The following is a 72,089-nucleotide window of genomic DNA, read 5'->3' on the forward strand; positions in this document are numbered from 1 at the left end:
CCAAATCAGCGTCTGCGGAAAGTGATTGAGGAAAAGTCTTGCTAGCGGGTGGGAGAAGTCTTAGGCAGAGCCCTTCCTTAAGCCCCCGTCCGCGGCACCAACTAAGTCCTCTCAGCCGCTAGAGGGTGCTGTGCACAGTCTTAGACTCTATGGTCTCTCCCACGAACTCCCATGAGGAAGCGCGACTAGGAACCGCCTATGTACTTTCATTTCCGGCCTAGGCTCTTCCTTTCCGTGCTGTTAGCGCTCTCGCGACCATGGTAGGTTTGTGGTGTTGGGACACGTAGCATCCAGTGTAATCTTTCCTCCACTGTAAACGGTGCCATCCGGGATGGGTCCGGCCCCCTCCGCGAACTCGTGGTAGTAAAGAAACCCAGTGTTGCCGGGTTCGACCCAGAAGGGACCTGGCTTCGGGGCCAGGAATTGAAGCGGTGGGATCAGACGTAGACATTACCGGGAGTGGAGCAAATATGCTCTTTTTCCACTTTGGGGCTCGTCAGAGGCAGCAGTACGTGAAGCACATGGGGCCGGACCACCTTATCGTCAGAGAGTTAGTGGGGGGTTTGAGAGTCGAGCCCTCGTGGGCGGCCTTAGTGTGAACTGGGTCGGCGTTGTGTCATTGGCATCTGATAAACACTGCACATTCTGAATGGTTTATTTACTAGGTGAACGTTCCTAAAACCCGCCGGACTTTCTGTAAGAAGTGTGGCAAGCATCAACCCCACAAAGTAACACAGTACAAGAAGGGCAAGGATTCTCTTTATGCGCAGGGTAAGATGGTCTGTTGTATGGGGTTTGGTTTGAAATTGGCATTTGTGGTAATAGTATAATACAAAAGCCCACAACCCCACCCCGCCCCTGCCTTCCTTCGGCTTGGGTATTGATACCCATTTCTGCTGGAAACCCCAAGGTAAAAACCGTAGGAAAGTTTCTCTGTGTGGTACTTGTGATTTATTTTCTTTGGTATACTGTAACAAATAACTTTACTTCTCCCAGGGAAGCGGCGTTATGACAGGAAGCAGAGTGGCTATGGTGGGCAGACTAAGCCAATTTTCCGGAAAAAGGTGGGTAATTAATGTTTGAAATGTGTCCCACTGACTAGTAAAGACCTTGCATTTGTTGTTGCCCACACACCTGTACAATGTAGGTATATGTTTTCATAGTTGCAGCGAAGTTGTCTCAGTCATTTGCAGTGACACACCTCGTACGCAGTGGAGCTGGGAGTGCCACAACCGAGTCTACAATACTGCACCATTGCAGTGTTTGTATTTTCTGTCTTTCCCTTTGTGAAGAGGCAAACATCAAGTTAAGGAATGTGCCCAGCCTTTCTAAGGACTGAAGTTTGAGTGCATGAGTATATTCTTTGCCCTGTTTCTGTCACATCCTAGGGAATCCTCAGCTCTTGCTTGCAGTAAGAATTCTCTTAATTTTGCTTCTCAGCTCAGAAGCCGGCAGTGAGTCTGCTACCTGTCTCATGAAGGCATAAAGCTCTTTAAAGTAGCCATTTAGGCCTCCCACCACCCTCCTGAATTCTGTCATTTTCAGACTGAATGTGTATTTGTTTTTGCCCCAGGTGATTTGGCTACTCCTTAAAGTACACAGTGCCTGCAACAGCATTCCCATGAAAACAGTGTTTCTTTTGGCACTTTGCCCTTCATTTAGCTTGGTACCAGCAAGTATTAAGGAGTGACTTGAGTGTTCATTTACCATTCACTTGCAGTAAATGATTTGATCTCAAAGTGATGAAAGGAATGCCTGCCGTAATCACATTCAAGTAACTTGTTTAAAAGATGGGTTCCAGCTACGTTTTGGATTTTTGAGAACTGCAAACTAACAGCAGTAGAATTCTCATAAGAACAGGCTTAAATTAAGGTTGTATTCATGGGGAGTGTACCTTGAGTTAAAGCAGGGATGTCCAACCTTTTTGGCGTCTCGGGGCCACACATTAAATACACAAACACTAATGGAAACTGATGAGCAAAAAAAAGGGTTTTGGGTAAACTTAACGATTTTGTGCTGGGCCGCATTCATAGCCATCCTGGGCCATGGGTTGGATACCCAAGAATATAGTTGAATACACAAATTCTAGACGTAATTGTAGATAGATGCCAGAGAACTGATAGATCTTAAGTTTAACTGTTGTTAACCCCATTTAATGGATTGTGAAAGTTGTGTTTATCTCATAGTGCATGGACTTACATGACCCATTTTTGGTTGTGTGGAATACTTAACTATGTAAAGCTGTTAAATTGCCACAAGTTCAAGTGGTATGATGAGTACCTATTTCATAAGCAGCCCTCTAGGATGTCCGATGTGAATGGAGAACTTGATGGCAATTACATAACCTGCCACCTTTGCTGTTACTGTGTTGGCCAAAAAGGTTTTTTTTTTTTTCCATAAAATATAAGACACGTTTTTCATTTTCACCAGTAACTATATTGATTTGGATATTTTGAGTATGTGGGCTATATCCCATGTGGTATAAAGGTGATTGTTCTCAATGTCTCGATTTGATTGCTGTCAACTTAAGATGATCTACCCAACCAAGGACCATCATCAGTGAGAAATCTCCCGCACAAAACTTTGCAAACAATGTGATATATTCGATCAGTCACAGCTGCTTGAATCTTTTTGTGCATTTCAATTGTTTTTACCTTTCTTGAAATAATAAAGCATAACATTCCAAAAATGTGACCTATTTTCTTCCATCTTCAGTATTAAAATGGCTACACAAAGATTCACCAAGTTTGATTTTTTTTTAAATGCATGCTGATACAACAGCTGTCAAAAAACAATCAAGCAAAATTATTTCGAATGAAGTTAAAGACAACTAAGTGTCACTAGAGCTATCTTATGGAAAAAAAAACCAAATGAACTTTTTGGCCAACCCAATACATTCTCCCTTTAAAGGCACTGCCATTTTCATATTTCTGTTTTCTCCCTATAGCTAATAACACATTGTCACAACTCTATCATTTGCAACACTTTGCTTGAAGGTAGTACATAAGCCAATGGAGTCGTATTTTTGAAGACAGATTTTCTGCGGTGATTTATGAAAGGTATCATTTTTTTTTCCAGGCTAAAACTACAAAGAAGATTGTGCTGAGGCTTGAATGTGTTGAGCCCAACTGCAGATCTAAGAGAATGCTGGCTATTAAGAGATGCAAGCATTTTGAACTGGGAGGAGATAAGAAGAGAAAGGTATACAATTTGGGGTAGAAGGTTGAACATTTCTGCCCACTCATTTTTTCTGGCATCAAGATCAGGGATAGTCCTTCTATATATAGTACTTGATCCAAGCCCTGACTGCTGAGGCTCAGTGGGCTGAGTGCCAGCCTGCAAACTACAGTACCTGATCCATAGTTGAGGTGTAAGGTTTTGGTGGTGTTCGGCATGAGTAGGAAAGGGAGAATGAGACTCACCTCAATAAAGAATGGTGATCCCTGTAGGCATAGACACTGCTTGATGGAATTAGAGGTTTTTTGCAAAATAAACTCATTTTTTTTTCTTTTTTATTACAGGGCCAAGTGATCCAGTTCTAAGCTTCATTTTTTGTTTTATTATGTGACAATAAAATCATGAGGATATGTTCGCTTCATGTGGTTGACAATGGTGTATTTGGGTGGCAGATTAATTAGTGTCATACAAGGGGAAATTTAAGCCTAATGGGTCTTGGGTGCTTTGCTCATTTTGAATTGAATCTGATTGAACTCACATGTGATGGTTTAGTTTGGCACTTTAAACCCTCGGGGCTTCATGGGATCCCTTTTGCTGTTACAAAATAAGCGTTACTGCTTATCTTGGGATGTAAGTAAAGACCTGAAACTCTTACAGGGTGAGCTCAGTAACAATTATATCTATAGTGAATGTAAAGTTTACCAAGAGTGAAATAATTTGTCTCACGTACCTTTGCAACTTCAGTCATTTAATGAGGAATTTGGGCCCTGTTCTCTAGGCCCCAACGTGCTGTGTGTTACATGTCCTCAGACTTCTCATACCACCTGAACAGTCTGACCCACCCCCTCAAGTTTAGTGGATATAAATTTGTTTTATGAAAAGGATTTAATTTCTACTGAATTAAAATCAATGGAATCTGGCAGTGTTAATACATTTTTTTAAAAGCCTAACAGTTTCAGGAGCTCCAGTGGCGCAATCGGTTAGCGCACGGTACTTATAAAAGCCTAACAGTTTCAAATTCATATCCCTTTCGCCTTTGTATACTGTTTTTTTTTTTTAAGATTTAAAAAAATTTCTTTGTAAAGGGAAACATCAACGTGTGGTTGCCTCTCATATGCCCCCTATGGGGAACCTGGCCTACAACCCAGGCATGTGCCCTGACTGGGAATCAAACCAGCAACCCTTTGGTTCACAGGCCAGCGCTCAATCCACTGAGCCACACCGGTGAGGGCTTGTCTTTGTGTACTATTATATACACATGCAGCTCTTCATACTTGTGCAGCAACACTGGATGGTGAAAGCAACTGTACTATATTTGGTGAGTGAAAGTCTCAGTGAGATGGAGCAGTTTGCTTCCAAATTTATGTGTCTGGGTTTACCAATTTCATTGCATTTTTGTCAACTGACAAGAATTAGTCTTCCAATTTTGTTGAAAATAACTGGTAATCACATGACAGGCAAAGGAATGATTAAAACATACTTTGTATTTTGAGTGGGCCTTTTGTGCCCTATTTTTTTTTGTTTGTTTTTTATAGTGAAATTTCACACGAGTAAATAACAGCTGAAGTGGGGTAGTCAGTTTGGCAACAAAATATACATTTTTAAGGGAGCTTTTATTTTTTAATCCTCAATGGGGGAGGGCCATGTTTATTGATTTTAGAGGAAAAGAGACATTGATCGATTGCTTGAGAGACATCAATCAATTGCTCCCATAAGTGCCCCAACTGGGGATTGAACCTGCAACCTAGGTGTGTACCTTGACCTGGGATTGAACCTACAGCCTTGTGGTGTATGGGACGATGTTCACTCCAACTGAACCACCCAACTAGGGCTAAGGAAGTTTTTTAAATGTCTGGCTTCTACCTAGCAGAAGCAAAACAGTACCTGTGGGATTTATTCGAGTTTTTAAACAAGAATTCCATTCATAAAACCCAAGCTTTGTCTTCGTAGGGAGAAGCTCTGTGATAAAACAGGCAGGACTGCAGGCCACTCCTTGACCCAGGGATGCAATATTGATGGTATAAGAACGAGGTCCACCAATCTCCTGCAGGTTTACCATAGCCACAGCCCAGGCTAAGCTAGAGAGTGGGCGTTCCCACACCTCAAAGTTGTCTTCCTGAAAAGTAAGCCAAGAAAATAGGTGATAGCTTGGTAAGTAGCAATAAGCTGCCTTGTGGAATTTAGTCTTACTGTCAGAACTAACAAACCCTTACAGGAAAAATTAAAGTTATCCTGTAGCATGTTTGGGAAATAATGATTGTAGCAAAAAAACCTTCATTACTGATTATATTGAGCTTAAAAATGTATTCTCGAAAGAGCAGTGCATATCTTCATATGTAACAGTTTTAGGCCCAAGACTTGGAACTTGGGTATAAAGCCACCTTAAACACCAAAATAAACATTTGGATGAATTGAAAACTAGAAGGCAGGAGAGTATGTTCCTGGCCAAGTCCACTTTTCACCCATATAACCTTTTTTACTGTACCTTTCTAAGTAGGTATCCCTGTTTGCCCAAGGGGTCCTGGTTGATGGCAATTACATCCTTATTCTGAAGGAGCATTTTGGCTTGAAGGCTGATGTGTCGGAGGTCATTGGACATGAGTAGCGGAGCTGCCATGACGGCCCAGAGGGCCATCTGAGTTATTTGCTGATCCCAGCTGAGGCCAAAGTTGCCAATCACTAGCTGGGACAAAGAATGACATTAGAATTCAAATGAGAGGACAGAAGCCACTTTACAGGGCACCCTGCTCTGAGCACTCTGACATACGCCTGCTCAAAGGAACTTGCTGATTTACCTTGAATGTCAAGTAGGAAACAGACCCACTGCAAGGGTTTGAACACGGAGGGCTCAGATTCTTACCATATCTGGGTCATTCCAACCCCCTGGTCCTGCAGCACTAACAATTGTCTTTTGGTTAGAAGATGTCCAGTCCAAAATACTCTTTACACTCTGCCACGAGTCATAAACGTCTCCAGAATTTCTCCAGTGATTGCAGTACTGTCGGATTTCTGTATAATTGGGCTGCGAAAACAGAGTTCACTCTTCCATTTATTTTCTACTAACATTCTCCTCAAGGTGAAAATAGTCAAGTTTAAAGGAAGCGCTTGTAACCTCTTTCGTTTACAGCTTAAGATCTCCAGGAAGAGAGCTAAATCCTTATTGGGATGGAATTTCACTGTAAGAAGTTTGCTTCAGAAGCAGGCAATGTAACTTAAAACCCCTACTTAAAATGGCTTAAACAATGTTTATGCTGGAAATTTACCAAATGGTAACTAGGTACTGGGATTATGGAGGATTTAAATTTTTTTCACACCTCACTGTATTTTCAAACTAAAATGAACATCTGTTGCTTTTATACTCAGAAATACCAAATGGTCTTAAGTGAAAACAGCTGCAAAATTACATAGAACTCATCAAATATGATAAGGGCCACCAAGGAACATGTATAAAGGACACATGGACAAAGCAAAGGGGGTAGGCTCAAGGGTGGAAGGTGGGGTGGGTGGGGCGGGGGCTGTGGTGGGTGAAAATGGAGACAACTGTACTTGAACAATTACAAAAAAAGCAGCAACAATATTGGCACTATTTTAAACTAATTGTGCATATTTGACAAGGACTCATGAATTCCTGTCAGATAAAAAAGTAGAGAAGTCAATTTCCTCCAAATCTGTGGCAATCCACAACTCAATAACGGCTATCATGAATAACTATTAAAAAACGGCAATCTGAATCCTAGGCATATGACTGGTTAATAGAACAAATTAAAGTGTGTAAATAGGCACATGGGATATCCAAGGTTTAAGACAGTGGTATCAAACTCATTTCACCGGGGGCCACATTAGCCTTGCGGTTGCCTTTAAAGGACCCAATGTAATTTTAGGACTGTATAAATGTAACTACTCCTTAACTAGGGACAAGGAGCTCAGTGTAGGAACAAGGTGGAGGGCCCGATTTGGCCTGCAGGCCTTGTGTTTGCACCTGTGGTTTAAGATGTTGAGAAAGAGGTGAAGAGTATATTACAGAGTTTCATACAGAAGGAAATACCAGGGACCCATTCTATAATTATTCAATACTTACCATATGCTAGGGATATAGTGATAAAGTCAGACAATGCCCCTGCCCTCCTGGAGCTTACATTCTACTGGAGGAGACAGACAAGCCAGTCAACACATAATTCTATATAGTGCTAAGGGCTTAGTTAGAAACTGAACAGGTTAATGTGGTAAAGAATGCATGGCTAGAGTACTACTTTAGAGTAGTTAGAGAACACCAGTCTGAGTATGAGGTCTCTGGTCTGAGATCTCAATGTTAAGGAGCTGAGGAATCCGGGGGAAGACTGTATCAGGCAGAAAACAAAGAGCAATAGGCCCTGAGGCAACAACAGGCTTGGAGTGTTTGAGGGACGAAAGAACACCAGTGCAGTGAGGGCAAAAGTGACCAGAAATGAGGTTGGAGAGGTAGGCCGAGGCCAGAACAGCAGAGTGTGATTGTATTCCAAGTGCAAGGGGAAGCCAGTTAAGTGTTTTAAGCAGGGGAGTGATATGGTTCCAGTTGCATTTTAACAAGAACACCTGGGTGCTGGTTGGGACATGGATGGGGGCAGGGAGAGAATGGAAGTAGAGAGTTCAGGCTGTTGGGAGCAGTCTGCGTGTGAGACTGTGGTAGCTGGAAAGACCAAGATGGATGCAGAGAGAAATGAGCTGATTCAGGATTTATTTTGTAGATAGTACTGATAGGATTGCTGCTGGATAGGTTGTGAACCGTGAGACAAAGGGAAGAATCAAAGATGACTGACTTCCCAAGTGGGGATAGCAGTGGGGATGGTAAGAAGTGGTTGGATCCTGGGAGTGATGGTAGGATAAGACTGTTAAGTAAGGTGGGACTTTGAAGGAGACCTTTGTGCTCAAGTCCTGAAAATCTATCACCAAGGTTTTATTGGATTCTGGACTCACTACCTCACCTTACGAAAGGGCCACATATACAGGGGCCACTCACAGGAGTACACAATGCTTCTGCCAGTCTTGTTCAAGGCCAAGGACATGTGCTTATAACCTGTATAAGAAAACAATGGGTAAAATAAGGGAAGGAAGGGAATTTCCAGTGGTGGCTGTACAGTTTAAAAAGCTACCTGGCCCTGGCGGGGTAGCTCAGTTGGTTAGAGCGTTGTCCCCATATGTGAAGGTTATGAGTTCGATCCCCATTCAGGGCACATTGAAGAATCAACCAATGAATACATAAAGAAGTAAAATAAATAGATTTTTCTCTCTCCCTTCCTCTCTCTTTAAAATTCAACAAAAGAGGCTATCAAAAGGGCCACGTTTATATTTTAAACCAGCAGCAGAGACAGGTGGCTGCTCTATGCTGAAATTGTGTCTAAAATATCCTAGACTGCTGGGATTGTTCTGAGGAGGCAGTACGGGATGGTGCATATATTGAGAAGAGGCAGGCGTGAAGATGCCCCTTTTCTGCCACTGCATGACATTCTGATGCTTTCCCAAATGATGTTATGGGGAGTTACAATCCCTATTTGTAATGAACTCAGCGCCCTCTGGAATTAAAAGTGCACAATAGTAGCCATGGTTAGGCAAGCATGGATTTTACGTTGCATGAATGAATGGATGCATGGACAAACTGAAAGAATAGAAGAGGCAGGAGCTCTGGCACATTGAGAATAATTATTTCCAGTATTGTGACTGGGTACTTAAAATGGGAAGATTAGTTCTGTGGATGCTCAGTTACCTTGGCCTCAAAGTTCTTCTCTTTGCTCATGGCTAAATCTCTTGAATGAAACATACCATCTGCCAACTGTTCCACACTGTCACAGTAACAACCATCAAATTTTAGCAGATCTACTCCCCAATCAGCAAAGGTCTCGGCATCAATGTCATAGTATCCAAAACTCCCAGGGAAGCCTGCACAGGTTTTTTTCCCAACATCTGCATAAATCCCTAGCTTCAGTCCTTTGCTATGGACCTGAAAAGAGAGGAAAGAGCCACCACAATAGAAGGGCAATCATGAAACAAAAAGAACCACTCCATTCTGTGAGAAGAGACACATACACTTCATCAGGTATCGGGGGCACTTTTTTCACAAGTCCCCCAAATTATCCAGATGAGTTTGTTGGGAGACAAAGAGTAAATTCTCCAATTCTGCTGAGTTCAAACTACACATACAAGCTATAGCACAGAACTGAAGAGAAAGCTATCAGCCACTCTAATCTTCCTCTGCTGGGAACCTAAAATTTGCCTTTCCAGGGCGATGATAGATTTATCCGGACAGACTCTCTCCTTGACCAAACATTAGTTAGGCTCCTCTGAGTACCCTTGTTAAGTAGGCCTCAACCTTGGCTTTTGGTGTCAATTTAGCAAGAATCCTACTGAGTCTTCCTCCCACTCTCCATATATGATCGAGTTCCTTATCTCCCCCCTGTGATGCCTAAGTCCTTGGTCTATCTTTGGCAAGAATTCTCCTTCCCTTGATGTCTCCCCTTAGTAATTTTCCATTCGCTGACCCTCTCAATCTGCTTGTTGGCTAAAAATCCCCACTCATCTTTGTTATGTTCAGCATTGAGCTTCGCTCCTCTTACTGCAGCAGACTAAATAAAATGACTTCATTGCCTTTAATTACTGTTTGGCTCTATTACTCTTTAACAATCTCCAGCAAGAATTCCTCCTATCTTCTAAAATTCTAGTTTATAGTACAATTGCAATACTGTTCAAAGCTTATATGAAAATATATGCACACATATGTCAAAAGCCAAGTTCCTTTTTATTTCCAGAAAATTCAGTTGTTTCAGCAAAAAGAGAACTTATCTAAGATGGGCCTCAAGAACTAATGCAAAACACGTGTCTGCTGATGGGATGAAAATTCCACCTGATAAGCCTTACAATTCAATATTCAGATAATGGCATCTATTTTACTTTCTAAGTGTTTTCGAGCAAGCTTCTGTACAGAGGTGTTTAGTCTCCTGAATGAAAAGGAAAATTATCTATAAACTCACATAATTAGCTAGGTGGCGGATCCCACTGGGAAAGCGTATCGGGTCTGCCTGAAGTCTGCCTTTTGAGTCTCTTTCGGCAGCCATCCAACAGTCATCAATGCAGAGGTACTCATACCCGACTTCCTTCCAGCCATCTGAGTCCATGAGATCTGCCATTTGCATGAAGAGCTTCTCACTGAAAGAGAAATTCCAAGAATCATTACAATTCATTAAACAAGTGATTGGGTACCTCCTATTTGTCAGGCACCTTGGGATTTCCAATTTCTTTCAACCCAATTATAGTTGGGTAGTAATCACAACCAATGCGAGTTAAAATGGACTGGGCCCTTTTTGTTCTCCTTCCCCTCCACTCTTAATATTTCTACCCTAAGATCCCTGAACAATTATAATAGAAATGAGAAATGCATGAACTTGAAAAGGCTATCAGAACTAAGCAGAAAGTTCAGTTAAGTTAGAAACTACACAGGTAACATAATCAACAGCTTCCTTTGATATCAACAATTACCTAGTCGGAGAAAAAGACACCATTGACAAGAACAACCAAAAAGGCAACAGGAAAACGCTAAAATACCTAGAGATAAATTTAAGATATTATTTTGCTCCTAGATAAGAAAACTCAGTATTAAAAAGAAGCTAATTCTCCCTACACACCTTTACGCATTTAATAAGACCCTGAACAAATCCCAAAAGGACTTTTTAAGGAACTTGGCAACATGATTTGAAAGGTTCCCCTAAAAGATTAAACATGTGATCATTCTCCAAAAGATAAATGAAGCTGCTGTAGTACCAGTAGCACTAGAATACATAGATCAGTGGAATTAAAGAGAAAGTTCAGAAAGAGATCCTTCCAGCCATTTGGTACCATGGAATTTAGTTAATATTAAATGTGGCATTCTTTATAGGAGAATAATGGACAGATGAATTAAAGATTTAAATATTTTTAAAATCCATAAACATACTAGTAGAAAATATAGGTGACTATATTATCTTCAGGCAGGAAAGGACTTTTTCAGCATGATGCCAGAGTCAGAAATAAAGGAAAAAATTGATATTTGATATATAAATATCAAAACCAACATATAGCAAGAACCACCACATTCACAACATATGGTAGACAAAACAAAAAAATACCACCCCAAAAGCAAGCAACCCCCCCAAAACAACAAAAAAACATTCCAATTGAAAAATAGGGAAATAACACAAACAAGCAATCCATAAAAGAAACCATGCAAAGAGCCAATTTAACAAATGGAAATAAAAACACCTACCAGATTGGCAAAGTTTTTTTATTGTTGTTCAAGTACAGTTGTCTCCATTTCCCCCCACCACTCCCCACCACTCCCCACCACCCCAGCCATCCCCACAGATTGGCAAAGTTTTAGAAGAATGATCGAAATACAGTGCGGGCCCGGGTGTGGGGAAACAGGCATTCTCATGTACTGTTGTTGGGAATGTGCATTTGTAAAACTTTTTGGGAGGACAGTTTGATATGTCACCAAGTGAGCATACATTTGGACCCAGTAATCAGACTTTTAAGGGAGAGAATCAGATGATGTAGAGTGATGCATAGTTTTGTTCATAATAATGAAAAATTGAAGAGCCTTAATAGCTGACAACAGGAATTTGCTTAAAAAACTATGGTATATACATACAACTTGCATTTATGAAGCTCTTATACCGTGCCAGGTACTCTGCTTACATTTAGGAAGGGGTAACTAATTTGCCCAAGGTCACAAGGCTAAGTAACTATGAGCTAAAATTTGAACACAGGCAGTCAATGTTCAACGTTGTTAACAATTCACAACATAAACATGATCTCATTTTTATTGAAAATAATGCAAGAAGAAATTTGTGTTATTTACTAGAAAACTATTCCAAGGCTGTATATTAACATTTTAACCATGGTTATTTGAGTGGTGGAATGAGGAGAATCTTTATTTTCATTATACCCTTCTCTACTATCTACATTTTTGCACTGATCATGAATTAGTTTTAGAATCAGATATAAAAATAAGACAACTACCACTTAGAAAAAAATTAAGACAAAAACTATGTATGTGATGGGCACAATTGCTACACAGTTTACCCCAGGGTCACAACGGACTTACTCTGAAACTTAGAAGGGCAATTAATTCTGTGGTGTTTGATCGACATTCTGACTTTATATGTAAAGCTGTAAAGACATTGATAGGAATTACTTATGGGCACTGGCATGTACCATAACCAGTGCTTTTAGAGGGCCTCTGCCCCGTATGTGTCTTTATTATGTTTAGGAACTATTCTGTTAGTAACCAGCGTGACACCAACAAACAATAAAAAAAGAACTTGATATCACAGATAGGTACTAGACTTATCAAGGTGATCACTTTGTAAGTTATATATATAAATGTCTAATCACTATGTTTATGTCTGAAGCTAATATAATATTGTATGTTAACTGTCATTGAAAGTTTAGGAAATTAAAAAAAAACAACAACTATTTTACAGATCCTTTTGAGTCAGTTCCCCGAGGTAAGAGTTGTTATTGCCAGCCCTGGCCAGGTAGCTCAGTTGGTAGGAGTGTTTTCCCCAAACGCCAAGGTTGCAGGTTCAATCCCTGGTCAGGGCACATATAAGAGTCAACCAATGAATGCATGAATGGGTAAAGCAGTGGATCAATGTCAATCTCTCTCTCTCTAAAAATTAATAAATTAAACAAAGAGTGTTATTCCCAATTTACAGATTTATTCCCAATTTACAGGCACATAATGTGTGTATCCAGCCTTGCTGGGGAAGGTCAACAATAAGAGATTGACCCTCCCAGTGGATCTGGAAAACTGGAAGCTCCTCACCTCTACCCCTGTCCTTGGAATGTGCATTCTGCATGCCTCCCTCTTCCAAAAAGCTGCCCCTAGGATGCAGCCTCAAGGTAGGAATGTGTTGATCTTGTAAGGGCAGTACACATGCATACCTTGCATTGTTTTGCTTCACTTCATAGTGCGTCACAGATGTTGAGGGGTTTTGTTTGTTTGTTTTTTGTTTTTTAACAAATTGGAGGCAAGACTTTCGACCAACAAAAAGAGTGACTCACTTTATTGCGGTGGTCTGGGTCCAAACCTGCGATATCGGAGGTATGCCTGTATGTGACTGAACCCAGCTAAGGCCTCTGTACAAATTTTATTTGGCTGGCAGGTGTGGGAAACTATACCTCTTGCAGCCTCGCAAGACAATCTGCCTAGGTAAATTCCGTTCCTGATTAAAACTGCTACCTACTCCCCTGGCTGGTGTGGCTCAGTGGATCCAGGGCTGGCCTGTGAACCAAAGGGTCACTGGTTTGATTTCGTCAGGGCACATGCCAGGTTGCGGGCCAGGTCCCCAGTAGGGGGCGCACAAGAGGCAATCACACATTGATGTTTCTCTTCCTCTCTTTCTCCCTCCCTTCCCCTCTCTGAAAATAAATAAAAACTTTTAACCCCCCCTGCTACCTACTAATCTGGAGTGGTCTGCCACTTCCTTGGGTTTCTCCCAGCCCTCCTCTTCTGCGGTGGTTACAGATTACACTTAAGGATGGTTCTGGCCAGTTTGCAAGCCAACAAGCCTTAATCTTTGGTTTCCATATACAGGCATATCTCGGAGATATTGCGTGTTTGTTCCAGAACACAGCAAATAAAGCAAGCCCTAATCTTTTGGCTGGTGGAAGGTCTTGTCTTCAATTTAGTTAAAAAAAAAAATCTGTGAAGCGCAATAAAGTGAAGTGCAACAAAGCGAGGTATGCCTGTAAAAAGTTTCTCTAGGTCAACCTTTTAGCCAGACGCCAAACTGAAGGGCAAGAGGGTGAGGAGATCGCACAGACTCCATGGTCTCCCTAAACTCCCTCACATTACAGTCAAGGAACCCTGTGACCCAAAAGAAGAATAGCCTTCTGTCTCTCCTACTCACTGCAGCTGTGCTCGCTGCTACAACAGGCAGAGGCAGAGCAGTAGCTCATAAGAAGTTTCTGACCGGGACTGGATGGTTAGTGGAGAAAGTCCCAAGCTAGGTAATCCCGTAGAGACCAAGAAGCCGGAAGCAGGGCCCGCTGGCTGGACTTCCATCCCAGAAGGTGTCACAGGGAGAAAATTTAGGGCTAGTCCCCATCCAGGACGGTTTGCTGGGAATAAAAAAGCAGCAGCAGTAGGAAGATCTCCCTCAGGCTCAAATGTTCCCGCTGAGACCCTCTACCCCTCCAAACATGGGGAAAGGTGGATGGAAGGGGTACCCAACATCTCCGATACCTGATACAGGAATCCGGCTCTTCTTTGCAGTCAGTGTTGCACATGAAGCGCTCCCAGTGAAGCCAGCCCATGGTAGGGGTCATCGCCAAGCCATTGTCCAGGGCCCAGGCCCCAGGAACGTCCCAGAGCACCAGGGCCAGGAAACAAAGCGCCAGCACACAGCCTAGACGCTGGCCTCTGCTTGTCAGCCTCATTGTCACGGTAACCATACATAACAAATTTCCCCGGTAAACTGGGCTTTTAAGTTTAACCTTAATTACTGGAGTTACGTAATGACGCATTTTCTCAGGTAACTGGGACGGTTATCCCCAGAGGCAGACCAATGATCAGTCACGTAAGACGTACCGCAACCAATCACACTCCTTCTCTTGACATTGGCCTGCCCTATTTTCATACCAGAAGGAAGTGTGATACTTCAGTGATCCCGAGTTTAAGCTAAGAGTTAGTCACGTGACTGATATCTCACATGACGTAGCCGCTCACGTGATCAGTCGCTTACGTGAGCAGAAGTAGTTCTGGTCGTCGTCTACCGTCTTGCTATAGCCGTTTGAGGGAAGAAGGAGGAACATCATCCGGCACCGTTAGAGGTTGGTGTGTAGGTGGGGACAGGGGACCCAGGGGTGGTGATGATGAAAATGAAAGCGGGGTCCGTGGGCCGCCTTCGCTTTTCTCGCTCCTTGCTTTTTCCCCTTCCCCGCCCCCCACTCCCCCATCTCAGTGCCGGGAAGCCGCCTTTGCTGCGCCTGGTGGGGAAATGGTGGACGTTCGTGACTGTGTATGGTTTTCGTGTATCTCTGTCCGGGTGGGTCTCAGGAGACCCTTAAGAGAAACCTTAAGGTGAAAAACGTTTAAAAGCCACGTCCGTGGATTAGGAAACATGTTGAGACCAGTGGTCTGAGTGCTGGTCCATCCTTTCAGGTACTCGATCTCCACTGCCCGATTGCCTGTAGGGAGAGGCACCAAGTCAATTTTATATGTAAAATCACATCTAGGTAAATCTTACATGCCTGACGGAGGTGCCCAATAAATGTTTTTACTGAGATGAATATTTAAGTAACATTTATTTTTCTACTTATAACAGCAGTTTACTGGTTCAATTTTGAATATTTGAAAAATGCCAGCATTCTATAAGTTTTAAAAAATATATAGTCATAATTAATCACCCAGAGGTAACTACTCAGCATTAAGGTGTGTAAAAAGTATGTGTGTAACACGCATATAAGTAGACAAATTCTTAAAAAGTATGTGTGTAACACGCATATAAGTAGACAAATCCTTAACACACAAATGGAATACTGGTTCCTACTTCAGCCAGCGGAGACAAGTGGCCTTCTCAGGAGATACAGTAATGAGGCAGAACCTCCCTGCCACTAGAGAGGATGTTAAGGCCCAGAGTGCTGCAGGGACATTAAATGAGGTGGGTCCTCCAAGAGCTAAGGCAGGCAAAAAATTAGTCTGAAAATCTATTGCTCCAATCTGGAGATGGTTTATATAGGACGACTCTTATCACTGCATATGCAGTGTGAAAGGCACATAATGGGCAGTTAGTCTTTGTTTAATTGAATCCTCTGCGGTTTTATGGCAATTAGTACACTTTGTGCTTTCTAAGAGGCCACACTATGTCAAAGAAGCCACCCACGTACCAAATTAGAAACTTTTATAAAATTTGCTATACCAAACCCTAAAAAAGCAAACATTTTAATTTGTGTGTTATTTTTGCTGAAATAAAAGTAATTACTCTATGCAGAATTAAGAATGTACCAAAATGTTTAAATTAAATTGAAAAAGCATAAACCTACGAGTCCGAAACCACTATTAACATTTGACACATTCCCCATGCATATATTTTTCCTAACATTGTTTTTTAAATCCCAATTGCAAGGATTTTTAAAAATTAAACCTATGTAGTAGTATATAGGGTAAAAAGTGAAAATCCACTTCACTCTTTGGACTTTCCAGTTGTTTTCTCAAAAAAAAAAATGTATTATATGCTTCCAGACCCTACTGTATGCATTTGCAAACATATATACATGGATGCTTATGTATAAGTAGGGTCATACTATACATATTTTTTCATTTAATATGTTTTGGAAATCCTAGGTCAGGGCATATCTTTTTTAAAAGCTCTGTAGCTGTCCATTTTAAGGGTAAAGTATAATTCATTCAGCTATCCACCTATTGATGGATAGTTAGGTTTCTAATTTTCTACAATTGCTAACAGTGCTGCAGTGAACATTTGTATTTCAGTTGACCAGGTTCTGGAAGGAATTCCAGCAGGGTTAAAGAATATATGTTTTTCACATAGTTGAAATTATAAAGTAGCTGTGATCTTGGGTCTCTTAAGATTATAAGGTATAAGTAATTTCTTATGTTATTGAATATTTTAATAATTTTTTTTAAATTAAGTGTGTAATATTCTTTTTTATTTTTTTTCCCTTACCCAAGGACATTTTTTTATTGCTTTTAGAAAGGAAGGGAGGGAAGGAGGGGAGGGGAGAGAGAGGGGGGCGGAGAGAGAGAAAGAGAAAGAGAAAGAAACATCAATTTGGTTGCCTTCTGTGTGCTCCGGGACTGGGGATCATACATGCATACATGCCTGGACCGGGGATTGAACCCGCAACCTAGGTAGGTGCCCTGACCGGGAATCACACCTGCAACCTTTGGGTGTACGGGACAATGCTCAAAATAACTGAGCCATACCAGCCGGGGCTTTGTCTTTCTTTAATAAGATACCTTTCGTTGAGTATATAGCTCCATAAATCTTTGTCTGAATTTCAGATCATTTCCTTAGGGCACATAACCCGAAGTGGATTTACTGTATCAAAGGACATGATACATATTTCCAAATTGCTTTCCAGAAATACTGTATCAACTTTCATTCTTCTGGGTTTGTGCTAGTTTGTGAACCCTGAATATAAGCATTGATTTATCCTCACTGTTTAGTTTTCACTATCTTGACAGGTGAAAAGTGGCAATTAATTTTGGTTTTAACATGCATCTCTGGTGATTGACGAGGTTTGAACATTTCCCAGACTCCTCTCCTCTGTCCTCATATATCTACTTGCCTGTATGTTACGAAGTCCCAAAGAGTCCACTGCTTTGAATGCCTAGCTAACATCTTTCTTCCTTTTAAAAAACTGTTGTTGCCTTAGGTAAGGGGTGTCAGACTCATTTTCACCAGGGGCCACATCAGCCTTGTGGTTGCCTTCAAAGGGCCAAATGTAATTTTAGGACTGTATAAATGTAATACGCCTTAACAGTTAAGCGAGAGCTAGGTTGCTGCAGAAGAGTAGAAACAAGGTACAGCCTGATAAAACAAGGTGGGGGGCCAGATTCGACCTGCGGGCCTTGTGTTTGCCACCTGTGCCTTAGGTGAATCCTTAACACATCTCTAGGAGATCAGGGTTCTAAATGATCTTGCCAGTGTCACATCAACCCCCTCTATTTGTTGTCACACTGTTGCCAGGGCGATCTGTCTGAAAGGCTTCTGAAGATGTCAGTTTCCTCCCCTTACTCCTCGGAGCTACCCTGGTAAAGGCCCTTAGGGTTTGTCTATCAAATTAGGCCTTTAGGATCTGATCTCTATCTTGCTAGCCTTATCTCCTGCCTTGCCTCTTCCTATTTTATGTTCCATCATACTGAAAAAGTTTTATGGACCCCTGAACCAGTTAGTCTGTTTCATGTAACCATTCTGTGCCAACCGATAGATTTACCCAACCATGCCCTGCTTTAATACCACCCTTTCAGCCTACACAGAATTCTGTCATAGCAGAGATAATGTTTACTTGCCCTTTTGTTTTTAGTAAAGGAATAGAGTGCCCCCATTGGGCCATAAGTCCTTTCTGGGCTTATTGATCCTTATCTGCCAGAAGCAAATACAGGACCTGGTAACTGAAAAATGTAAAATGAATGCATGAATTCCCCATAATGTCTTTTTTCCATTTATCTCTTAGGCCTTAATATTCCCCTGATTTTATTAACTTACGTGAGTTCCTAATATAAGGGTATTAATGCATTTGTTGCAGGTATCTTCTCAAGTGTATTATTTGTCTTCTGTTTAATATTTTGATGTAATGAAGTTCTTATGTAATCATATATAGCCATTTTTTATTTTGTTGCCATCTTCCACTGATTGTGTTGATGTTAATTTTTACTCTTTTTTCTTTTGACTATGGTGTTACAATAATATATAGTCAATGTAGAAATCTTAGAATGTACTGAAACTTCCAAAGAAAACATTCCCTGAAACAAAAAGCTTCCATAATTCTACCACCCAGAAATAACCACCATTAATGGTATCCAGCACATAATAGGTACCAAGTAAATAATTGTTGAATGAATTAGAAATGTGTTGCAGTCTTTTTGTTTATATGAATGTCTTACCAAAAAAACCCTATCAGTATATTTGAATTTTGTATTCATAGTTTGCTTTTTCTCCTTACTATATTGTGAACATTGTTCCATGATAATAGTGTTCTCATTTTTTTCAGCTACACTGTATTTGCATTGAGCTGAGCTTGCCACCAAGAGCCTACAGTTACCATGATGCTGGGCACAGAAGGCAGGGAGGGTTTCGTGGTGAAGGTCAGGGGCCTACCCTGGTCCTGCTCTGCCGATGAAGTGATGCGCTTCTTCTCCGATTGCAAAATCCAAAATGGCACATCAGGTATCCGTTTCATCTACACCAGAGAAGGCAGACCAAGTGGTGAAGCGTTTGTCGAACTTGAATCGGAAGATGAAGTGAAATTGGCTTTGAAGAAGGACAGAGAAACCATGGGACACAGATACGTTGAAGTATTCAAGTCCAATAGTGTTGAAATGGATTGGGTATTGAAGCATACAGGTCCGAATAGTCCTGATACTGCCAATGATGGCTTCGTCCGTCTTCGAGGACTCCCGTTTGGCTGTAGCAAGGAGGAGATTGTTCAGTTTTTTTCAGGGCTGGAAATTGTGCCAAATGGGATGACACTGCCGGTGGACTTTCAGGGGCGGAGCACAGGGGAGGCCTTTGTGCAGTTTGCTTCACAGGAGATAGCTGAAAAGGCCTTAAAGAAACACAAGGAAAGAATAGGGCACAGGTACATTGAAATCTTTAAGAGTAGCCGAGCTGAAGTGCGAACCCACTATGACCCCCCTCGAAAGCTCATGGCTATGCAACGACCAGGTCCCTATGATAGGCCAGGGGCTGGCAGAGGGTATAATAGTATTGGAAGAGGGGCCGGGTTTGAAAGGATGAGGCGAGGTGCCTATGGTGGAGGGTATGGAGGCTATGATGATTATGGTGGCTATAATGATGGCTATGGCTTTGGGTCTGATAGATTTGGAAGAGATCTCAATTACTGTTTTTCAGGAATGTCTGATCATAGATATGGAGATGGTGGGTCCAGTTTCCAAAGTACCACAGGGCACTGTGTACACATGAGGGGATTACCTTACAGAGCTACTGAAAATGATATTTACAATTTTTTCTCACCTCTCAACCCCATGAGAGTACACATTGAAATTGGACCTGATGGCAGAGTTACTGGTGAGGCAGATGTTGAATTTGCTACTCATGAAGATGCTGTGGCAGCTATGGCAAAAGACAAGGCTAATATGCAACACAGATATGTGGAGCTCTTCTTAAATTCCACAGCAGGAACAAGTGGAGGGGCTTATGATCACAGCTATGTAGAACTCTTTTTGAATTCTACAGCAGGGGCAAGTGGTGGTGCTTATGGTAGCCAAATGATGGGAGGGATGGGCTTATCCAACCAGTCTAGTTATGGGGGTCCTGCTAGCCAGCAACTGAGTGGTGGTTACGGGGGTGGTTATGGTGGTCAGAGCAGTATGAGTGGATATGACCAAGTTCTGCAGGAAAACTCCAGTGACTATCAGTCAAACCTTGCATAGGTAGAGAAGAAGCACTAAACAGCTACCACAGAAATAAAAGCTGTTCATTTATGGGAGTTGAATAGAATGGGAGGGCTGTCTAGCATATCCAATATGACTGGTAAATGGGAAATACTGATTCTGATCACTCTTGGTCAGCTCGCTCGCTCTTTCTCTTTCTTTCCTTTCCTCTATTTTTTTAAGAAAACAAACTAACACTGGCATTACAGGCTTGTGATTTATGCTTTACTGTAAAACGGAAGGCAAAGTTGTTTTCAGACTGCAGGCTCGGTAATTTTGAACACTGAAACATTCATCTAGGATGCAATCACAGTTCAGTATTGACCATAACTGTTAAAACAATTTTCATCTTTCCTCAAGTTAGTTACGTTGTAGGAGTGTACCTAAGCAGTAAGCATATTTAGGTTAAAGCAGTTTCACTTATGTTAAATGTTGCTGTTATACCACAGTACATTGAAAACTTGGATGCATGTTGAGAAACATGCTTTTCTGTAAAACTCAAAATATAGGCGCTCTGTCTACGATTCAAAGTGAAAACATTTGGCATGTTTGTTAATTCTAGTTTTTTGGTTTATTCTGTAAGGCACGTGAGTGTACACTTCAAATTTTTTTTTTTTTTTTTTTTTTAAGATCTGGGAAAATTTTGAGATGTAACACCACACCAATCAGTACTTTAGCAGTTGGGTCATGTCATTTGTATAAAATTCTGAAGCTTTGATTTAAATCTTTCCTTGTATTGTGATTTCCATTAGATGTATTGTACTAAGTGAAACTTGTTAAATAAATCTTCCTTTTAAAAACTGGAAAAAAATCTACAGCTTGATTTTTATTATATTCTGTCATATGAGCCACTTTTTTCCAGAGTCCTCTGCTTTTGAAATTTTAAATTGTTTTCAGTTTTTTAAGTATCATAAATATACATTAACATCTTCATAATTCTTGCATATATCAATTGTTTTTAAGATATATTTCTAAAAGTGTGCTGAGTCAAAGGTACACACATTTTAGAGGCTTTTGATTTGTATTACTGGGGAAGATCGTGGTACTTTGTGTTGCCATCAGAAGTGTGTGTTTTTTGCTCTGGCTGGTGTGGCTCAGTGGATTGAGCGCCAGCCTGTGAACCAAAGGGTCGCCAATTTGGTTCCTGGTCAGGTCACATCCCTGGGTTACTGGCCAGGTCCCCAGTGGGGGCGCAGGAGAGGCTACCACAGCCTCTCTTTCTCCTTCCTTTCTCCTCTCTCTAAAAATAAAATCTTTTTTTAAAAAGTGTGTGTTTTTAACTTTTATCCCCATAGCTTTCTCAATCATGCACATTATTCTTGATCTTGGCCAACGTGTTAGTTGAAGAATGGTATCCCATTGCTATTTTAATTTGTATTTCTTTGATGAATATTGAGGTGTAGCAACTCTCAGTTTGTTTCTGAATTTAACCACCATGTGCACAGGTCTATTGGGCTACTCTGGAGACTACTTTATCAAGACAGCATCCTCCAAAATCCAAAGAAGCAAAAGCAAATAATTCTCTTTCATTTAACCATAAATGGGAAGATTTAAGGCACCTTTATATGTTTTGAAAAAGTAGGCCTGTGTTATAGAAATAATTGTCTCCTCCATAAATTAATAGGCTAAGCACCCTTTAAGGTTTTTCAGAGCATTTAAACCTTAAACCACTGGTTCTCAAACTTAAGCATGTCCCAGAATCCTCTGCAGGACTCATTAAATTGATTTCAGGGCCCCATTCCTAGAGTTTCTGGAATTCTGTAGTTGTAATGCCTGAGATTGCTGATGATGCAGTTTTCACGACCATGTTTTGCAACCCATGATGGCTCTCTCAAAGGCTTATTTGAACCCTAACACAGCAACTTTAAGAAGCAGCTTCCTTCATGATACCTGATTGCCTCCCTTTCTGTTAAAGTATACGTTGCCTATGCTTGTTAACAACGCCAGTGATATCTGGGTTATCTTAAAGTTTTGCCCACATCATAGTAGCCAGTAAAAATTACACCTGTTTTAAAAGATTTTATTTATTTATTTTTAGAGAGGGGAAAGGAGAGGGAGAAAAACATCAATGTGTGGTTGCCTCTCACACTTCTTCAAATGGGTGTGAACCCTGACTGGGGATCGCACTAGCAACCCCTTGGTTTGCAGACCAGCACTCAATCCACTGAGCCACACCAGCTATCACACACACACACACACATACACACAAAATATATATATATATATATATACATACACACACACACACCTTTTGATGACCTTAGGCCTGTATACCCTCATGTCAGTGCCAGCTGTACCTGAACGTCTATAGATCTCTTTGTAGATCTGACCAGACTGGAAATGGATTGTTATCCATGGTATATTTAGAGCTTGGGACTCAGAGAAAAACTTGGAGATGGGAAGCAAATGCCAAATTGGTATTATCTGATCCCATTTTATTCAAGGACATTTTTTATTGAGTACCATTTCTAGAAAATCATTCACACTGAGGATACAAACTAGAGGGGACTTAAAATTCTTATGACTTCTAATTTCTGTCACAGCTGCAAAAGAGTAAGAAATTCATTTTGACTCATACCATGAGCCAATCATTACCTTCACCTCCCAAGCCCTTTAGGAAGCCTTTTTCAGAAGGTTCACAAGTAGGTTTTTTTGTTTCCCAGGCTGCTCAGTTAAATTTCCAGAACATTCTCTGTTCTCTATGAGCAAAGATTCTTCAGTCAGACACTAGATGTCACCAAATCTCAGGGTAGGATTGTCTGAGCCTGAGAGCTTAGGTGTTTGCTTCCTCTGCAGGATAAGAAAACTCAGAAGTGGCAGGACTGGGTGAAAAAGGTAAAGGGATGAAGCCACACAAAAACAAAACAACAGCAACAACAACAAGAAAACACTCATAGACACAGATGACAGTGTGATGATTACCAGAGGGAAAGGGGGGTGGGGGAGGTAGAAGGTAAAAGAGGGGTACATGGTGATGGAAGACTTGACTTGGGCTGGTGAACACACAGCACAATATTTACAGATGACATGTTGTAGAATTGTACATCTCAGACCAATATAATTTTATGTTATGTTACAATGTCACCCCAATAAATTCAATAAAAAAGTAATAAAAAAAAAGCTTAAGGAGGTGGTCATAAAAGAGAGACCATGGGGAAGATCAGAGGTCAGCCCTAGAAGTGTGGAAATGGACTGCGGTACCTGTTGGGATAGCACAGAGGTTCATGTGTGTGCACCTGAACACACCATTGTCCGTGTCCATGGGTCATGTATATATGTTCTTTATCTAATCCCTTCACATTCTTTCAACAAGTTTTAGAGAGAGAGGAAGGGCAAGAGAGAAACACTGATGCGAAAGAGAAGCATTGATCAGTTGCCTCCCAGCGCCCTGGCTGAGGGATCCAGCGCCCAGACCAGGGATCTTAACTGGGGATCTAACCCACAACCTAGGTATGTGCCCTGACGGGTAATTGAACCTGCAACATTTTGGTTACAGAATGACACTTCAACAAACTTAGCCACACCAGCCAGGGCCATAAGGTGTTTTCTTTTTTTTAAGATAATGAAAGTGTCCTAAACTTAGATTGTTGTGATGGTTTGCACAAGTCCATAAATTTACTAAAAAAACATTGAATTATGCAGTTAAAAATGGGTGAACTTTATAAATATAAATTATGTATTAAAGGGGCACCAATGCCTATGGAATAATAAGTAAAGAAGAATAGAGTATACAATATATTTTGTGAGGACACTAGCCGGATAAATTCAAATACAATGTCCTAAGGAAATGACAAAGATTCTCTCCTTGACCAAACTTTCGACAGGTTCTTCTAAGATCCCTTTTCAATTAGGCCTCATCCTTAGCCCCTGTTGTCCATGTGCTCAGCCCAGTTTTAGCAATAATTTTTCTAATTCATCTCCTACATATGATAGTCGATCACCTTGGCCTGCCTTAACGGGATACCAAGAATCCCGTTAAGTTGGTTTAGCAAGAATACCCCGTCCTTGATGTGTCCTTTTCATAATTTTCCATCCACTGACCCCCTCACTGTGTTCCTTGGTTATAAAACCCAGCTTGTCTTTTTTGTATTTGAAATTGAACTCAGATTTACACTGAAGTATCTTTTCCCCTATTGTAATAGTACTGAATAACATCTATCTTTACTGCTTTTTAACTATTGTCTGGCTCTATTTCTCCTTGACAGAAGGCACTTTCAGTGCTTATGGAAGTTCACATCAGTCTGGCCTGCTGGGGGTGGCTATTCTTTTTTAAAAGATCATTGAAAAGTACCTACTCATTCATTCATTCATTTACACAATGCTTATTGAGGGCCTACTTATTGCCAAACACTGCCCTGGGTGCTGAGGAAATAGATGTGAGCAAAAACCATCTGTAAGGTCTCAGTCTTCATGGAGCTCATACTCTAGTCGGGGAGCTCAATAGCAAGCAAATAGCCATACAAGTGTGCACTTGCAATAAGGACAAATACTAGGAGGAAGGTTCACAGTTCTATAAGAACCTATAAAATAGGGGGATTTGACTAGTCAAGGTGGTCAGGAATTCTGCCCTGAGAAGGTGATTATTAAGCTGAGAGGTAAGAAAGATTAAAGATTTATTAGGTTGGAGATGGGGCCTGGGGGCAAAGGCTTAAGGCTATGTGTTCAGAGATGGCATAGTGAGTAAAAGGAGCTGAGAGAATGCCGGTACTGCTGGAGTTCAAAAGGCAGTGAGAGAGCAGCATGGTGGGAGCTGACGGTGTGCTGTTACATAGGGTCAGGACATGTAGACTGTCGTGACAGTGACTGTCAACAGAAGCCAGCTTAGGCTGTTTTGTCTATATTCTAAGAGCCACGGGCAGCCATGTGTGTATGTGTGGGTAGTGGTAGTGGTGGTAATGGATTGGATTTGTCTTTTGAAAATACCACCCTGGCTACAGTGCGGCCATAGAACTGGGAAGGGGTCAGACTGTATTGGGGAGTCCTATTATGAATCATTGCAACAATCCAGGGTAGAAGTGGTGGAAGATTGGACTAGGCTAGTGGTGGTTTAAATGGAGAGAACTGGTGTATTTTAGAGTTACATAGGAAGTAAAATCCACAGGAATTAGAAACGGATTGGAATTGGGAGTAAGGGAGAGTGAGTGTTCAAGGATGACTTCTCATTTTCTGGCTTGTACAACTGGATGTTGGGGGATGCCAGTCAGAGATACAGGATACCAAGCTTAAGGATGAAAATTGTGAGATAGTCTTAGACATGTTGTGTTGGAGATGCCTTTGAGAACACCAAGAAAGCCATATAGATAGTTCAATGCATGGATCTGCAGCTTGGAAGAGGATTCTAGCTTGGAGATATGAATTGTTAGCTCTATGCCCATAGGTGGCCATTGAAGCCATGTATGGGGATAATGCTGTCCATGTCAGAAAAGTATCAGAGGGAGAATGTAGGAGAACACAGGAAGTAACCTTAAGGAATTCTAGGATTTAATGTGACGTAGAGGAGGATCAGCCTGAAAAGGAGACAGGGGAGAGCAGCCAGGGAGGTTTAAAAGAATGTTAGAATGACTCGTGTCATTGAACGCAAAGGAAGAGATTGTTTCAAGAAGTAGAGAGTGGCAGGAGCTACTATAAAGGACACAAGGACAAAATCAAGGGGGAGGGTAGAGGTGAGGGAGGGAGGTGGGATTGGCTGGGGTGGGGTGGAGGGATGGGGAGAAAATGCAGACAATTGTAACTGAATAACAATAAAAAAATTAATTAAAAAAAAGAAGTAGAGAGTGGACTGTCAACAGTGTCCATTGGTGTTGAAGGTCAAATAACTGTAGACTGAAAAAATATGTGTTGCACCTACAAATATGGAGGTTATTGGTGACCTTAGCTAGATCTATTTTCATGGAGTGACAGAGCCAAAATCTGGACTGGAGTGTGGGTAGGTGGGAGGGGGAAAGTTAAGGTGGTAGAAATAGAACATAAGCACCTATTTGAAGCAGTTTGGCTGAGAAGGGCACAAAAATGCCAGCGTTATAGCAGGAGTGTAATTAGTGGTCCAGACAGGCATTTATTTTTATTTTTTTAATTATTAATTGAATTTATTGGGGCTGACATTGCTTAACAAAATTATATAGGTTTCAGGTGTACAATTCTATAATACATCAACTTTATATTGTATTGTGTGTTTACTACCCCAAGTCAAGTCTCCTTCCATCACCATGTATTCCTCCTAAGTCGCCTTCTACCTCCACTCAGAGAGGCATTTTAAAAAAACATCCACCTGTGTAGCCAGATCAAGATATAGAGCATTTCTATCACCTCAAAACTTCACCTCAGGCCCCTTATCAGTTAATCCACACACACAGCCCCCAGGTAACCACTAATCTGATTACTATAAATATGCATTAATTTGCATTTCCTAGGATGTCATACAAATGAAAGAATACAGTATGTACTCTTTTTTTGTTTGGTTTCATTCAGTCAACATAATTATTTTGCAGCTTATTTTTTATTGCTAAGTCATATTTCGTTGTGTGGATATACTACAGTTTGCTTATCCACTTATTTGTTTATACACATTAATGTTATTTCCAATTTGGGGCAACTATCAATAGAGTTGCTATGAATATTCATGTACAAGTCTTTGTACACTTATAGGCTTTCATTTCTCTTGGGTATATACCTAAAAATGGAACTGTTGGATCATAGAGTAAACACATATTTAACTATAATAGATTCAAAAGCACTGAATCTTAGATCTCTGTCCTCTGCCTAGCCTGGCTTTTTGTTTAGAGAAAGTATATTCTTTTCCTCCACAAAACAAAAGTTACACATACTCTCTGTAGAAAACTGGAAAATACAGCAAAGCAGGAAAAAGGGGAAATTATGCCAAGATGACCTCCATATTCCTAAGTGTAACCCAGTCTCCAACTCTCTCCTTTCTGGAAATCATTGTTGTCTAGTGGCTGACTTGAGAATGCAGAATCGCAGCTACAGAGTTTCTGGAAAATTAACTGAGGAGATAGTCAAGAATAAAATCAATTTACAAATCCATGGAGATGCTCTTTATGAAAGATTCAGGGCTCAGTATACTGCAAGGATGTTTGGACAGAAACTCCCTAGTCAGGCCCAGAAAGGCAAACAGCTCCATGGTCTCTGCCAGCCTTCCTGAGCTTCTTACAAGATGGCACAGGGGGAAAAGGAACACACAATTCACTTTCTTTATGTCCTGGTAACTGAGCTGGTGTCTATAAGAAAAAAATTGGCCCAGGCTGGTGTGGCTTAGTGGATTGAGTGCCAGCCTATGAACCAAAGGGTCACCAGTTTGATTCCCAGTCAGGGCACATTCCTGGGTTGGGGCCAAGTCTCAAGTAGGGGGTGCATGAGAGGCAAACACACACTGGTGTTTCCCTCTCTTTCTCCCTCCGTCCCCCTCTGCCTAAAAATAAATAAATAAAGTCTTTTAAAAATTGCTTAGTTTCATCATTTTTTTTAAAAAAAATTATTTTATTGTTGTTCAATTACAGTTGTCTGCATTTACTCCACACCACTCCCACCTCCACTCACAAGCCATCCCCACCTCCCTCTCTTGCTTCCACCCCCCCTTGGTTTTGTCCGTGTCTTTTATAGGTTTTTCTGAAAACCCTCGGCCCTCCTTCCCCCATTATCCCCTCCCACCTCTCCTCTGGTTACTGTCAGATTGTTCTTAGTACATTCTTTTTTTTTTTTTCCAGGCTCAATTTTATTTATTTTTGGTTTTGGGTTTTTTTCCCCTCTCATTTTGTTATTCAAGTACAGTTCTCTGCCTTTCCCCCCTACCCCAGCCTAATCCCCAGCCCTCTCCACCTCCCTCCCATTTCCACCCCCCCATTATTGTCCATCTGTCCTTTATAATTGTTCCTACAAACCCTTCACTCTTTTCCCCTGAAATTCCCTCCTCTCTCCCCTCTGGTCACTGTCGGCCTTTTCTCAATTTCAGTGTCTTTGGTTATATTTTGCTTGCTTGTTTGTTTTGTTGATTAGGTTCCTGTTAAAGGTGAGATCATATGGTATTTGTATTTCACCGCCTGGCTTATTTCACTTAGCATAATGCTTTCCAGTTCCATCCATGCTGTCGCAAAGGTTAGGAGCTCCTTTCTGCTGGGTAGAATTCCATTGTGTAACTGTACCATAGTTTTTTGATCCATTCATTTACTGATGGGCACCTAGGTTGCTTCCAGCACTTGGCTATTGTAAATTGTGCTACTATGAACATTGGGGTGCATAGGTGATGCAGATCCCAGCCCGCAGGATCTGTTGTGGTTGCAATATTCAAATACACACGGACTACAGAAATCCTGTGGAGGAAAAGGGGCTGAATGGCCGCTCTCCAAGTTAGAGAGAGGGCCCCTGACTCCCGCCTGGACAGGCTTTTATTGTTTTTCTGGGCACATTACATCAAGGGCGATCCTCATTTACCATGCACAGGTTCACCACAGGTGATTACCTTTTAAGGAGGACAAAGGACAGAATACTGTTAATTACTTCAAAGAGAAGGATGTTACAGCTCAAGGGGGAAGCTGCTCACCCTCCATACTTGGGTGGTTTAGCACAGATTTTAGGAAGATGAAGATACTTAGTAAACATTTGCTGCCTCAATTCAGGGTGAGGGAGTTTTAGCAAGAGCAAGTCTCAGAGCAGTCTAGGTACAATGCAGGCCTGATTTCCCACTGGAGAACCTATCCATGGACATGGGTCCTGCCCGCCAAACTCGCTCCCCACTGGCTTTTCTGAGTGGGGGCTGAGCCACATTTCCCACCCTTGGAACGGTTCCCCACACATAGGTTCTTTTGGATTGGCGTTTCAGGGTCTTAGGATATAATTCTAGAAGTGGAAATGCTGGGTCAAATGGCAGAACCATGTTTAGTTTACTGAGGAAATTCCATACTGTTTTCCATAGTGGTTGCACCAGTCTCCATTCCCACCAACAATGTACCAGGGTTCCCTTTTCTCCACAACCTCTCCAACACTTGTTATTTGTTGCTTTGGTTATGATGGCCATTCTGACCGGTGTGAAGTTGTATCTCATTGTGGTTTTAATTTGCATCTCTCTGATAGCTAGAGATACTGAACATCTTTTCATATGTCTCTGGACCCTCTGTATGTCCTCCTTAGAGAAGTGTCTGTTCAAGTCCTTTGCCCATTTTTTAATTGGGTTGTTTGTCTACTTAGAGTGGAGTCCTGTGAGTTCTTTATATATTTTGGAGATTAAACTTTTGTCTCAGGTATCATTGGGAAATATGTTTTCCCATACGGTTAGTTCATTTTTCATTTTAATACTGTTTTCTTTGGCCATGCAGAAGCTTTTTATTTTGATGAGATCCCATTTGTTTATTCTTTCCTTTATGTCCCTTTCTCTAGGGTACATATCAGTGAAAATACTGCTGCGTGAGATATCTGAGGTTTCCCTGCCTATGTTCTCCTCTATGACTTCAATGGTGTTAATGACTTATATTTAAGTCTTTTATCCACCTTAAATTTATTTTTGTGTATGGTGTAAGTTGGTGCTTGAGTTTTATTTTTTTCAATGTAACTGTCCAGCTCTCCCAACACCATTTGTTGAAGAGGCTATTTTTGGTCCATTTGACACTGCTGCACCCTTTCTCAAAAATTAATTGACTGTAGAGAATTGGGTTTATTTCTGGGCTCTCTGTTCTGTTCCATTGGTCTATCTGTCTGTTTTTATGCCAGTACCAGGCTGTTTTGATTACAGTGGCCTTGTAATAAAGTTTGATATCAGATATCGTGATCCCTCCTACTTTGCTCTTCTTTCTCAAAGTTGCTGCAGCTATTCGAGGTTGTTTATAGTTCCATATAAATTTCTGAAATGTTTGTTCTATACGTGTATAATATGACACGGGTACTTTAATAGGTATAGCATTGAATCTATAAATTTCTTTGTGTAGTATGGACATTTTGATGATGTTAATTCTTCTAATCCATGAACACGGTATATGTTTCCATTTGTTTGTTTCCTCCTTGATTTCTTTCTTCACTGTTGTGTAGTTTTCTGAGTACAGGTCTTTTACCTCCTTGATTAGGTTTATTACTAGGTATTTTATTTTTCTTGTTGCTATATCAAATGGCACTTTTTTTCCCTGATTTCTGCTTCTGATGTTTCATTGTTGGTATACAAAAATGTCTTTGATTTCTGAATATTGACTTTGTATCCCACTCTTATGCCAAATTCATTTATTAGGTCAAGCAGGTTTTTGGTGGAGTCTATAGGATTTTCTATGTACACTATTATGTCATCTGAAAACAATGACAGTTTTTTTTCCTCCTTTCCAATCTGGATGCTTTTTTTCCCATTTCTTGTCTTATTGCTGTGGCTAAAACTTCCAATAATATGTTGAAGAGAAGTGATGGAGGCAGATAGAAGATGGCAGCGAGATAGGTGGGAGCGGAGTCCACTTCCCCTCAACACCAGTGAAATACCTAGCTGATCTGAGGAGCAGAGCGAACAGCCAACGGTATTCCAGCATATATGAAGATCGGAGAACAAAGATAGAGGACATTGAAAGACCTGACGGTAAGAAGAGTGCTTAAGGACAATAAGGTCCCTGGCACCAGTGCAGGGACAAGGGCAGCTGAAGCCCCGGCGCCAGCTCAGGGTCTGCTGCAGGATTCTTGGGAGAGAGCCAGGCTGAGCTGTGTGAGCAGCCAAAGACTTGTTTGGACCAGGGGGGGCTTGAATAGGAAGAATTTCTCAAAAAGTAAAAGAAAATAGAGGCACTCAGTGGCTAGTTAGAGAACTCTCCGCAGCAGCCGCGGCCTCTGGCGCGCCTCCCCCCTCAGCCCCTGGATGGTGAACATGGGACAAGCTGCCCCAGCGCTCACCTAAAGCCCAGTTGCTCGCAACCAGATTAGCGGACTGGGGGCTCACACCTGAAACCTCGGGTGGGTGCGCACCTGGAGCAGAGGCTAGCTGCCCCACCACAGGCCCAAAGCGGCTAGACAGGCCGGCCCCTCCGGACTCAGGCCCAGAGCTGCAGATTGGCTGATCAACGGCCTGGCTGCCTGGGAGGGACCACACCTACAACTGCTACCTAGCCCCTGCGCATAGAGACCTGCAGGGCCTACTGGCTCTCTGGGACGAATGCAGAACACCCACCCAGCAGAGGGGAGCTGCAGGGCTAGGGGAGACTGCATTCCCCGGAAAGACTCAAACCAGTAGGGGGCTGAACTACCCCATAGCAGCACCAAGAGCCCCTAGCATCTAAGACAGCAAAGAGCAAGAAGGAGGAGTGTGAGTTGCCCCTAATTGGTGCAACTCAAGGACAGCAAAACTGGTGAACTAAAGGCCTGGTGGGGAACAGAAGGACCCTGAGGAACTGGACTAGAGGCTGAACAACAGTGAAGAGTGTGGCTAGGGAAGGGAGAAAAGTGAAACCAATCCCTCCACCCACCCCCTCCCCTTCCACAGACAGGAAGACCAGCAGAACTAACCTGACTGGTTTAAAGCCAGCAGAAGAATTTTTTTTTTCTGTCCTCCTTTCCCCCTGAATTCCTTCTTCCTTTCTGTCCTTCTGTCCTTTTTTTATTCCTTCTTCCTTCCATCCTTTACCTTTTTTATTCCTTCTTCCTGCCTTCTTTTATTTATTCTTTTGTTTTAATTTTTGTTAAAATTCCTTCTTATCTTGCCTCCAATCTTTCTTTATTCCTTCTTCCTTCCTTTCTTTCCTTTTCTATTCCCCTTTTCCCTCCTTCCCTTCTTCTTTTTTTTTCTGTTTTCCCACCTTTTTCTTTTTCCCAAAGGTGAGACAACAAAACCTGGAGTGCTGAAAAGACCAGAGTTAGACCGTGTTACACCCATAAACGTCAGCTCAAGACCAGTGAGCACAGGAGATTAAGGAGACAGCACCACTGAATCCCATTGGCATTCTACCGTAGACGTTCATCCCATAAACCCAGGGAGTCAGAATAGATCAATCTAAGAAGCAGAGGCTAACAAGAAGAGTCTCACAAACAATGGGAAGACAAAGAAACAATCCCCAAATGAAAGGAAAGGAGGAAGCCTCAGAAAGAACGCTAACTGCAAAAGAGGCAACTCAACTATCAGATCCTGAGTTCAAAGCAATGGTCATCAGGAAGCTCAGTGAGCTCACTGAGCTCACAGAGAACTACCAGAAACTACAGGGAAACTACAATGAACTCACTGCAAACTATATCAACATGAAAAAGGAAATAGAAACTATCAACAAGGGCCAAGAGGAAATGAAGAATACAATTTCTGAATTGAAGAACACAGTAGAAGGAATCAAAAGCAGACTTGATGAAGCCGAGGATTGGATCACCCAGCTGGAGGACAAAGTACAAAAAAACACCCAGAAAGAGCAAGAAAAGGAAAAGAGGCTCAGAAAGAATGAAGAGGGATTAAGGGAAATGCAGGACAACATGAAACGTAACAATATCTGTATAATAGGAATACCAGAAGGAGAAGGAGAAGAGCAAGGGATAGAAAACCTGTTTGAAAAAGTAATGATGGAAAATTTCCCTAATCTGAGGAGAGAAAACGTCACCCAAATACAAGAAACACAGAGAATCCCAAGCAAGAGGAACCCAAAGAGGCCCACTGCAAGACACATCATAATTAAAATGGCAAAATTCCAAGACGAAGAGAGGATCTTAAAGGCAGCAAGGGAGAAACAGGAAGTAACATACAAGGGATCCCCAATAAGGTTAGCAACTGACTTCTCAATGGAAACGCTCCAAGCCAGAAGAGAATGGCAAAAAATATTCTAAGTAATGAGAACCAGAGGCCTGCAACCAAGGCTACTTTACCCAGCAAGGCTCTCAATCAAGATAGAAGGTCAAATAAAGAGTTTCCCAGACAAAAGAAGTCTAAAAGAATACATCTCCACCAAACCAGCTCTGCAAGAGATGCTAAAGGGACTGCTTTAAGGAAAGGAAGGAAAAGAGAAAGAGAGAGGAACACAGGTAGGAAAAAATGGCAATGAATAACTACCTGTCAATAATAACCTTAAACATAAATGTGTTCAATGCTCCAACCAAAAGTCATAGAATAGCTGAATGGATAAGAAGGCATGACCCACACATATGCTGCCTACAAGAGACCCACCTCAGGACAGAAGACCTACACAGACTGAAAGTGAAGGGCTGGAAACAAATTTTCCAAGCAAACGGACAGGAAAAAAAAGCAGGGGTAGCAATACTCATATCAGACAAAATAGACTTCCAAAGAAGGGCCATAAAGAGAGACCCAGAAGGTCACTTCATAATACTCAAAGGAAGAATCCACCCAGAAGACATAAACATTGTAAATATATATGCACCCAACATAGGAGCACCCAAATACATAAAGAAAATCTTGGAGGACTTCAAGAAAGATATTGACAGCAAAACAATTATAGTAGGGGACTTTAACACCCCACTGTCAAAAATGGACGATCTTCCAAAACAAGATATCAGCAAAGATATGTGTCACTTAACAATACCCTAGATGAAATGGACTTAACTGATATATATATATAGGGAGAGAGAGCCTTTCATCCCAAAGAAGGAACATACACATTCTTTTCAAGTGTACATGGAACATTTTCAAAGATAGACCACATGATAGACTACAAAGCAAGCCTCAAGAAATTCAAGAAAATTGAAATCATATCGAGCATTTTCTCTGACCACAAGAGATTGAAACTGGAAACCAATCCCAAAGGGAAAAACCCAAAACACTCAAAATCATGGAGACTGAATAGCATGCTATTAAACAATGAATGGGTCAAAAACGAGATTAGGGAAGTGTTGCAGTGTGAATGGTAGGAAACAAAGACCAGTCGCTGATTTGGATGATAAGATGAGAAGCAGAGGACTCAGCAGCATCAGGCTGAAGAGCCCCAAGCTGGATTTTCTCATCATATTTATTGAGTAGGAAAGGAATGAGGGCAGATAGCAATGCATTCAAACCAAAAAGCAACTGTTATTAATTGCATACACTCCCAGCAAGTTTGGCTCAAGTGTATACGTAACCAAGGCCGTTCCATGCCTGTAGTGAATCCATTTAATCCATTTACATTTAAGGTTATTATCGATAGGTAGTTATTCATTGCCATTTTTTCCTACCTGTGTTCCTCTCTCTTTCTCTTTTCCTTCCTTTCCTTAAAGCAGTCCCTTTAGCATCTCTTGCAGAGCTGGTTTGGTGGAGATGTATTCTTTTAGACTTCTTTTGTCTGGGAAACTCTTTATTTGACCTTCTATCTTGATTGAGAGCCTTGTTGGGTGAAGTAGTCTTGGTTGCAGGCCTCTGGTTCTCATTACTTAGAATATGTTTTGCCATTCTCTTCTGGCTTGGAGCGTTTCCATTGAGAAGTCAGTTGCTAACCTTATTGGGGATCCCTTGTATGTTACTTCCTGTTTCTCCCTTGCTGCCTTTAAGATCCTCTCTTCGTCTTGGAATTTTGCCATTTTAATTATGATGTGTCTTGCAGTGGGCCTCTTTGGGTTCCTCTTGCTTGGGATTCTCTGTGTTTCCTGTATTTGGGTGACGTTTTCTCTCCTCAGATTAGGGAAATTTTCCATCATTACTTTTTCAAACAGGTTTTCTATCCCTTGCTCTTCTCCTTCTCCTTCTGGTATTCCTATTATACAGATATTGTTACGTTTCATGTTGTCCTGCATTTCCCTTAATCCCTCTTCATTCTTTCTGAGCCTCTTTTCCTTTTCTTGCTCTTTCTGGGTGTTTTTTTGTACTTTGTCCTCCAGCTGGGTGATCCAATCCTCAGCTTCATCAAGTCTGCTTTTGATTCCTTCTACTGTGTTCTTCAATTCAGAAATTGTATTCTTCATTTCCTCTTGGCCCTTGTTGATAGTTTCTATTTCCTTTTTCGTGTTGATATAGTTTGCAGTGAGTTCATTGTAGTTTCCCTGTAGTTTCTGGTAGTTCTCTGTGAGCTCAGTGAGCTCACTGAGCTTCCTGATGACCATTGCTTTGAACTCAGGATCTGATAGTTGAGTTGCCTCTTTTGCAGTTAGCGTTCTTTCTGAGGCTTCCTCCTTTCCTTTCATTTGGGGATTGTTTCTTTGTCTTCCCATTGTTTGTGAGACTCTTCTTGTTAGCCTCTGCTTCTTAGATTGATCTATTCTGACTCCCTGGGTTTATGGGATGAACGTCTACGGTAGAATGCCAATGGGATTCAGTGGTGCTGTCTCCTTAATCTCCTGTGCTCACTGGTCTTGAGCTGATGTTTATGGGTGTAACACGGTCTAACTCTGGTCTTTTCAGCACTCCAGGTTTTGTTGTCTCACTTTAACAGCAAATTTCTTGGATGCCATGTTTAATGATTCCAAAGTAACTACAGACCTATGATGGTGGCAGGGTTTGCTTTCGGGCTTTTATTTGTTTTGTTAGTGTCCAGGGTCACTGGCGTAGTAGTATCTACTTGTGGAAACTCAGAGTAAATCACCTTTGAAAAGGTTTGGAAATAAGTACTTCAGTTTCACTTGCCCCTCCCAGCCTCTCTCAGCCCGCCGAGAAACACTGCCGGCGCTCAAAACTAGTTTTGTAATCTTAAACATCCAGTGGAGATAACATAAGCTTGTTTGATAAGCAAACGTAGGTAAACATTTTTTTAATATCTACAACACATTTAAAGCTGGTGACTCTGAAAGCATGCTTGTTTTTATTTTACCAGCAATTTTTAAACTAACTTTATTTATCAAAGATTTTCCCAGATATGAATGTAAAAATACATTAGGATTAGTTTCTATATTTCTGAGAGTTTTAGGAGTACTTAATTTATAGACATACTCACTTGTCTCTAAGCCAATTTGAATAAAATTCCTTAAGGGATTTTACAAAATAATTTGGTAATGCCATCCAGAGGTAGAAAAATATCACTTATACATAACATATGCATAAATATACAGACAGCTGCAAACAGAGATCTTATGTCTTTAATTCCAAAATTTTAGCCATGAGTCAGTAAAACATAGTAATACAAACTCTCTGGTTTATATACTTGCCTCTCTTGTGTTCTCCACTTTACATTTTTATCCAAATTTTTTTTGGTAAATGAGCCAGGTTAAACTTACTTGTTCTCCAATAGTTTGAAGAAGAATTTTAAGGTTTTGTTTTGCCCTGGTATGTTATCTTATGAACGTTGTGGACTAAATTTAAAGTGACTGACTGAGGAGACATAGCAGTTATCTGGATGTCTCTATAGCCACCTCAGTAGACAAACATCTTGTTCTGTTTACAAATAGCCTTTATTTTTCTTTCAGCCTTAGATGGTTACTTGTGTGGGTCCATGAGTCCCTTGAGAGCCCTCAATACAGGGTAGGGTGCTTAAAGTTTAAGGGACTGTGGGGAGCTGAGGGGATTAAGTGGGAAGAAGAAGGTTTGACAGAGTGGACAGAGGGATGGAGTAAGTAGGTGTTTGAAGGAGGAAATAGCAAAGGAGTCAAGAGAACTAGCAAGAAGACAGAAAGTGATGAAAAGAAGGAAGAGGAGCATAGGTGATGGGAAGGGAAAGGTTTTAGAGGAGCCAGTTTGGGGAAATCTTAAGTTCCTGAAAAAAGCCTTTAAATTCCAAATTATCCTTAGCAAATCATTCCAACAAGAAAGGAAACAGACAGAGTTGGTGGAGTATATGGTTAGCAGGGTTTCAAGAAGGGGGTTTTCAGTCAACTGAGAAGCTACCATGTTCCTAACTAGTAGTATCTAACCAACAAAAGAGGCTGGGACTCTAACCCAGCCTCTTCAAATAGCTTGGGTCTCTAACCCAGCTTCTAGAACATAATCAGATGCTTAAGAATAAACATCTGTCCCTACTGTGCTTTAATGAATTAAACACACCCAATGAGTTTTTGCAGCACTGCATCAGGAGTCAGATTCACCAATGAATCCCTAATCACTCAAGAGTAAAGACAAAGGCTTCAAAGAAAGATGTGTACCTAGGTTATGGTGAGAGGTCCAGTGACAGTTTTAAAGAAGACTTTGTTCAAGACTATTGCAAAAGAGAGAGGCTATTGCAAAAGAGGAGAGAGACTGAACTCAACTTCAAGTATAGCAAAGATAGTTGGGGATTAACAGCCAAGAAGCAGAGCAAGAGAAGTTAGTGGATGAAAAATTACAAAGAGGAAACATTGAAGGTGGGGATATTCTTACTAAACTCTCTTAACAGTGTTCTTTGATGAAGGCAGGCCAAAGTGGAGACCTCATCAAGAATAAGGCTCAGAGAAGCCTAAGTAAAGTTTGGTCAAGGAAGTAGTCTTTGTCCGAAGCTATTTTAATTTTAACATACATGTGAATTTAATATTATTGAATTATAGTAAGGATGAGAGCACCTCAATCTTTGTAATTCTTAGGGCTTCTGGTTCTAGGAATGGGAAAAATAAATTTGGAGAGAGTCAAAAACATATTAATTATATAGAAATAGGAAGATTTTATGGCTGATTAGGGATAAAGGAAAAGGATAAATCAAGAGTTACTCCAGTTTTTTAGTTCCTGTAACTGATTGAATGGTAGTACCCATGAGATAAGTAACATTGGAAGAGGAGCACACTTGGAGGAAAGATGAAGACTCTAGCACCAAACACGTTGAATTTGAAGTACCCCAAGAGCAACAAGTGCAGATGTCCAGAGGAAGTCAGGTATATGAATTTAAGGGTTAGCAGAGAGGACCGACTGGAGTCCTGAGGAACCCCGACATATGAAAAAATTCAGCAAAGGAGATGAGAAGAAGTGGTTAGTAGGGTAAGAGGAAAATTACTAGACAGTGATATCCCAGGGTTCAAGAGAGATAACTGTTTCCAAAAAGGATTTATCAACTGTTAGGACATCCACTAAGATGACAACAGAGACATGTCCACTAGGTTTGATAACATGGAGTTCTTCAGTGGCTGTGATAAGAGTAGTTTCAGTGGCATGATGGAGATGGAAGCCTTTTTGGAATACACTGAAAAGTGAATTGGAGATTAGGAAGAGGAGTCAATGAAAATAGTTAACTCTTTAGAAAAATTTTACTCTCAAGAGCTTTTGAGAAATTGACTGGTAGGTAGACAGGAGTATGTATGGATCAAGGGAGGGATTTTTGAAGATGAGTGATTCTAGATCATGCTTAGATGCTACTATGATGTTAGAATAATCTAATGGATATGGAGAGATTAAAGTAGGCAAAGTGTCTGAAGATACTGTTCAGGAATGGACACAGAGTACAGGTGGACACTGACCTTAAGCAGCAGACACTCTTAATGTGTAAACTCACTCCTAGGCACAGGCCTTGAAGATAGAATATCTCACAATCTGGATAGGTGGAACATCGGGACACTAAAATGTTGTAACATTTAGACTCTTCTCATGTTTTCTGAACCAGTATCTCCAGTCTCTTCATTAATGAAACAGTTATGTCACCTTCAAAACAAGGAACTCCTCAAAACAATAAGGGGATTATCTGTTTTTCACTTTAATAACCATTTTTGAGTACTAATGTTGTGCCATGTGATACACTAAATGCTGGAAATAAAATAGTGAACAAGTCACACCTGATTCTTCCTCTTGTAGAGCTTAGAGTCTAATGGAAGAAAAGTATATTCAACAAATAATTATAATTCAGTGTTATAAGGACTATGCCCAGAGAGGTACTCTGTCAACCCATAGGAATGACACTTCATCTTATCTGAGAGTGGATAAATCAGGTCAGAGAATATCTTGAGAGAGATATTAAGTTGATAACTGAAGGATAAATAGGGGCTACCCAGAGGAATGGATTCAAGAAGTAGGATGTGAGGAAGGGTTCCAGGCAGAGGTAAATATACTACTTGCACATTAACAATTGGTAAAGAACTAGATGTGAAGAATGAGGGAGAAGTACATGTCAATAATTCCTAGGTTTTTGGTTTGAGCAACTGGTTCGGTGGGATAATGGTAGCTTTTACTGAGATAAGGGAGAATGGCAAAAGAGGAGGCTGGGGGTGAGGGTAAAGACTGCAGATGATAAAAGTTTTTTTTTTTTTCAAAGAAGAACTAACTCATCATTATTCCATTATCAGGTGCATAGACTCCAACCAAATAAAACTCCAAGAATATATAAAAAGCTTTATTATTACTCTTACCTTCTTAATATCTTGAGTGCCCATGGATGGTTGAAAAGTTTAGCTTACTTTTTGTGACTTACTATGCTTGACCTTCATAATTCATTTACTTATACTTTTTATGACCTCATTATTGCTTTTCCTGAACTATTCCCATCAAACTAGACAATGGTGCATTTATGTCTGTGACAAGTTTAACTCTTAATAGGGATGTTAATTTATAGTAAGGACACTATAGACATATGCTTGTTACTTTTTATTATGCACTTTTTCAAACATACATACATAAAAGTAGAAGTTAACAAATTACCATATTCATCAACAACCTCAACACTTATCAATTTATAGCCAATCTTATCTAATCCTAAACAGTATGGACTTTAAAGAAAAGCAACTTCAATACCACTATTATTCATAAAACAACACTACAGAGGGGGACCCATAAAAAAACATAATTATCTTCTTCAGGGTGGGGCCCTTGTAGTACAGGCCTTCCCTGCTAGGTGAGTGTTCCAGGAACCCATCTGTATCAGTGTACCAACTGGTCTTGTGAGAAACTGGGTTTTGCTTCAATGAAATTTATTTGAAAACTCTTTCAACGTGTTTGCCCATTTCATGATCAGTGATTTACAAGTACACCTGGCCACATCATGCTGAGTAGTCAGCAGTTTTTTACAAAAAATTGTATGACCCCACTGACACCCTCCCTATTCACCCCAATTTCTCTCCCCGAACAAATTTTTTTTTTGTTTCCCCAAATGAAAAAAAGTCCTTAAAGGGAAATGTTTTGCAGATGTTGAAGAGGTAAAACAAAAAAAAGAAGCAGAAGCACTAAAAGACATCAAAATTGATGAGTTCGAAAACTGTTTTGAGCAGTGGAAAAGACATCTCAATAGGTATATTGTGTCAAACAGAGAGTGCTTTGAAGACGACTGACATTTGAATACATAAGAATAAATACCCAAATTTTTAATAAAAAAATTCAATTTTGGGGGTCCCCCATCATATTTTTAATATTATAAGATTTCCATTTCGTTTTCTAATGTTACAGATTGCCTAGTTTTTCTTTTACACTTTGTTTGAAACAGCATTAAAATACCATCCATACATTGTATTTCACTTATGTCTCTTAAGTATCAATTCATTGGTTCGCTGTCCCTCTATTTTGTTTTAAAATTATTATTTCAATTAATTTATTGAAGAAAACAGTTTGTTTATCCTGTGAAGTTTCTTTTTTTAATTAATTAGTTTATTTTTATTCAGTTACAATTGTCTACACTTTCTCCCCTTCCCTCCACCCCACCCCAGCCAAACCCACCTCCCTCCCCCTTGATTTTGTCTTTGTGTCCTTCATAGTAGCTCCTATAGACACCTCTCCCCACTATCCCCTCCCCACTCCCCTGTGACTATGGTTACAATGTTCTTAATTCCAATGTCTCTGGTTATACTTTGTTTGCTTTTTTCTTTTGTTGATTATGTTCCAATTAAAGGTGAGATCATATGGTATATGTCCCTCACCATCTGGCTTATTTCACTCAGCATAATGCTCTCCAGTTCCATCCATGCCATTGCAAAGGGTATAAGCTCCTTCTTTCTCTCTGCTGTGTAGAATTCCATTGTGTAAATGTACCATAATTTTTTGATCCACTCATTTGCTGATGGGCACTTAGGTTGCTTCCAGTACTTTGTTATTGTAAATTGTGCTGCTATGAACATTGGGGGGCATAGGTTCTTTTGGATGGGTGTTTCAGGGTTCTTAGGGTATAATCCCAGCAGTGCAATTGCTGGGTCAAAGGGCAGTTCCATTTTTAGTTTTCTGAGGAAATTCCATACTGTTTTCCACAGTGGCCACACCAGTCTGCATTCCTACCAACAGTGCAATAGGGTTCCCTTTTCTCCGCATCCTCTCCAACATTTGTTTGTGGATTTGTTTATGTTGGCCACTCTGAACGGTGTGAGATGGTACCTCATTGTGGTTTTAATTGGCATCTCTCTGATGGCTAGTGATGCTGAGCATCTTTTCATATGTCTCTGGGCCCTCTGTATGTCTTCCTTTGAGAAGTGTCTGTTCAAGTCCTTTGCCCATTTTTTAATAGGGTTGTTTGTCTTCCTGGAGTGCAGTCGTGTGAGTTCTTTATATATTTTGGAGATCAGGCCCTTGTCTGAGGTATCATTGGCAAATATGTTTTCCCATACTGTTGGTTCTCTTTGTATTTTAATGCTGTTTTCTTTAGCCATGCAGAAGCTTTTTATTTTGATGAGATCCCATTTGTTTATTCTTTCCTTTATGCCCCTTGCTTTAGGGGATGTGTCTATGAGGATGTTGCTGCGTGGAATGTCTGAGATTTTCCTGCCAATGTTTTCCTCTAGGACTTTTATGGTGTTATGACTTATATTTAAGTCTTTTATCCATCTTGAATTTACTTTCATGTATGGTGTAAGTTGGTGATCGAGTTTCATTTTTTTGCATGTAGCTGTCCAGATCTCCCAACACCATCTGTTGAAGAGGCTATTTTTGCTCCATTTTATGCTCCTGCCTCCCTTGTCTAATATTAATTGACTGTAAAGGCTTGGGTTTATTTCTGGGCTCTCTGTTCTGTTCTATTGGTCTATGTGCCTGTTTTTATGCCAGTACCAGGCTGTTTTGATTACAGTGGCTTTGTAATACAGTTTGATATCAGGTATTGTGATCCCTCCTGCTTTGTTCTTTTTTCGCAAAATTGCTGCAGCTATTCGGGGTCGTTTATAGTGCCATGTAAATTTCTAAAATGTTTGTTCTATATCTGTGAAATATGTCATAGGTACTTTAATAGGGATTGCATTGAATCTATAAATTGTTTTGGGTAGTATGGACATCTTGATGATGTTAATTCTTCCAATCCATGAGCATGGTACATGCTTCCATTTGTTTGTGTCTTCCTTAATTTCTTTCTTCAGTGTTGTGTAGTTTTCTGAATACAGGTCTTTTACCTCCTTGGTTAGATTTATTCCTAGGTACTTTATTTTTCTTGTTGCTATATCAAATGGGATTTTTTTCCTGATTTCTGTTTCTCATGTTTCATTGTTGGTATACAGGAATGCCTTTGATTTCTTAGTATTGACTTTGTATCCAGCTCTTTTGCCAAATTCATTTGTAGGTCAAGTAGTTTTTTGGTGGAGTCTATAGGATTTTCCTATAGACTCCATATACACTATCATGTCATCTGCAAACAGTGACAGTTTCATTTCCTCCTTTCCAATTTGGATGCCTTTTATTTCTTTTTCTTGTCTGATTGCTGTGGCTAGGACTTCGGATACTATGTTGAATAGGAGTGGTAAGAGAGGGTGTCCTTGTCTTATTCCTGATCTTAATGGGAAAGCTCTAAGTTTTTGTCCATTGAGTATGATGTTGGCTGTAGGTCTGTCATATATGGCCTTTATTATGTTGAGGAATGTTCCCTCTATTCCCACTTTGTTGAGGGTTTTTTATCATAAAAGCGTGCTGTACCTTACTTATCAAATGCTTTTTCCGCATCTATTGATATGATCAAGTGGTTTTTGTCTTTGCTTCTCTTTATGTGGTTTATCTGTAAAGTAAATCATATTCTGGAATTTGCTGGTCTAATGCTTGTAGTGTCGGTAAACATATTCTTTTGTTCTCTATATTTCCTGTAAACTGGTAGATATAGAGCCTTGATCTGATTCGGAATTGATTTTTCTGGCAGGAATATTTAATAAGTCTGGTGTGTATTTCCATCAAGAGGTACAGAATATCTAGCTGAATCTCTTTTTTTGTTATATTAGTGTCCATTGATAATCATTACTTCATTATTTTATCAGGGGTTTATAAGATGGTGATATTCTAATTCTGTAATTCTTTCTTAATTTATTAATTGGAATATTTCTATAAAGGGAAAATTTCACTCAACAACTATTTCATCACTCTGAGGAATAGTTTGGATTCCCTTAGAATCATTCTCCAAAGGTGACCAATTAATTTTTTTTGTATCATTATGAAATCATAGGTTTTTAACATATTTGATGTGTTTCAATTCATTAGTACATTGCAGTTATTATTCTTAATGGTATTCAAGTTGTTTTTGTGACACTTCTCAAGTTGGTTACTGAATGTTTTGGGTACCATCCCAATGGTCTTTGATAGCTTTCTTTCTTTCTGGTATAATTAATAAAACAAGTAATAAACAATGAATAATTAATTTGAAATATTTATGACATGTAAACTGTGTTATCATGACTCTAAATTACCCTTTAGTTGTGCTTCATATAATAGGATAGAAAAACTACCTTTGTCTCTTGTCTGTGGAAGGTTAAGGTGATAATACAAGGCAGTAGTCAAAGCTTCCTTTAATTCATTGTTCCACTTATTTCTGGCTTTACAGAAAAATAAATAGTCAACACATGATTTCACCTCCTAAACAAAGCATTTACACTTACCTAAAGATATTTTTTTAAAACGTGTTTCTGAAGTTACTAAAAATTTGTATTTTCTAAATATCTGATAAAACCATTCTTATTGTAGTAGAAGGAAAGTACTGGTTATGCTGATAACAATTGGTATAATTATGCTGTTCACACTTGACTACTTTCTGTCCCGCTACATCAGAGGTCGTGCTGTTCTTTCTTGTTTCTCCTTTCTGGCAGTCTTTAGTATCTTGGTTAGCCACTCCAGTGGATTTCCTTTTTGCCCCTCCTTTTCCTCATGTTTGCACATTTTTCCTGAAAGTTTACCCTTTCTTGTTGCCTTTTGTTTTTGCTTAGTTTCACCTTTTGCAGAAATAACTTTGGCTACAGCTTGTGGATCTCCTCTTAGATGCTTTCTTTACTGTCTCTTCAGCTGAATTGACACTCTTCTTAAAAACCTTGGTAGTGGCTTCTGTGGGGAAGGTAGATCGCTGGGCTATATGCGTTTCTTCACAAAGTTTGGCTGACTGCTGCTGATCCCACAGCCTGAACTTCTGGGGTCCAAGTTGGGAGCAATGAAAACACTAGATAGAAGTGGATAGGGAGTCTGCCCATTATTTTGATTTAATATAAGGAATCTATCTATATCTATCTATCATCTATATTTCTATCATCTATGTACTAATCTGTCCCTCTTTCCCTTTTTAGATAAATGGTAGTATATTATACATACTTTCTTCCACCTTGCTTTTCTCATCTTAACAATATACCAGAAGAACACTCCAAAGTAATATATAGAGTATATATTCCTCATTATTATTATAGCTGCATAATATTACATTAAGTGAATGTATTGCTGTTGATTCAAACAGTCCTTTATTGATGGACATGTGGATTTTTTGTTAACCTTCTGCTATTATATATAGAACTGTAATGATTAATCTACTGCCCATGTCCTATTGCATTTTTGCCAGTGTATGCTTGGGATAGATTCCTAGAAGTGAGATTACTGGGTCAAAGAGTAAATATTATGTAATTTTGCCAGATTTGACCATTTCCCTTCCATTGGGGTTGTACTATTTCTACCATCAAAGCATGATAGTGACTATTTACAGCCTCACCAAAAGATTATGTGGTCAAACCTTTGAATTTTTGCAAATGATAAGTAAAAAATTGTATCTTATTTTAGTTTTAATTTATAATCCTCATATTATGAGTAAGGTTGAATATTTTTTCATATAATGAAGAATCATTTGTATATCTTTCTCTGAGAAATGTCTTGACAATTTTTTAAAACTCAAAATGGAGTAGAACAGAAGTCCCCAAACTTTTTGTCACCAGGGACCTGTTTCGTGGAAGATAATTTTTCCACGAACTGGGGTGGGGCTGATGGTTTTGGGATGATTCAAGGGCATTACATTCAAACTCACATCCTGCTTAATATGCCCAGTTCTTAATATGCCCAGACCCGTACTGGTCTGCAGCCTGGAGGTTGGTGACCTCTGGATTAGAGACCTAAATGTTAGAGTTGAAACCATAAAAATCCTGGAAGAAAACATAGGCAGTAAAATCTCAGACATTTCTTGTAGTAACATTTTATCTGATATATCTCCTCAGGTGAGGGAAACAAAAGAAAAAATAAACAAATGGGTTTACATCAAACTGAAAAGTTTTTGCACAGCAAAAGAAAACATCAACAAAATAAACAGACAACCCATGGAATGGGAGAACATATTTGCCAATACATCTGATAAAGCCAAAATTATCAGATGTCCAAAATTTATGAAGAACTTATAAAATTATTTATTCATTCATTCATTCATTCATTCCCATATACTGATTGGTTGGTACATTACAGACAGTGGTCCAGGCAAGAGGGCAAATTTTGCATGAACCCCAAGGCTCAGGATTATTGCTACTCTCCCTGACCAATGTCCTGACTGAACATTAATAAAATTCTACCATAACAATCAGGCAAGAATGATTCTTCTTATGCGTCAAAATTGAGCTGAACTAATAGGACAAAATAAGCTCCCAGAATAAAAGGAAATGGTGGTGAGAAGAAGATGGAGGCGTAGGTAGACACACTGCGCCTCCTCACACAACCAGAACTGACAGAAAATCGAACGGCAAGGAAGTCTGACACCAAGGAGATAAAAAATAAACATTCATCCAGACCGGTAGGAGGGGCAGAGATGGGCAGCGGGGGCGGAGAGGACTCGAGTTGCCCTGGCGGGACTGAGACTGGCGACCTGGAGACCGAGACTGGCGGAGTGTGGGACGAATGGGGCAGGCAGTCTGACCACTAGCAAACCCTGCAGCCCTAAATTCACTCACAGATAAACTGAGAGGGCTGGACTCAGAGTGGCAGAGAACGGGGCAGGCAGTGCAGCGAGTAGCACCCTGCGGCCCCACACTCGTGCATAGATAAACTGGGATGAACGGCGGGGAGCGAAACAGAAGGCGCAACCCAGGGCTCCAGCTCAGGAAAATAAAGCCTCAAACCTCTGATTGAAAACACCCATGGGGGTTGAGGCAGCAGGACAAACTCCCAGCCTCACAGGAGAGGTCCTTGGAGAGACCCACAGGGGCCTAGAGCATGCACAAGCCCACCCACTCGGGAACCAGCACCAGAGGGGCCCAAATTGATTGTGGGTAGCAGAGGGAGTGACTGAAATCCGGTGGAGAGTGGAGCAGGTGCCATTGCTCCCTCTTGGTCCCTCCCCCACATAAAGCGATCAGCGTTACCCCACCCTGGGGAACACCTAAAGCTCCGCCCCTTTAAGTAACAGAGGAGCCAAGAAACACACAAAAAAATGGCCCAAATGACAGAACACTTCAAAGCTCCAGAAATAATTCAACTAAGCAGCGAACAGATAGCCAACCTATCAGATGCACAGATCAAAACGCTGGTAATAAGGACGCTCACAGAATTGGTTGAATTTGGTTGAAAACTAGATGAAAAAATGAAGGCTATGCTAAGAGAGACAAAGGAAAATGTACAGGGAACCAATAATGGTGCAAAAGAAACTGGGACTCAAATCAATGGTGTGGACCAGAAGAAAGAACGAAACATGCAACAAGCATAGAATGAAGAAACAAGAATTCAAAAAAATGAGGAGAGGCTTAGAAACCTCCAGGACATCTTTAAATGTTCCAACATCCAAATCATAGGGGTACCAGAAGGAGAAGAGGAAGAGCAAGAAAATGAAAACATATTTGAACAAATAATGAAGGAGAAGTTCCCCAATCTGGCAAAGGAAATAGACTTCCAGGAAGTCCAGGAAGCTCAGAAAATCCCAAAGAAGCTGGACCCAAGGAGAAACACACCAAGGCACATCATAATTTCATTACCTAAGATTAAAGACAAGGAGAGAATCTTAGAAGCAGCAAGAGAAAAGGACACAGTTACCTACAAAGGACTTCCCATAAGACTGTCAGCTGATTTCTCCAAAGAGACCTTACAGGCAAGAAGGGGCTGGCAAAAAGTATTCCAAGTCATGAAAGGCAAGGGCCTACATCCAAGATTACTGTATCCAGCAAAGCTATCATTTAGAATGAAAGGGCAGATAAAGTGCTTCTCAGATAAGGTCAAGTTAAAGGAGTTCATCATCACCAAGCCCTTATTATATGAAATGTTAAAGGGACTTATCTAAGAAAAAGAGGATAAAAAATATGAACAGTAAGAATGATGGCAAACTCACAGTTATTAACAACCACATCTAAAACAAAAACAAAAGCAAACTAAGCAAACAACTAGAACAGGAACAGAACCACAGAAATGGAGATCACATGGAAGCTATTCAATAGGAGAGCAGGAGGGGGAGAGTGGGGGGAAAGGTACAGAGAATAAGTAGCATAAATGATAGGTGGAAAATAGACAGGGGGAGGGTAAGAATAGTGTAGGAAATGTAGAAGCTAAAGAACTTATAAGTAGGACCCATGGACATGAACTATAGGGGGGGGATATGGGAGGGAGGGGGTGGGCAGGATGGAGTTGAGTGGGGGGGGGAAATGGGACAACTGTAATAGCATAATCAATAAATATATTTAAAAAAAAACAAATGAAATACTGAGGGATAAGTTCACCCAGCTTCTTTGGGACTCTCTGAGCTTCCTAGCAAACTCACAGTTATTAACAACCCCACCTAAAACAAAAACAAAAGCAAACTAAGCAAACAACTAGAACAGGAACAAAACCACAGAAATGGAGATCACATGGAGGGTTATCAGTAGGGGAGTGGGAGGGGGAGAGAGGGGGGAAAGGTACAGAGAATAAATAGCATAAATGATAGGTGGAAAATAGACAGGGGGAGGGTAAGAATAGTGTAGGAAATGTAGAAGCCAAAGAACTTATAAGTATGACCCATGGGCATGAACTATAGGGGAGGGAATGTGGGAGGGAGGGGTGTGCAGGATGGAGTGGAGTGAGGGGGGGGGAATGGGGCAACTGTAATAGCATAATCAATAAATATATTTTAAAAAAAGGAAATGGTGAGAGTATTTCTTCCTTCAGGACTCATCAATGCTATAAAGACACAGCACCAAAGTTTCATACATTAGGCAAATATATCTATATTTTATTTCTTTGTTATATTTCCCGGTTCTGTGTATGATAGCTATGTTTCATGTAGTTTATGTCAAAGTCATCACTTTTATGTGAGAGATAAATCAGGGTAGGTCAGGACTAGCATTCGTTGAATTATTATTGTGTCCCAAACATTTTAAAATAGATTCTCACAATATTTTCTATTACAGTCACCTAGAAGATAAAATAAGGACAAGAAAGTGCATTTGTAAAAGACTTTATTTTTAGAGCAGTTTTAGCACATTACTAAAAAAAAAAAGGAAATGGCATAAAGATTTTCTATTCTTTTCCCAGCTGCAGGAAATGATTCATCTTGTTACACAGAGCTATTAAGAGATACCACTTGCAAAAAAAAATTCCCATTTATTCCTTACACCACTGTGGGGAAGTGGGGGAATTTGTCACATACACTGAGCAGGCTGAGGATTAGAGAAGTGATAACATATACAAGTCCATCAGTTATTTCTGGATTAGAGCAGAAGATCTCAAACTTTGCCCTGTATCATCTGTAGGGCATGTAAACACTAATTGCTTGGCTGCATTTGGGTGAGGCACAGGGATATGCACTTCTAACAAGTTCCCAGGTAATGCTGATGCTATTGGTTCAGGGACCACAGTTTGAGAACCACTAATGTTGATAATAAAAACAAATGAAGGCAGTATTTATATTTTACAGAATACCTAGTGAATCAAACTGCAGAGAGAGAGCTTCCTAGACAAAAGAAGCTTCAAGGAATACACCTCCACTAAACCATCTCTGCAAGATATGCTAAAGGGAGTGTTTTTTTTTAATTTTTATTGTTATTAAATTACAGTTGTATGCCTTTTCTCCCCATCCCTCCACCCCACCCCAGCTGAACCCACCTCCCTCCCCCACATACACCCTCCCCCTTGATTTTGTCCATGTGTCCTAAAGGGAGTGCTTTAAGAAAAGGAAGAAAAAGAATGAGAGAGAGAGGGGAACACAGGTATGAAAGAAATAAAACAGCAATGAATAATTACCTCTCAATAATAAACTTAAATGTAAATGGATTAAATGCTCCAATCAAAAGACATAAAATAGCTGAATGGATAAGAAATCATGACACATACAAGAGACACACCTGAGTGCAAAAATCCTACACAGACTGAAAGTGAAGGGTTGGAAAAAAATATTCCAAGAAAATAGGGAAAAAAGCCGAAGTAGCAATTCCCATATCAGACAAAATAGATTTTAAAACAAGTCCCATAAAAAGAGACCCAGAAGGTCACTTCATAATACTCAAGGAAACAATCCATCAAGAAAGCATTAACATTGTAAATATATATGCACCCAACATAGGAGCACCAAAGTACATAAATAAAATCTTGGAGGACTTCAAGAAAGATATTGACAACAACACAATTATAGTAGAGGATTTTACCACCCCGCTGTCAAAAATGGATAGATCTTCCAAACAAAATATCAACAAAAATATTGCAGCATTGAACAATGTCCTAGATCAAATGGACCTAACTGGTATATAGAACCTTTCATCCCAAAAAAGCAAAATACACATTCTTCTCAAATGCACATGGAAGATTTCCAAAGACAGAGCACATGATAGGACACAAAACAAACATCAACAAATTCAAGAAAATTGAAATCATATCAAGCATTTTCTCTGACCACAAGGGACTGAAACTAAAAACCAACCTCAAGGAAAAACTCAAAAACATTAAAAATCATGGAGATTGAATAGCATGCTATTAAACAATGAATGGGTCAAGGATGACATTAGGGAAGAAATCAAAAAGTTTCTGGAAACAAATGAAAATGAACTCACAACAATCCAAAACTTATGGGACACAGCGAAGGCAGTCCTGAAAGGGAAGTACAATATTGCAATACAGGCTTACCTAAAAAAGATAGAAACATTTCAAAGAAAGAACTTAACCCTACACATATAAGAACTCAAGGAATAACAATAACAAAGCTCAGATCGAGTTGAAGGAAACAAGATCAGAGCAAAATTAAACCACACAGAGACTAAAAGAAAAATCCAAAGGATTGGTAAATCCAGGAGGTGGTTCTTCAAAAGGGTAATCAAAATTGAAAAGCCTTTAAGTAGACTCAACAAGAAAAAAAGAGATAGGACCCAAATAAACACAATCAGAAAAGAAAGAGAGATTACAACTGATACCACAGAAATACAAAAGATTGTAAAAAATTACTGCCAAGTAATATATATATGCCAAGAAATTTGAAAACTTAGGTGAAATGGAAAAATTTCTAGAAAAATATAATCTTCCAAAACTGAATGAAGAAGAATAAGAAAGCCTGAACAGACGAATAACAGCAGAAGAAATCGAAGCAGTAATCAAAAACTACCATCACACAAAGCCCTAGATGGGATGGTTTCACAGGAGAATTTTACAAAGCATTTAAGGAAGAGCTAACCCCTATCCTTCACAAACTATTCGAAAAACCCCGAGAAGATGGAAGACTCCCAAACTCTTTTTATGAAGCCAGCATTAGCCTGATCTCAAAACCAGATAAAGACACAACAAAGAAAGAAAACTCCAGGCCAATATCGCTGATGAACATAAACGCTAAAATTCTCAACAAAATATTAGCAAACCGCATCGAACAATACATTAAAAAGATCATACACTATGATCAAGCGGTATTCCCCAGGTATGCAAGGCTGGTACAATATTTGCAATCAATAAACATAATACATCGCAGAAACAAAAGGAAAGACAAAAATCACATAATCATATCAGTACATGTGGTAAAAGCATTTGATAAGGTACAACACCCATTTATGATAAAAACACTCAGCAAAGTGGGAATAGAGGGAGCATTCCTCAACATAATAAAGGCCATATACTAGATACTTATTGCCAATATCATACTCAATGGGCAAAAACTAAAACTATCAGGAACAAGATAAGGATGTCGACTTTCACCACGCCTATTCAACATAGTATTAGAAGTCCTAGCCACAGCATTCAGACAAGAAAAAGAAATAAAAGGCATCCACATGGGAAAGGAGGAAGCAAAACTGTCATTGTTTCCAGATGACATGATAGTGTATACAGAAAACCCTATAGATTCCACAAAAAAACTACTCGACCTAATAAGTGAATTTGGCAAACCAGCAGGATACAAAGTCAATACTCAGAAATCAAAGGTATTTTTGTACACCAACAATCAGAAATATCAGAAACAGAAATCAGGGGAAAAAATCCCATTTGATATAGCAACAAGAAAAATAAAGTACCTAGGAATAAACCTAACCAAGAAGGTAAAAGACCTGTACTCAGAAAACTACACAACACTGAAGAAAGAAATTAAGGAAGACACAAACAAGTGCAAACATGTACCATGCTCATGGATTGGAAGAATTAACATCATCAAGATGTCCATACTACCCAAAGCAATTTTAAGATTCAATGCAATCCCTATTTGAGTACCAATGACATATTTCACAGATATAGAACAAACATTTCAAATATTAATATGGAACCATAAACAACCCCGAATAGCCACAGCAATTTTGAGAAATAAGAACAAAGTAGGAGCAATCACAATAGCTGATATCAATGTATTACAAAGCCAATGTAATCAAAATAGCCTAGTACTGGCATAAGAACAGACACACAGACCAATGAAACATAATAGAGGACCCAGAAATAAACCCAATGGTCATTTACTATTCAACGAAAGGGCAGAAGCATAAAATGGAGTAAAAATAGCCTCTTCAACAAAAGGTGTTGGGAGAGCTGGACAGCTACATGAAAAAAGTGAAAATCACCAACTTACACCATACACAAATATAAATTCAAGGTGGATAAAAGATTTAAATATAAGTCATGACACCATAAAAGTTCTAGAGGAGAACATAGGCAGGAAAATTTAGATACTCCATGCAGCAATATGTTCACTGATCTGTCCCCTAGAGCAAGAGACGTAAAGGAAAGAATAAATAAATGGGATCTCATCAAATTAAAAGCCTTCTGCATGGCTAAAGAAAACAGCATTAAAATGAAAAGAGAACCAACAGTATGGGAAAATATATTTGCCAATGATACCTCAGACAAGGGTTTGATCTCCAAAATATATAAAGAACTCACAGGACTCCACTCCAGGAAGACAAACAACCCAATTAAAATTGGGCAGTGGCCCTGAACAGACATTTCTCCAAGGAGGACATACAGAGGGCCCAGAGACATATGAGAGAATGCTCAGCATCACTAGCCATCAGAGAGATTTAAATTAAAACCACAGTGAGGTACCACTTCACACTGGTGAGGATGGCTATCATAAACTAATCAACAAACAACTGTTGGAGAGGTTGTGGAGAAAAGGGAACCTTAGAGCACTGTTGGTGGGAATGCAGACTGGTGCGGCCACTGTGGAAAACAGTATGGAATTTCCTCAGAAAACTAAAAATGGAACTGCCTTTTTACTCAGCAACTCACTGCTGGGATTATATCCTATGAACCCTGAAACACCAATCCAAAAGAACCTATGCATCCCAATGTTCATAGCAGCAGTTTGCAATAGCCAAGTGCTGGAAGCAACCTAGGTGCCCATCAGTTAATGAATGGCTCAAAAACTATGGTACATTCACACGATGGAATACTACGCAGCAGAAGGAAAGTCGGAACTCCTACCTTTTGTGACATGGAAGGAACTGGAGAGCATTATACTAAATGAAGTAAGCCACGTGGTGAAAAACAAATACCATATGATCTCACCTTTAAATGGAACCTAATCAACACAACAAAGAAGCAAGAAAAACATAACCAGAGACATTGAAATTAAGAACAAACTGAGAGTAATCAGAGAGGAGGTGGGAAGGGATAATGGAGGGAAAAGTGGGAAGGGTTTTCAGGAACAACTATAAAGGACAATACCAAGGGGGGGCATGGGGTCAAGCTGAGGGAGATGGGGATGGCTGGGGTGGGGGGGAAAGGGAGACAACTGTACTTGACCAACAATAAAGTTTAAAAAAATGTTTGGTCAACAAGAGAGAGTCTTGTTTATGTGCATAACACCACTCCAAACATTGGTGCATAAATATTTTTTTGAGTCTCTACTGTTCTTCTTTTAGCTATATACTCAAAAGTGGGATTGCTGAATCATATGGTAATTATATGTTTAATTTTGAAGATCCTCTCTACTGTTTTCCATAATGTGTGCAACATTTTACATTTCCATCAGCAAATGCACACAGTTCCAATTTCTCCACATCCTCAACAACACTTGATATTTCTTGCTTGTCTTTAAAATAACAATGGGTGTGATTTATTATTTATTTTAATATAAACTTTATTACATGATTTAAGGTTTACAAAACTGTATACTTTTCATTACTACTACTAAAAATTTAAAACTGTATGGCAGGAAAAAAGGTGAACTCTATAAGATTTATATTTGTGATATGTTAGGCAGATAGGTGGGTTGATAATGTCAACAGAAAAATCACTTAGGGAGCAATATTTGTGCCCAATAAACATTAGCCAATTAATTGCTAGTGGAAACCAGACATATCATATTAAGTGAAATAGGCAAGTTGCAGAAGAATATGCATAGCATGATTAGAATTTTGAAGAACATGTGTACTTTAGTATATTTTATGTATTTTGTTTATATGTAACTATACATTAATAAATTACAGAGAGAGAAACATACCTGGAGGACAAGCATCTATCCATTTCCAGTGACTATCTTTGGGTCAGAGGGTGAAGGCCAGACAGATGGGATATACAGAATAATTTCACTTTAAACATATACATTTTTGCCTTGCTTGAAATTTTGTAATCAGAATATTTATTAAGAAAAAACTCATAAAGAGAAAAATGTAACTCAAGTGACAAAAATTACATTCACATTTATTATGTTTTAGAAATGTGTTCATAGTATAATGGTTTGTTGGGAAGAGTAGATTAAAGCAACTAATCTGACAGTGTTTTTGTATGTGTGTGTTCTTATATCTCAAACTTCTTCACTCCAAAGAATCACATACTCACATATACAACTGTCTCCTCAGCTGAGGCAGAAGGCTGAGTTTTAGAGCTTAGGGACCACGGAAGGTCCTACATTCAGAGAGATTGCTGCTAGTTTGCGGCAAATTCTAGACAGACCATGCTGCTGCCAAGTCCAAGTCCCTGCCTCATTTCCTCTTCCACTCCAAAAAGTCTCCTATCCTGAGACTTTCGGTACTGCAACTCTGATTCTGACCACCAGAGGCATCTGTCTCCATTTTCTCCTCTTTTTAATAAAATATATTTTTTAGAAGAAACGAAAAATGATTTTTCAATTTTCTTATTAAATAGTATATATAGGATGATAAAAATTGTGATTTAAAAATGCTTTTATATTAAAGATTAGAAGGATTTCAATTCTGTTCTACGTACACTTTATCTTCCTCTCCCTCTCTTTCTCTTCACCAAGGTCTGCTGACCTGTTTACACTGTAGAGAGTGCCTCCTAGGGAGAGATCTGGTGGTTTAAGCCCCCAAGTATTATTTCCCTGTAATGGATTCCAAAACCTTCCACCTGTTTCTCTCCAGGCCATTTTATGCAAAAACTTCCTAGAGCAGTTTCCCTGGAGCCTGGCTCTGATATCACCGTAGGAACAAACACCCTCAGGGGCAACCCACTCCCTACCAAGAGAATTGCAAACTCCTTTCCCCAGCTTGCATTCCCCATCCCATGGATCCAGACTACATTTCCAGCCCTGCATCCCAAGTACTCTGTTCTAGGTAACCTGCACCATGGGCTTATCCCTTAAGGGACTCTTGTGCTCCCTGTGTGCCTCTTTAATTGGGTGGGGATTAATTTGTACAAAGTTGGCCCTTGCAGATACATGGTGACATTGCATACATAGATCAACTCTTTAAGGAAGGATAGTTGTCTTCATTTGAAACATGTGGAAACTGAATCTTATGGAGTGAGAATCACCGTTGTGTTAGGAAAGATACTAGGGTTATAAAAGTTAGAGACCCAGTGATAGCTTGACAGTGATAACTGTAATATTTTGCTGCATAACAGAGGAATTTTGCTCATCACTATTAAGTGTCTGCTATCGGTAGCATTAATATTGTCTTTCCTAGAATTTAAATGATACATGTTCTTTGCACAACATTTGGAAAATGCATTAAAACAGAAACAGTGGGAATAAACACCCACATTTCTACAACCTGAACATCTCATCCCTATCTAGGATTTGCTGACACCTAGTGGTAGATTCAAGAATATCGAATTATACCTATTGTGATGAAAACAGGTCAAGAGAAGGTAATGTTTCTGAGTTCCTTCCAGCCTTGATTCTTACCCTGGCACTGATATGCATAACTTCCCAGTTTTGCCACATTGCTTCCTCTCTTACATGATGGACTTCTGTTGATCAGGATCTTGCTGTGTTACATTTGCTTGGAATGGTGCACATATATTCTGAAATGACTGACACAAACACACATACATGCTAGTTCATCAACATGCCTGTATGAAATGAGGAAAACCCCTTTCCTCATGTGCTAAAGAACTGAGGTACAAGACTGACATAACTAAGTTTTCAAGGCAATGTTATAGAAAAGAAATCACAAGCTTTGGAATTAGATGGGAGTGGGCAACATGGGCAAGGAATCTAATATTTATTTAGGAGCACTCTATGTTGGCCAGGGTGGTAAAATTACTTACATTAAAGTATACTTTAATAATGTCTAGGATGTATCTTATAACCTCGAAGGTAACCGCTATAAGAATAGTAATAGAATTGTCCTGGTTGATGTGGTTCAGTGCATTGAGTTCCAGCCTGCGAACTAAAGGGTCACCGGTTCAATTCCCAGTCAGGGAACATGCCTGGGTTGCAGGCCATGTCCCCAGTTGGGGGCACACAAGAGGCAACCACACACTGATGTTTCTTTCCCTCTCTTTCTCCCACCCTTTCTCTAATAAAAAAATAAATAAATAAAATCTTAAAAGAATGAACAGAACAATATTTATAAAAAAGAATAGTAATACAATATATAATTAATGAGATAATGGAGAGGGAAATGCAATTCTAAAAATAAAATTATACAGCAACCTAAAAAAGGCAAGAGAAAGGAGAAAAAAGCAATACAGAATAAGCAGAACAAATAGAAAGCAAATAGTAAGATGATTGATTTAAGCCCAAATATACTAGTGATTACATTATAGATAAACAAACACGACAGTTAAAAGACAGAAACTTGCCAGACTAGATTAAATAACTATATACTGCTTACAAGAGATCCACCTTCAATATAAAACCACATAAGGCTGAAAATAAAAGAATAGAAAAGAGATAACATACAAATATTAATAAAAGAAATCTGATATAGCTATAGCATTATCAAATAAAATAGATTTTAAAGCGAGGCGCATTAGCAAAGAAAAAAGGGACATTATCGCATGATGATAAAAGGGTCAATTCACTAGGAAGATACAATAATTCCAACTTTGCATGCACCTAGTAATGCAGTTTCAAAATATAACAAGAAAAATGTGACAACAAAGAGAAATCAAAAAGCCCACTGTCATAGTGGAATAGTTTTAACAACTATTTTTATTATACATACATACACAGAATGAAATTGGAAAATAAAAGGAAACAGGACGAAATAACCATGCAATTTAAATCCCTTCTACTCAGAGAATGCCATTGTCGACATTTTAGTATATGTATATCCATCTAGAATTTTTCCTGATATATTTGTATATAGGAGGTCTGTCCAGAAAGTGTCCAGCCATGAACTATGCAAAATAGAGGCATTTATTGAAGAAAATACAGGAAACATTGTACATAGGGCAATGACATCATGGCAGTCCTCTTCAAAGTAGACACCTGGGGACCTCACACAGTTCTCCCAATTGCTATCAGCTGCCCAGTTATATTTTCCTGAATCTCATTGACTTCCTGAAATCTCTTACCTTTCAAAGGTGATTTTAGTTTTGGGAAAAGAAGTTGCAGGGTGTGAAATCTGGGTTGTAGGGGGGCTGAGTCACCTGGATGATTTGACATTTCACCAAAAATATCTGCACGAGATGTGATCCATGAATGGGCTCATTGTCATGATGAAGCTGCCAATCACCGGTTGCCCATGGATGTGGCCTTCTGAATCGTCTGAGTAGTTTCTGTGGACAAATGTTCAAGCTTAATGCAAAATTGGATGCAGATTCGTTGCTCTACTCACTCAGTCCTTTTGAATGCGACAGACCCACAGTACACATGCTCACTCAATGGCGTCTACCATCCCCCACTAACTAGTACAATGGAGTAATCATTGTTCACACATGCACATTCCAGTCCACTCTCCTTGGCTGCCAGGTTACATTGATGTCATGCAAACTATTCTTTTTATATTAACAACAGCTGGACTTTTTCCGGACAGGCCTCATATGTGTATATGTATTTGAATAAAAATAAATCATAATATACATATAGCCTTGTTACCTATTTTTAAAAATGTATAGCATAAATATTACTCATGTAAAGTATTTGGTTCTGTTATAGTTTTTAAAGGCTTCACTGTAGCCTATTATATAAAAGTACCAAGATTTCTTTAACTCATTCCTTATTGGATACTTAAATAGTTTAGAATCAAATAATTTAAAAAAACACTGCAATGAGAATACTTGTAGATACACCGTTTGCATTTCTCTTGTTTCCTTATGATGCTTTCCCAGAAATTAAATTCTTGTGTTCAAAGGCATACACATTTTTAAAACTTTGCAATACATGCCTTCACACTGTGATTCAAAAAGTCATATTAGTTTACAGACCTGATAATCATGCAAAGGACTATCCATTTTCTACCTCTAAACAAATAAGGAGAATTATAATTCTGGTGAGAAAATATAATATTTCGCTGTTATTTGAATTTGCAGATTCTTGGTCACTAGTGAGGTTGACTTTTTTAAAGTAGTAAGCCTTTGGAAATATGACAGAAAGGTGCAAAAACTATAAATATACACCTTGATAAGTTTTCACAGAATGAACATAATTTGTGTGACCAGAACCCAGATCAGGAAGCAGAACATTATCAACACTCCAGAAGCCCCATTGGTGTTCCCACCGTCTCAGTCACTAAACCCTCTTCCCCTACCAAGAGTAACCACTATTTGTACTTCTAAAAACATAATTTTACCTGCTTTTGAATTTTATCTCAATGGAATCATCTACTACGTGGTATTTTGTGTCTGCCTCCTTTCACTCAGTATTATGTTTGTGAGATACATCCATGTGGTTGCATGTGGGTGCAGTTTGTTCATTATCATTGTTGTATAGCAATTTATTGTATAATAAGAGCTATTAAAGACCTCTCTCAATATTGATAAAATAATAACAACAAAAATGAGTAAGAATATAAAATATTTGATTAACAATTAATAATGTTAACATAGTCAACAAATGTAGACCTCTACACTAAAATTGCAGATACACATTCTTTTTAGGTACAAATTTAATATCTACAAAATTTTATTACACAAAGGGCATAAAGCAAGTCTGACCATACTGTAAAGGCTGAAATAATATGGATTATGTTCTCTATTATGAAATTATGCTAGAAATTAAGATAAACTGAAAATTGCTATAGTTTCAAAATTAAGAAATTTATAAATAACCTATGGATTAAAGAAGGAATGGAAATGGATATTAGAAAATAGTTTGAACTAAGCTTTAATAAAATTATGACATAAGAATTTGTTGGGTGCAAAATCCCAGTTGGCCTTTTCTTGGGTTAGAAATGTTAGCTGATTTTAAAATTCATATCGAAAAACAATGGACATGCAATAGCTAAAGCAACTTTGAGAAAAATAAAATTGCAGGACTCATACTACCTGATTTTGAGACTTGGTATAAATATAGTTATCAAAAGAATGTGGTTTTGGTGAAAGAATAGACACATAGATCAATGAAACAGAAAAGCAGACTTCTGGTCAATATGGAGGCATAGGTAAACACTCTTTGCCTCCTCACACTATAGCAAAAATTACAAGTAGACTACAAAACAAATATCACCCAAATTTGTCAGAAAATCAAACTGTATGGAAGTCCAGTAACCAAGGATTTAAAGAAGTCACATTCATCCAGATGCGTAAGAGGGGCAGATACAAGTGGAGAGATGCTGAGAGGTTGAGAATTGCAGAGAGGTGCGAAAATGCAGAGTAGCTAGGAGAGGTGCAGGGATACGGAACGGGTGGTCCCACATCCACGTGTGGTGGATGAATATTGGGAGGGATATCTCAGGAGTGAGGGATCCCAACCCCAGACCAGACCACTCAGTGCAGGGTTCCAGTGCCAGGAAGATAAGTTCCCATAATTTCTGTCCATAAAAACCAGTGCGGGTTGGGGCAGTGGAGAAAATTGCAGGATTCTCAGGAGACTCCTTCTAAAGGGCCTGCAATGGTCCTGGGACTTATGCAGACCCACCCTCTCTAGGATTCAACATCAGGCTAACAGCTGGAAGGGCACCAGTGGCATAAGAGAAGAAATTGAAGTGACTGGCAACAAGGCAAGTGCTGGGAGACAGCTTTATCCTGAGCAAAACTCCAGAGGCCGGTCAGTGGCACTGTCCCCTCTCTGAGTCCTCTCACTCACAGAGCCACAGAGCAGTGACACAGGTTGCCCCACTCTGGCAATTACCTAATGCCCCACCCCATACAACTTACAGGTGTTCTTTTCTGCAATAGACCATGCTACTAAGACAGGAAGTCAAAGGAGCTCTGCCTAATACGTAGAACAAACACAGGCAGGCTGCCAAAATGAGGAGACAAACAAGTATGGCCCAAATGAGAGAACAGAACTGAAGGGGACCCTGGCCAGATGAGGGGAGTTCTGGCCAGCGGAGTTTCTTCCAGTCACGGATGAAAATAAGTCATTCCGGACACAATCTGTTTTCCGGAGGGAAAGGGGGTGGCGATTCCCTCTAGTGGAGAATGCCCCAAGCCCTTCTCCAAAATGGCTTTTATTGGATTTGGTATGTGCAGGGAAAACAAATATTATCTACAGATAAAAATTGAAGAAACCAGAAATCTTCTTGGGTCAGGGTCTGCAACACGTGTTGACGCCAGATAGTTGTAAAGGTGTATTTCGTGACCCTAGGAGTTCACTCCTTATGCTTTGAACTTAATTGTCTGGTTTATATCAACAGGGATATTGCAAAGCAGAACAAGCTTCAAAGGATACAATGTATATTTCAGGCCTGATTTCCCATGGGAACTCTCAGTGTTAGTATTGGGTCAGGCCTGCCACTCGCTTTCCTGGCTTTCCAGTAGAGACTTACTGGCCTCTTTCAAAGCCTGCTCGCACAATACTACAGTCTCTGAAACCACACAGAGCAGTCTCCAACACAGAACAAAACTCCAGAAAAAGAACTAAACAAAATGTAGATAAGCAACCTATCAGATGCAGAGTTCAAAACACTGGTTGTTAGGATGCTCAAAGAACTCATTGTGTATGTCAACAGCATAAAAAAGACCAAGGTAGAAATGAAGGTTACATTAAATGAAATAAAGAAAATCTACAGGGAACCAACAGTGGAGGGAATGAAGCCAAGAATCAAATCAATGACTTGGAACATAAAGAAGAAGAAAGCATTCAATCAGAACAGTAAGAAGAAAAAAGAATTTTAAAAAATGAGGATAGAATAAAGAGCCTTTGGGACATCTCCAAACATACCAACATCTGAATCATAGGGGTGCTGGAAGGAGAAGAGGAAGAGGAAGAATTAGAATACTCGTTTGAAAAAATATTGAAAGAAAACTTCCCTAATCTGGAGAAGGAAATAGACATACAAGTCCAGGAAGCACAGAGAGTCCCAAACATGTTAGACCCAAAGAGGACCACACCAAAACACACTGTAATTAAAATGCCAAAGGTTAAAGATAAAGAGAGAATCTTAAAAGCAGCAAGAGAAAAGGACACAGTTACCTACAAAAGAGTTCCCATAAGACTATCAGCTGATTTCTCAAAATAAACTTTGCAGGCCAGAAGGGACTGGCAAGAAATACTCCCTGTCATGGAAAGCAAGGACCTACATCAAAGATGACACTATCCAGCAAAGCTATCATTTAGGATGGAAGGGCAGATAAAGTGCTTCCCAGAAAAAGGTAAAACTAAAGGAGTTCATCATCACCAATCCCTTATTACATGAAATGTTAAAGGGACTTATCTAAGAAAAAGAAGATGGTCAAAAATATGAACAGTAAAATGACAACAGACTCATAACTATCAACAACTGAACCTTAAAAAACCCCAAAAACAAAAACAAACTTAGTCAACAACTAGAACAGGAACAGAATCACAGAAGTGGAGATCACATGGAGGGTTATCAGTGGGGAGGGGGAAGGGGCAGAATGGGGGAAAAGGTACAGGGAATAAAAGCATAAATGGTAGGTAGAAAATAGACAGGGGGAGGTTAAGAACAGTATAGGAAATGGAGTAGCCAAAGAACTTATATGCATGACCCATGGACATGAACTAAGGGAGCAGGAATTGCTGGAGGGAATGGGGGTATCTGGTGGAGGGGGAGCAAAGGGGGAAAATTGGGATCCATAAAATATATTTTAAAAAATGAAACAGAAAGGAGTCCAGAGACAGATCCATACATATGGTTAGTTGATTTTCAGCAAAGTTGCCAAGGTAATTCACTGGAAAAAGAATAGCTTTTTCAATAATGATGCTGGAACAATTGGACATCCATATAGAAAAAAATGAACCTCAAACCTTACACAAACATTAACCCAACATGTGTGTATCATCTATCTAAATGTGAGGGCTAAAATTATAAAATGCCCAGTAAAAAGACATAATGGAAAATCTCTGTAATATTGTGTCAGGTAAAAAATTTTTGATAGCACACAAAGAGTAAAATCTTAACTAATAAATAGATAAATTTGGTTTATCAAAATTAAAATCTAATGCTGTTTTTAAATTGCTGTTAAGAAGTGAAAAGTCAAACCATAGACTGGGATAAAATATTTGCAAATCAACATATATAATACAATTCTGGACTTATATACAGAATATTTAGAGAAGTCTTATAATTTAATAAGAAAACAACTTAATTTAAAATAGGGGGAAAAGATCAGAATAGCCACACCTATTACAGTGGCTTTAAATAATGACAAAATCAAATGCACGTGAGGATTGGAGAAACTGGAATTTTTTTTTTTGAAAGTGAGAGTAAGTTTATTAAAGCTTGGGAGAATGAGGCAAAGGAATGGATCTTGGAAACAGGATCAGGGGGTAAGACTGGGAGGAGTTGCTGCTGCCATGGCTTCCCTGGGTTCAAGTGTCCCTTAGATTTTAGGATAGAAGAACAAAAGCACACACATGAGGAAAGGGAAGTGTTTGTGTACTCAGAGAAGAGCACACTGCAACTACAACTTTTACATAATTCTGGTAGGAATGTAAAATAGTACCGTCACTTTGTGAAACAGTTTTTTAATAGAGTTAACATATTCTTGCCATATTTATCAACAATCCCACCCCTAAGTAATTACCCAAGGAGAAGTAAAAACACAAGTCCACACAAAGACTTGTATTGAAATATTTGTAGTAGCTTTGTTGGCAATTAGATCAACCTGGAATCAACACAAATGCCTGTCATCTGGTGTATAATATATATACATACACACAGTGTAATAATGCTTACCAAAAGAAAAGGTTGAGCTATTTCTTAAAGCATATTTTATTGATTATGCTATTACAATTGTACCAATTTTATTCTCCCATTTAGTCCCCTCTGCCTTGTACCTCCCCACCAACCAGCATTCTCCACTCCCCACTTAGTTCATGTCCATGGGTCTAACATATAAAAGTTCTTTGGCTTCTCCATTTCCTATACTATTCTTAACCTCCCCTTGTCTATTTTCTATCTACCATTTATGCTTCTTATTCCCTGTACCTTTTCCCCCATTCTTCCCCTTCCCCCTCCCCACTGATAGCCCTCCATGTGATCTCCACTTCTGTGATTCTGTTCCTGTTCTAGTTGTTGACTTTTTTTTTGTTTTTGTTTTTAGGTTCGGTTGTTGATAGTTGTGAGTCTGTTGTCATTTTACTGCTCATATTTTTGACCATCTTCTTTTTCTTAGATAAGTCCCTTTAACATTTCATGTAATAAGGGCTTGGTGATGATGAACTCCTTTAGTTTTACCTTTTCTGGGAAGCACTTTATCTGCCCTTCCATTCTAAATGATAGCTTTGCTGGATAGTCAGCTTCGATGTAGGCCCTTGTCTTTCATGACTTTGAATACTTCTTTCCAGACTTGTCTTGCTTGTAAGGTTTCTTTTGAGAAGTCAGCTGGTGGTCTTAAGGGAACTCCTTTATAGGTAACTGTCTCCCTTTCTCTCGCTTTTAAGATTCCTTCTCTTTAATCTTGGCTAATGTAATTATAATGTACCTTGGTTTGTGCTTCCTTAGGTCCAACTTCTTTGGGACTCTCTGAGCTTCCTGGACTTCCTAGAATTCTATTTCTTTTGTCAGATTGGGGAAGTTCTCCTTCATTATTTCTTCAAATAAGTTTTCAAATTCTTCCTCTTCCTCTTTTTCTTCTAGCACCCCTATGATTTGGATGTTGGAATGTTTAAAGTCCTGGAGGTTCCTAAGCCTCTCCTCATTTTTTTGAATTCTTTTTTCTTCACTCTGTTTTGGTTAAATGTTTATTTCTTCCTTCTGGTCCAAACTGTTGATCTGAGTCCTGGTTTCCTTCCCATCACTGTTGGTTCCCTGTCTATTTTTCCTTATTTCACTTTTCATAGCCTTCACTTTTTCCTTTATTCTGTGACCTTACTCAACCAATTCTGTGAGCATCCTGATTACCAGTGTTTTCAACTGTGCATCTGATAGGTTGGCTGTCTCTTCATTGCTTAGTTGTATTTTTTCTGGAGCTTTGGTTTGTTCTTTCATTTGGGCTTTTTTTTTTTTTTTTTTTTTTTTTTTTTTTGTCTCAGCATGCCTGTTACATAGTAAGGGCAGAGCCTTAGGTATTCACCAGGGCATGGCAACCCATGTTGCTGCATTGTGGTGCTGTATTTGGGGGAAGGGTCCTAGAGGGAACAATGCCACTTGTTCAGCTCTTGGCTGGCTTTCAGTCACTTCCGCAGCTATCCACAAGCTAATTGGACCCTTGTGGTACTGGGTCATGGGTGGGTGGTTTTGTGTACATTCTAGGACCTTATGGGTCTCTCCAACAAACTCTCCTGTGAGACTGGGAGTTTCTCTTACCCCCTCACAGGTTTTGTCAGTTAGAGGTTTTGAAGCTTTATTTCCCTGCACTGGAACCCTGGTTTGCGCCATCTGTCTCACTCCCCAGTTGTTCCTCCTGGTTTTTCTGCACGCAAATGTAGGACTGCCCACTCCGCCAGCTGCTGCCTTTCCCGCCCTAGTCCTCCAGCCTCCACCTTGCCACAAGTCCTCTGCGCCCAGCTGCCGGTCTCCGCCCCTCCTACTGGTCTGGATGAAAATATCTTCTTTAACTCCTTGGTTGTTGGACTTCCACACAGTTCAATTTTCTGGCAGTTCTTGTTTTTTGTTTTTTGTTTTTTTAAATTTGTTGTTGTCCTCCTTTTGGTTGTGTGAGGAGGCACAGTGTGTCTACATATGCTTCCATGTTGGCCGGAACTCAAATGTCTCTATTTTTCATATTACCAGCACGAGGCTAGAGACCTCATATAATATGACAATAGTTAATACTGCTGTATGATATATAAGAAAGATGTTAAGAGAGTAAATCCTGAGTTCTCTTAATGAGGAGAAAAGTATTTTTCTTTTCTTCTTTTTCTTCCTTTCTTTTTATTATATCTATGAGATAATGGGTATTGGCAGCACCTATTGTGGTAATCTTTTCACAGTGTATGCAAATCAAGCAAATAAAAATGAAGTTTAATTTCCCAAGGAATTTAGGATTTCAAAAAAGAATAAATTTAAAAAAATAGAGATTATATATTTGTACACACATATTAAGAATATAAATATTTTATATTCTAAATATATATATATATATTTTAAAAAGAGTGAAGTGTTCAAATATAAAGAACATACAATGTTTCAGGAAGTTTGTTGTTTGAAAATTTGATGGTTATTCATGGTGCTGGAATCTGAGTAATATTTTATCTTTTCTTTGTACTTTACTGCAATGCTTTGCTTTGTTATAATGAATATGAATGATTTTATAAAAACTGGAATTATTTTTCTAAAAAACAAAGAATATCATGTGCAAAAATCTACCATTCACAATGTTAACAAAAACCATGTAATGTCTGGAAATGTACCTAATAAGAAATATGTAAGATCTACATGAAGAAAACTATACAATTTTACTGAAGGGCACAAAAGAAGATAAGAATAAACAAAAAACACTACATGACCCTGGATGAAAATAATAATTTATTACTATGATTTTAATTATTTCCCAAGTTAATCTATAAATTCAATGAAATCCTAATAAAAGTCCAGCAGGATATTAAAAAAACGAAATTCAAGGAAATGCTCATGCAGATTCAAAAATAGTTTGAAAAAGCAATGTAATGAAGGATTTGTCCTCCCAGACACCAAAACTTGCTAACAAGCTATACCAGTTAAAAGTGTGCTATTGAAGCAATAAAATACAGTAGTTCCCCCTTATCTGTGCAAGATATGTCCCAAGATCCCCAGTGGATACCTGAAACCATGTATAGTACCAAGCTCTCTATATACATATAGTAGTTACCCACTATCTTGGGTTTCCCTTTCTGCAGTTTCAGTTACCTGCAGTCAACTATGGTCCAAAATTATTGAATAGAAATTCCAGGAATAATGAGTTCATAAGTTTTAAATTGAATGCAGTTCTAAGTAGTACAATAAAATCTTCAGCTGTCGTTCTCCATCCAGCCTGGGGCATGAGTCATCCCTTTGTCCAGTGTATCCAAGCTGTGTATGTTCTCCATCTATTATTCACTTACCAGCCTGCTAGGTTATCAGATGCTTGTGTTCTAGTAATCCTTATTTTACTTAATAATGGTCACATTCACATAACTTTTATTACAGTACATTGTTATAATTGTCCTATTTTATTATTGTTTTATTAAGCTCTTACTGTATCTTATAAATTAAACTTTAACATAGGTATCTACATGTAGGAAAAAAGCATAGTATACTCATATATAGGGTTCTATTCAAGGGTTTTTTAAATCACCTTTAATCCCCTCTATACCCTCTTCCACCTCCATCCACTTCCTTCCCTCTGCAATCACCACACTGTTGTCCATAACCATGAGTTCTTTCTCTTTTTTCTTTTTTTTTTTTTTTTTGCTCAATCCCTCCACCCCCCTCCCCAGCCTAACCCTAATTCTCACCCAAGGATTTGTTCACCTATTTTTAAAGAGAGAAGAAGGACTGAAGGGAAATTGGTAGGGAGAGAGAGGGGGTAGATGGGGAAGAGAGAGGGAAGAAGGGAAAGATAGAGGAAGAGAAACACCAATGTGAGAGAGAAACATCAATTGGTTGCCTCCAGCACATGGGGATCAAACCTGAAACCCAGGTATGTGTCCTGACCTGAATCTGCAGCCTTTTGGTATTTTGGATGACGCTTCAATCAACTTAGCTACCTGACTAGGGCAAGGGTTCTATTGGAGGTTTTAAGGCATCTACTGTAAGTCTTGGAATATATCCCCCATGGGATAAGGGGGGACTGCTGTACTTGTGCTTTTTCTGTGTTTGAATCTTAGAATGTATTCTTGTAAACTGTGTATATAGTTACAGAAAATAAATAGGAAATAATAAAATACCCTAAGTACCTTTTTGTCAAGATACACAGAGCTAAATCTTTTCAAATCAACTCTATTGTATAGATTTAACATAATGCACTTAATCTTTCCCTTATTGATGGATATTTTACGTTGATTCAGTTTTTTAACCTTTCCAAGCACTGCAATATATATCCTAATATATAATATATAATACATGATATATAATGTATATTATATTGTGAGTATGAGAGTTTATTATTTATTAATTATTGTATTATTTTCTACATAAACAACTGTAAACCTATTTTTGCCCCACCCTGTATTTATCAATTTAATAGATTTTGCCAAATTGCTCTCCAATAAAAGATTGCATCAGAGTATCTCCCTCCAACAGAGTGTGAAAATACCCATTTCCCCACAGACCAGTGAACAATATTATCACATTTCTAAATTTTGACAATCCGCTAGCTGAAACATGGTAATACATAGTTGTTTGACTTGCATTTCTTTGAAATCAAACATCTTTTCATGTGTATATCAATAATTTGTATTTCTTTTCTGTGAACAAATCCATTCATGTGGTGGGCACATTTTTCTATTGGGTTGTTTCTATTTTATTAGTGATTTGTTAAGAGTTTTTAGATTATTACAAATTAGCCATTTGACATCCTGTGCTTATGGGTTTGTTTGTTTTTTTACTTTACCAAAGTTTTAAATGTTTATATAATCCATTTCTGAATATTTCTCTTTGGTGGAAAACATACATTGGTCATGGACAATTGGGTTCTGAAAAGCCATTAGTAAGTTTCTGTGTCAGTCTGAGCTCCCTTGCTCACCTTCTAGAAGGACCTCCCCCCACACAGGGGCCTCTTACAAGGGGAGCTTTCTGTTGGGGTGTCATATTTCAAGGTTCAAAGAGAGGCTGCCTGAAGGGTCTATATTTAGAGTATGACTCCCCAGTGGGGACAGCAGGATGTTTGGGGACTAACTTCTGCACACTTTTTTCCTGAGTTCTGGGATTATTCTGAGAGGCTTATATGGGTGGTGTAATGAAATCATAACAAAAGGCCTGTTTTTCCTGGAAACTGCTTGGGCTCTTGTAAACTGTGCTTTTTGTGAGGGAAAAATGACATGGATCTCAGGGGTGTTGCAGTGATTTACAGACACCCACGGACCCTCACCACTATCTCCACTGGAACATGCTGAACACTAACCACTGCTAAGGCGATACAGCATATGAATGGTAGATACCAGAACTATCACACCAGTGTCATGACTAAATAAAAACTCCACTTGCTAAGCCTCATTTCCATCAGTGTGATAGCAGTTGGTCCTTTGCAGGGTGTGATGAGGGATTGCTTTGAATACATGGTTATGTAAAATTCAAATAAAACACTTTGAATGAAAAACAGGTTAATCTGGGAAGTCACTAGTTTTCAGGCACTGGGTTCTTCTGGAGCTGGGTCCAGCAGTCATCTATGAAGTTTTCAGACACCTGACACAAGATCGTAAATTCAGTCAGAACTCCAAAGGTTGTAAGTCACCTGTGGAAAACTGCCAAGATTAGAAAACTGAATGTCTTACCAAAGATTAATTTATAGATCCCGTTGAAAATATGCCGGTTTTGTTTAAGACAATTTTGTATTTAAAATGTCAATAATTACTAGTCTGTTTTGAAAGCTGCGAAACCATTTATAGCAACTAGAAAATATTTTTTAATGTGGAGCAAAAATAATGTAAAAAAATGAGTCTTTTTGTGATTTTTACGACCTCATTTCTAAATGTCAAATGAAAATAGCTTGACTACATTTCCGGATTACAAAAACAATGAATGTAGTGTTAAAAGGAAAAAAAGTAGCATAAAAGAAAGTTAAACCTCTCCTTCCACTCTCTGCTTCCTTTCTTGGCATCCCTTCCTTAGCCCAGTTTGGTGCAGCAAGGTACCCTGATGGGGAGCATTGGTCTTATAGCTTCAGAGAAAGAGAAGATTACTCAGAAAAGCATCAGAAAAGGATAGGGTCAAAACCTGGGGATGGGTGGGGGATGCAGACCCTCCAGGGTAACCAGAGAACAAACTCCAACCGCAGGGAAGGGAGACCAATTCTGGGCCCTCAGATTAGAGAGGACTGGGCTGAGTGACAGGGAGGTGCGCGCTGGGCCCAGAAGAGACTTGGAGGGGTAGTTCTTTCTGGGAGTGTGTGTGTGTGCGGGAGGGTGGTGAGCTAGTTGATGACGCGAGACCCTCACGTGACCGGGAGCTGCAGAGCGACGCGGCGTTGGGTGCAGTTGTCACTCCCTTCTGGGTACCAGCTCCCCGCTGCCCTGCGCACAGCGGGCTGATGTTGCGCCGGGGAAAGCGGGGCAGGTAAGGGCCCGGGCCCGTTCAGAGGCCAGGGTGGCAGCGGCCCGCCAATCCCTGCATCCGGTCCAGGGGTGGGGAACAATGTGGGCTCAAGTTCCAGGAGCCTTCCCTCTGATTCTCCCAAACACCCCTCCTCCTACCGAGTGTGTTCAGAGGGACCGTGGGTTTGGACAGGGCGGCTGGGTGTGTGTGTGTCTCAAGAGGGAAATACAGAGGTTGAGATGCTCTTTCCTCCCGGACTCTAATCACTGACCACACATGTCCGCTCAGCTTCCTACTCATTTCAGTGGAAGGGACTTGCCACGGTGGCGTTCGCAGAGAAAATGGTGGGCTTTAGTGCCTGGATGGCAGGGTTGGTGGGGATGACTTACAGGAACCTTTGATAACCGGGTTCTTGATTCCAGGCCTGTGAGTATTGGTATCTATGTCCTGGGTGCTGGTCCAAGCACTCACTGCCTTTAAGGCTGTCTGAGAGACAGTAGCTCGGTGTGGCAGTTTGCGGCTAGGCGAGGGAAGGAGTGGAGAAAACTGCACATGATCTGTGGAGGTTAGTGTGAGTATGGACATTGTCTGTGAACCGCCCAAGATCGATGTGAATTCAATATGACAGGAACTTAGGCGCCACTATCTGGTTGGGATATGGAGTGAAGCTAGCTAGCTAAGGGACTTCCCCTAAACTGCATTTACTTACCAAGTTTAGGATTTTAAACTTAAATTGTATACTGAAGACCAGTAAAGATACCAAACTTTTTTAATGGATGATTTCATTTGCACCTCAGATAATGTTGAGAAGGTACAAATTGTTGTATTAAGGAACATTATTTTTGAGAAAGAGAGTCAGTCTTTGCCAGGGGAAGGATAGTGATTTTACAAAAGCCAAAGCCGTCCCCCGCATTGTCTCTTCTGCTGGAGACTCCTAGAGATGGGTTTAAGGGAAAGTAGATGGAAGTAGGCTATGAGGATTCTAGAGTATGGGGCCTGGGGTCCTCCATCTCTCTCACCATTCTCTAGTTTTCAGATACCTCACCTGTCTGAGAAGCTTAGTGAAGGAAATGATGGACTTTTGGGAGAAACCCTAGAATCCTACAGGTAGTTTTAAAAGATTTTGCTTGTGTCACTTCCTTTTTGTTTTTCCTGCCTCCATTCTCCACCCTGCCCACTTCAAGGTTCTGACTGCCAGGGAATGGGTCTTTAAATCTAATATGGCATGTACTGAGACCTGTGTCTTAAAAGATGAGCTGTCACAAACATTCATCATTCACTTTCCCTGTTTTCTCTGTTTGTTCCTAGATCTTCCCATACACCTACAGTAGGGCTGTTTACCACTGGAAGCAAGGGAAAGGGAGGGACTGGCCTAGAACCATGGAGATTGGTGTAAAGGGGGGCGTTGTCTAAAAGGGTGGTAACAAAAGGTGGCTGAGACTTTAGAGGGTCTCTGTAGATGGTATTTATGCTTCTACTACACTCTGACAGTGCCACACACAGTACTGATTTCAGTGCAGGAAACATTTAAGGATATTGGGGGTAAGGTTGGGCTGACGTGTGACTGAAAGAAGATAAGTGGGGACCCTGAAATGGGACACATTAGCAAACTGAAACCGGGCTCTCTGGCAAGGCAGGTTTGGAGTCAGGGATCAGGGTGCTTATCTGTTCTATAAAGGATTCAGTCTCTGTTACCTCCTGTTTGTTTATTTGTCCATAGATCTACTTGAAGGTCTCTGCAGGGCATGACATGACTGGAAGCAAAGAAACAAGGAAGAAATTGCCCCTGATCAGTTAAGAATGGTAAGAGGATGGGGATTGTTTGGGTAGACCTTTAGGGTGGATCGTTGGAGGCCACTCAGACTCAGATCTGGAGGATCCTCAGACTCTCTTTTTTCCAGCCAGCTTTTCCACCATTCCTGTCACTTACCCCACACCCTCACTTTTATTTTGGTACAGAGAGTGAGATGAACTGAGGGGAATAGAGAGATAGTTTGCTAATAATATGCTAGTCACATAAAGTATAAAATCTTTACCCCCATCTGTCCTTCCATCCGTTTTTCTGTCTGTCCCTAGGTCTGTAGATCTGCTTTAGGGTGTATCACCAACCAAGAGAAGGAAAGAGGAGGGAACAGACTCAGATCAATACAGGTATGGGGATAGGGACCTGTGGGAGTGGTGGCCAGAGTAGGTCCAATAAAAATCAAGGTTTGATGGCTTCTCAGTCTCTCCCACTTATAGTCAGCCCTCCCACCATCCTTTTCACTATTCATTTGGCATAAGGAAATGTCTGTGGAAGTACCTTGGGGGAAAATTGTTGGGTACTGGGGAAAATGGGGAGGGGATAAAATAAAAGGGATAGAGAGAGAGTTCGCTAATGATCCTCTTCTCCCTCCAAGTACATTATTTCTATACTGTCTTGTCCTTCTGTGTATCTATCTGAATGATGCACAGAATTAGAAGAGAAATTTCAGTTCATTTTCTTCCTCCACTTCTAGGTCCACCTCCAGTGACAGCTGAAGTGACCTTTGAGCTGAAAATCAGGACACTTACAGACCTACACCCAGACCTACCATCCTCTTTTCCCAGCCCATCTGAGCCCCACTGTACATTGTTCATTCCTTCAGCA

General features: G+C 39.8%; 4 protein-coding genes and 1 long non-coding RNA gene across 6 annotated transcripts in view; 4 read left to right on the forward strand and 1 right to left on the reverse strand.

Moving 5' to 3' along the window:
* The first annotated feature begins 201 nt into the window (after nt 1–201).
* On the forward strand, nt 202–3,598 carry RPL36A (ribosomal protein L36a). Its single transcript, XM_024578733.3, has 5 exons — nt 202–260; nt 666–771; nt 997–1,064; nt 3,079–3,201; nt 3,522–3,598. Exons 1-5 carry the CDS (start codon nt 258–260, stop codon nt 3,540–3,542), a joined length of 321 nt encoding a protein of 106 aa, XP_024434501.2. The 5' UTR covers nt 202–257; the 3' UTR covers nt 3,543–3,598.
* A 1,173-nt stretch (nt 3,599–4,771) lies between these two features.
* On the reverse strand, nt 4,772–14,820 carry GLA (galactosidase alpha). Of its 2 annotated transcripts, XM_024578764.4 has the most exons (7): nt 14,432–14,816; nt 10,179–10,353; nt 8,974–9,151; nt 8,139–8,230; nt 6,038–6,199; nt 5,663–5,860; nt 4,772–5,293 (listed from the first exon to the last, which is right to left on the reverse strand). In XM_024578764.4, exons 1-7 carry the CDS (start codon nt 14,710–14,712, stop codon nt 5,009–5,011), a joined length of 1,371 nt encoding a protein of 456 aa, XP_024434532.1. In that variant the 5' UTR covers nt 14,713–14,816; the 3' UTR covers nt 4,772–5,008. The 2 variants fall into 2 exon arrangements, with proteins under 2 accessions (XP_024434532.1, XP_024434533.1); XM_024578765.4 differs by lacking the exons at nt 8,139–8,230; nt 8,974–9,151 and having other exon boundaries at nt 14,432–14,820.
* A 56-nt stretch (nt 14,821–14,876) lies between these two features.
* Nucleotides 14,877–21,134, forward strand: HNRNPH2 (heterogeneous nuclear ribonucleoprotein H2). Its single transcript, XM_024578772.3, has 2 exons — nt 14,877–15,018; nt 18,922–21,134. Exon 2 carries the CDS (start codon nt 18,974–18,976, stop codon nt 20,321–20,323), a length of 1,350 nt encoding a protein of 449 aa, XP_024434540.1. The 5' UTR covers nt 14,877–15,018; nt 18,922–18,973; the 3' UTR covers nt 20,324–21,134.
* Nucleotides 21,135–69,395: 48,261 nt separating this feature from the next.
* Nucleotides 69,396–71,611, forward strand: LOC123478535 (uncharacterized). Its single transcript, XR_006653748.3, has 3 exons — nt 69,396–69,481; nt 71,181–71,263; nt 71,537–71,611. It is a non-coding gene; the product is annotated as an uncharacterized lncRNA (long non-coding RNA).
* A 403-nt stretch (nt 71,612–72,014) lies between these two features.
* ARMCX4 (armadillo repeat containing X-linked 4) overlaps nt 72,015–72,089 on the forward strand; it is a 5,978-nt gene continuing 5,903 nt past the window's right edge. The window contains exon 1 of the mRNA XM_024578727.3: nt 72,015–72,089. This exon is cut by the window's right edge and continues 5,903 nt beyond it. The gene's annotated coding sequence lies outside the window, so the exon portion shown is untranslated.

This window comes from Desmodus rotundus, chromosome X (genome assembly GCF_022682495.2).
Source record: "Desmodus rotundus isolate HL8 chromosome X, HLdesRot8A.1, whole genome shotgun sequence".
Classification (NCBI taxonomy): Eukaryota; Metazoa; Chordata; class Mammalia; order Chiroptera; family Phyllostomidae; genus Desmodus; species Desmodus rotundus.

Excerpts from the sequence above, each read along its gene's own strand:
- GLA (XM_024578764.4), bottom strand. The coding sequence starts at position 14,712 with ATGCGTCATTACGTAACTCCAGTAATTAAGGTTAAACTTAAAAGCCCA. Across the intron at positions 8,231-8,973 it reads TGTGGAACAGTTGGCAGATG|GTTATAAGCACATGTCCTTG; the intron begins GTATGTTTCATT and ends TTTCTTATACAG. Across the intron at positions 5,861-6,037 it reads GTTGGAATGACCCAGATATG|CTAGTGATTGGCAACTTTGG; the intron begins GTAAGAATCTGA and ends TCTTTGTCCCAG.
- HNRNPH2 (XM_024578772.3), top strand. The coding sequence starts at position 18,974 with ATGATGCTGGGCACAGAAGGCAGGGAGGGTTTCGTGGTGAAGGTCAGG.
- RPL36A (XM_024578733.3), top strand. Across the intron at positions 772-996 it reads GGATTCTCTTTATGCGCAGG|GGAAGCGGCGTTATGACAGG; the intron begins GTAAGATGGTCT and ends TACTTCTCCCAG. Across the intron at positions 1,065-3,078 it reads AGCCAATTTTCCGGAAAAAG|GCTAAAACTACAAAGAAGAT; the intron begins GTGGGTAATTAA and ends TTTTTTTTCCAG.